The following is a 70,129-nucleotide window of genomic DNA, read 5'->3' on the forward strand; positions in this document are numbered from 1 at the left end:
CCGGGGATGGAACCTTGGTGCAACGGGACAGCACTAACCAACTGGGCTACGCAACCAGGGTGCCTCGTGATGTTTCGAGCACACAGGCCACATGCATGCTTAGATGTCAGATTCTCTAAGATACTCTAACCTCCCACTAACATCGATGACCTAGTTCATCTTTCGGGCCCAACGTTCAAAACCTGTGTCACAAGCCAGGTGGTCCCAAGGCAGAGACTGGCCATCTGTCCTATCAGGAGGTCCAAGCTGCCTCAAGGGGCAACACAGAAATGGAGTGTAAAACGTGATGAAGGAAAACGCTGCATGTGGCACCTCCACCCTCTGCTGGGGCCTTAATTAGTACTCACGGCCGTGGCGGGCAGAGCTTCACCCATAATCGAATGCAAATGTGAGCACGTGCTGCCGCAGCTTCACAAAGTGAGGCCAGCCACGCACACGGAGCCCCTGAGGTTGCTTCTGCAAAAAGTAAGCAACATTTGATTTTTAAAAACATACATGTATTTCCCCCTATACATGTGCCCATTATTCTCCATTTGCTCCTTTCTCTGCATCCAAAGCGGCTGATCGCTAACACCAGCCCCCGAGCTCCTTTCCTGTTTCGGACTGGGTTCAGCGACTGGGAGCCAGGGGCACGGCAGACACGCCCTCCCGTCTGCTGCAGCACCAGCCACAGCTCCGGGCGCGGCTCAGGCCCTGTCTACGCTCCCCTCGACCCTTCAGGTCCAGGGAGGAGCAGCCTCCTGCTGTTGCTGGCCACCAGCCGTCCTGGGTACCTTGACATCCTTAGTGGGTCCCGGAGTCCTGTCCACACCTCTACAAACAGTCCTGTCCTTGTCCTCTCTGCACAAGTCCCTAGGAGGGCGTTTCCCGCCAGGACCCTGAGCCTACACCCTCTAAACTCTCCCAAGTCACACCGCGCGGTCCTGTGAGTTCTTATCCAGGGGATCCTGACTGCACGGTATATTCCCACGGGATCCTCTCCGCCTTTCAAGAAAATACCACAAAGCCTGGTGAGAGAATTCAGCGTTTTATATACGAAAAGATGGGTTTTCCAACATTCAATTGAATGAGTGCATGGCGTTTTCATGGACTGCCTCAGAGCCACATCAGTACAAAACAGTTTAAATTAGTAACAGAAAGCCGTTTCAGAAGGAAAAGCGCGGATCACTTGGGGGGGGGGGGTGCCATCACCGGTGGGGAACAGAGGAGATAAGGCAGCAAGGTGCTCGCTGCACAACGTGGGGACGTGGGGACGGGCCGCCAGGGGCAGGGTCTTGTTAGCAGAGCGAGGCCGCGGGCACCGGGCCCTCCCTCTCCAGGAGGCAGAGGAGCAGCCTGCCCCTGCTTATGCTCCCCGGCTGGGAGGACACGGCCACCTGGGCCACGGGAGATGCTCTGCAGCTCGGCTTGGCCGCGGGCCCCGCACGCATCTCTCTGACCAAAGGACTCGGGCGCCACGGGGCGGAGTGACGGGGCGGACAGTGAAGCAGGTGGTCTCGCGTGGCAGACGCAGTCAAGTTCTCTACCCGGGGGCCTCCATGCCTTTTGTTTGGTCCCCAGTTTTCACCTCCAAGCTACCCAACCAGTCGGAGGACCACAAGGGCATGGGGCGATTAACTAGGAAAGCGTGTGTGTGTGTGTGTGTGTGTGTGTGTGTGTGTGTGGAGGTGGAGGCTGTGTGTGTGTGTGTGTGTGTGTGTGTGTGTATGAGGAGGTGGAGGCTGTGTGTGTGTGTGTGTGTATGAGGAGGTGGAGGCTGTGTGTGTGTGTGTGTGTGTAGGAGGAGGTGGAGGCTCTGTGTGTGTGTATGTGTGTGTGTGTGTGTATAGGAGGAGGTGGAGGCTGTGTGTGTGTGTGTGTGTGTAGGAGGAGGTGGAGGCTCTGTGTGTGTGTGTGTGTGTGTGTGTGTGTAGGAGGAGGTGGAGGCTGTGTGTGTGTGTGTGTGTGTGTGTGTGTGTAGGAGGAGGTGAAGGTGGAGGCTGGGCCAACCAGAAGGTACTGTACAGGCCGCTGAGAAGTTTCCGGGGCTTTCTGGAATCCCACTGGGCATGCCCTTTGCTTTTCCTGCCCGTCTGGACAACGCTTATAAGACACAAGCAAGTTAAAAAAATAATTGTCTTAATCCTCTTTACACAGATATCCTGGATTTTTTCTTCTGTTCCCTACGACACTATTTTCCCGTAATAACAAACTACCCGGAAGGCCCGCAGAACAATGGTTGGCAGCGCCGCCTTTTCAGCCCCCCACACAGCCCGTGCGGAGGCCCCGCGCCCCGATCTAGTCTAATCCCCTGGCGTTCGGCCTAAGACCCTCACGTGTGTATGGACCCAGCCTTGTGTGGCCTCCTGCACGTGCTGACAGTTCACCTGCGAGAGCCTCGGGCCCTCCGGCCGCTCCGCCGCCACGGGCTCGGCGTCACACGGGGCTGGTCAGGCTCACAGTTCATCGTGCTTGGCCTCCTGGTCTTTGAGTTTGAACTCCTCGGCCGTGACCTTGCCGTCTCCGTTGCGGTCCTGGTTGGTGAACATGTTCTTCACGATCATCTCGGCATCGAAGCCGGGCGCGAGCTTCCCTCTGCCGGAGGCCACCTGGGCGTGAATGTACTCGGAGAACTGGACAGGGAGGGGACAGGGAGGGACAGACTCAGACACCGCGGCCGGCGCCACGCCCGGGCCCACACAGAGCGGGCTTTGCATCCGAGCTAGCAAAACAGGAAATCCTCTGAGCTCCTCAGCCTGGGTTTCCCCTCCAGATGCAGGTGAGAAACCGCCGACTGAGTGATTCCAGCAGCCCCTAGGGTCCAGGCGGGCAACCCCAGTGGCTACTGGAGCTCCCCCTCCCCCTAAGCCAGCCCTTCATTCTTCACCAAGACGGACCCCTGACCACCCAGCCCCTGAAGACGTGTGTGTGTGTGTGTGTGTGTGTGTGTGTGTGTGTCATTCATTCACACAAGAAAAACGTCTCGTCTGCTGTGTCCTAGAGCTACATCAATACACACTAAGCTTCCTGCACCTGTAACTCGAGCACATTCTGGTAGGAAAGACACACAATTAAACATGAACATACAAAATAAGCTCCATATTAAGTAAGACGGGGGATGCTCTAGAAAAACAAACAGGTAGAGCCCAGTAAGGAAGATGCGGAGGGGGTTGAAGTATGAATTCGGGACCAGGGTCCCACCCAGGGATAAAGGGAGACTTGCGCAGAGGCCTGAAGGGCGCGAGGGAAGGTGCCGGTTGTCCAGGGCAAGAGCCTTCTGGGGCAGAGAGGAGAGCGGGTGCAAAGGCGGGTGGGTGCCTGCCCGGTGCTCACAGACCCGCCAGGGGAGAGGAGGTGGGGAGGAGGAGAGACTCCTGAGGAGAGACCGGTGAGGGGTTCTGGAAGCCGGGGAAAGAAGGTGGCGTGAGAAGGAGTCAGCTGCGTCGCGGTAAGAGAGTGAGGACCGACCACTGGACTCAGCAATACGAAAGACACCGGTCCCCTGGCAAGACCAGGTTCAGGGCTACTGTGAGCAAGCCAGGAGCCGGGGAGATGCTGATGGCGTGAGAAAGGGGAGAAGACTGGGGCGCTGTCCCTGCGTGAGCAGGCGTGGAGCGGGGGGAGTGGACTTCAGCAGGGTTGTGACGGGACAGGGGACTCTACTACCCAGCTCCACCAGGGTGTCCGGTTCAGGAGGCACAACACTGGATGCTCCAACAGGGGTGTGGATCCTGGCTCCACCACTGGGAGCTGGGTGACCTTGGGCAGGTCAGCGACCCTCTCTGGGCACAGCTGCGCCCTCTGAAAACCAGGGATGACTGCATGGCTGTCGGGAGGGCCAAGCAAGGTGACAGATGGGCAAACAGCACGCCGGGCACGCAGGGAGCGCCCAGGACCTGGACCCGCCCCAGACCAAGACCCTGCAATCAGTCCCTGCAGCTCTCCGTTCCCGCAAAGAGCTTCGATGGGAGAGTGCGTGGGGAAGCGCTCGGTGCCCCAGTGTGCAAGAGATGAACACAGGTGTCCCCCCCACGCTGGGAAGGCTCCGGGCCCAGGACGGCTCCCTGCAAAGGTCAGTTACCTCTTCCAGGAGGACTTCTCCGTTGCCGTCCTTGTCGATTTCTTCGAAGAGGTTGGAGGACACCTCGTCGTTCCATATGAACATGTACCCCTCAGGCAGGCCGGCCACCAGCTCCAGCAGCTCAATGTCAAACACCAGCACGGCACTGCCTGGCACTTCTCCGTCTGCCTCACCCACAGGGAGGGGAGGGTTAGCGCTGCAAGGCAGTGGCCAGGCCCCCCAGCCGCCCTCCTGCCCCACCCTGGGCTCCAGCCACCTCATGGCGGGCAGGCAGTTCTTGGAAAGCAAGCAAGTTCAGCATCAGCACATGGTTTTCCCAACGGGAGGCAGTGACTGCTAGTGAGTCACCAAGTCAGTTTAGAGGGTGTGACCAGCTTTTTTTTTTTTTTTTTTTAATATATTTTTATTGATTTCAGGGAGGAAGGGAGAGGGAGATAGAAACATCAATGGTGACAGAGAATCATTGATCAGCTGCCTCCTGCACGCCCCACACTGGGGATGGAGCCTGCAACCGGGGCATATGCTCTTTCCGGGAATTGAACTGTGACCTCCCGGTTCATAGGTCAACACTCAACCACTGAGCCACCCCGGCCGGGCCAGCATTTTTTTTTTTTTTTAAAGAAAGGAACAGAATAAAACAATTAGGGCACCTTGCACGTAGAAAGGATAAGTATCATTCCATGAAACTTGAGTTTCCATGTTATAGATAAACCTAAATGTACATGTCTATATGGGTAAACATAAATTGTTTGTTTACTTGTAACACAGGTTAGGAGCTAAAACACACTTCTTCCTGTGTGTCTTGGTGATTCAAAGGCTGTAGCAGAGACCACAGTGGGAGAGCTGAGTACATCTCCCATGTATCCAGAGCTGTAAGGACAGTAAGGGATGCCTTCGGATCGTGGTCCGAGATGACGGCAAACACAGACTCAGGAACCGCATCCGCAGCATGCCCCGGCTTTCTCAAGAGGACGTGGGGCATTCGCCTGGCGTCAACTCTGAATCCATGGGGGTCGTCACACAAAAATGCCAAATGCTTTTTAAAAAAAAATCCAACAGATTCTTTGGGTTCAAAATGGAAGCAGCAGGGTTGGGGGGCAGGGGGGAATAGGTGAGGGGAGCCCCGGCCAGGGGGGCTCAGTTGGTTGAGTGTCATCCCACGCCCCGAAAGGCCCCCAGTTCGATCCCCTGTCAGGGCACATACACAGGTTGTGGGTTCAATTCTTGGCTGGGGTGGGTACTGGAGGCAACCGAGAGATGTTTCTCTCTCTGGAATCAATAAAATTATATTTTAAAAAATTTTAATCTGAAAAAAAAAAAACAAACAACAAAACATGGCCACTCACCCACGCCGGCCTCCCCGTAGCCCAGGTGCGGCGGGATGATCACCGTCCGCTTCTCTCCGACGCACATCTCCCGGAGCCCCATGTCCATGCCCAGCACCACCTGGCCAGACCCCAGCACGATATTGTACGTTTTGCCTAAATTCCACCTGGAAACGAGACAGAAGCGCCCCCGGTTAGGTCGTCAACCCATTGGCACCTGAGTGTTCATCACGTCCCTGGCACATCTCACCACCGCCAGCGGCACAGACCCCCGTCTGGTCACGAGGAAACAGACAACCCCACACGGAGGGACACTTTGCAGGAATAAACAGACAAAAATAAAAACACCTAAATCATCTCCAAAAGCGTCCGGATGACAATCAGAGGAAGGCTGAGGACGTGTTCAGGGTGAGAACATCTTGGAACGGGGTCCTCTGGCTAGGAAAGACCTTAGGGGAACATTTAGCGACACCTCAGTGGGGTCTGAAGGTGAAAAGGCGGTGATCTAGCAACGTCGCCTTCCTGATCGGGGTGTATGCACTGAGCCATGCGGGGGAAGGCGCCCGGGTTTAGGAAAAGCACACTGGAATTCTCAGGGTGACGGGGCCTCGTGGTGGCAATGCTCCAGGGGTCCTCCCCGCGGCTCTTAGAGTTTTTAGTTAAGTTTCGGTCCATGTTCCAGTCAGAAATTCCCAAGGGAATGTAGTGAACACCCTGCACTGTGGCTTCAGCAAGGCCTGAGTGTGAACCCTGGTTTGGCCACTGCATTTGACCCTGGGAAGAGTGATCTCAGTGTCCTCCTCTACGAGGTGGAGGTAGTAGTCGCTGTCGCACAGGGACGTCCTCCATACAAAGAGTATGTTATGCTTGGCCCGGTGGAGAGGAAGCATGAAGATCTCAATAAACAGATGGCCTCGAGGGTCTTGGGTCTGTAACCCTCTTTGACGCCAGAAAAATAACTCTGAGTTTAAAGTGGGCCATGGTTTTTTGTTGTTGTTTTTAAATATATTTTTAGCCCTAACCGGTTTGGCTCAGTGGATAGAGCATCGGCCTGTGGACTGAAGGGTCCCGGGTTCGATTCCGGTCAAGGGCATGTACCTTGTTTGTGGGCACATCCCCAGTGGGGAGTGTGCAGGAGGCAGCTGATCGATGTTTCTCTCTCATCGATGTTTCTAACTTTCTATCCCTCTCCCTTCCTCTCTGTAAAAAATCAATAAAATATTTTAGATAAATAAATATATTTTTATTGATTTTCAGAGAGAGACAGGGAGAAGAGGAGAGAGAGCATGGATGTGAGAGGGAATCACTGATCGCTGCATCCTGCATGCCCCTACCAGGGGATCTAGGCTGCAGCCCGGGCCTGACGGGGAACTGAACCAGCAACCATCCGGTGCATGGACGATGCCCCACCAACCAAGCCACACCGGCCAGGGCCGGGCCGTGGTTTCCATGACCTGTGATACCCATGGTCCCTGGGTGATCCAGATAAATAAAAGCCGGCGCTCTCGCCTCCATCACTACTGAAAATCAATGTATTTCCAAACCGACGGCAATCCTATCACCTCCTAAGGGCAAACAGGGGCGCGTGCTTCAATGCGAGGAGAGCTCCCCCGCACCTTGGAGGCCCTTTGGTGCCCCTCGCCAGCTGGTGACAACAAGGAGGGTCCGTCCCTTGGGGTCACATCCCCTTCCCGGGTTCCCAGCCTCCCCTGCAGGCTCTTGCCCGCCTCCAGCTGGTTCCCAGGGCCCGGCTGGTTCTCTGGGGCCAGGAAGCCAAAACAGGGTTTGCACTCGTCCTACCTGGGCCGACGCAGAGGCCAGCCAGCTGGCACAGGCAGCCCTGGCCCGGGGCCGGCGGGAGGGCGTCCTGTCCGCCCCACACAATCCCCCCTTTGTCAGCAGCACAGAGGCGCCTTCTTCCTGCTCTTCTCCGGGGACCGGCGGGCCCTCCCCGGGGACCACGGGGCTGCGAGGCCTCAGGGATCGTTCCGGAGCTCAATGAGTCACCACACGGCGAACCCCAGTCTTCCTCCAGGAGGCCAGTGAGAACTCGCAGGGAAAAACCTCGCAGCGAGCAACGTGCTTTCCTGCTCCTGCCTGAGAACGCCGCCCGCCCTTTCTCCTCGGCTCATCCTTGTGTGTATTTCCTTATTTTCCTCCAGCGTTTCTCTGACATTCTCCTCATTCCTTCGGTGCCTTCCCAGCTTCTGAACGCTTCCTGCCTCCTGCTGCAGCCGCCCTCGCCCGCTCCCCACCCGCATTCCCCTCCGCCCCCTCCACAGCCTACTCACTGCCTCCTGTTTGCAGGGCTCCCCGGGCGAGGCGGGACCAGGCCCCGCCTTCCAGAAGGCCCCCCCCTCCCGCCCCCACCCCCCATCGCACACACAGGTGGGCAGATGCCGCCCCACTCCCCTTCGCCCCTTCATTCTGAAACGTGCACCCCTGAGAGCCCAGCAAGGATGCTGCCCTGGGTGTGGATTTACACAGAACACAAAGGCCCTGAGTCTCTGATCAGAGGAAGGAGCTGCGCGTGGCTCCCGGAAGCTCTGGGAGGAGGCTGTCAGCCCCCCAAACACACCTCAGACGGCGCTCGCCCTCCCCACGGCAGAAGTTCGCCCTGAACCCACTGGGACGGAATCCCTGGCTCATTTCCTACCCTCAGGTCCCCCTCCCGGGCCAGAGGAGCACCAGCAAAAATGTGAACGTTAGCAGGAGCCGTGACAGCCGCCACTGGCCCTGGAGATCTCAGGGAGCGCTCACAGGCCTAAAGCACTTCATCCCCGAACCACAAGCCCCTCTCCTCCCCTCCCCTCCCCTCCCCTCCCCTCCCCTCTCCTCCCCTCCGCAGGCTTCTAACACCAGTGCAAGGAGGTGTGCTTACGTTGGGTCCACGTCAGCCTTCGCCCCAGAAGCTAGTGCCTCTTTCAGGGACTCCATAACGCCCATCCCCCCACGCTTTAGCATCTCTGTGACCGGGACACATGCTACAACGGGCAGCAGGTCATTCTCTCAGGGAAGCATTTTTACTTTCCTAGCGTTTCCTCAAATGATGCTTCTGATCAACACATTCTGGATGCGATCAAGCACGCTAACTGCCCCAGGACATAGGATCCCACCGCAGCGGAGAGAATCCTCTGGACGGTCTGTCCCTCGGGCTCGCCCTCCCGGCTGGCTCCCCCAGCCACGCTGTCCCCGGAAGCCGGAAGCAGAGGAACTGGGGGGAAGGAGAAGACCCTCCCCACCCACAAGAAGTGCAGCACCAATATTTATACGAAGCCCTTCCTTCTCCCCAAGACCCAGCGGGCAGCTAAGCCGGGCTCAGCGCAAACACGGATGCGCCGAGATAGAAAGCAGGGCTGGCCCTGGCCGTGCGGCTCAGCTGGCTGAACGGCCGTCCTGTGCTCAGAGAGGTTTCGGGTTCGATTCCCAGTCAGGGCACATGCCCAGTTTCTGGCTCGAGCCCCAGTAGGGGGGTGCAGGAGCCAGCAGATCCATCACTCGATATCTCTGTCTCTCTCCCTCCCTCACTTCCTCTCCCTTTCTCTCTCTCCTAAATCAATAAAAACCTATTTTTTTAAAAGGCTGAAAATGTCTTTCCCCAAGAAGAGAACATTGCATTAGCTCACAGACGCATCTGAAGACTCGATGCATCAGAACCAAAGCTCCTTTAGCCTCCCTGACACCAGTTCATGCGGCTGATTCCCTGGATGTTTCCAGAGTCATCTCAGCCCCTTAACCTTTACAGAACGCCCCCTGAGCTACGCTCTGGACTCCGTAAGGAACACAAGCAAGAATAAACACCTTGGTGTCCCTGGGGTGTTCAGACCAGCCACCAGGACAGAAAGGACAATAAAAGGCAGGGAATGCAGAACGCCGTTAGGAGACTCCAAAGGGAGCCGCTGACTCTTCCTAAGAAGTGAGGACAGACTGAGGACAGGGCAGAGCTGACTGACCAGAGGCAGGGGCATGCAGGGCGCCCGGGGGGCGGGAGCCGGGCCCCAGCACAAGACAAGCCGGGGTGAGGCAGACAGACGGACAGAGACGGCCTGGCTCCCGTCTGCGGGTTAATGTGCAAAGGCAGCAGTTAAAAGCCGAGATGTGTTTTTCAGAAAGACGGCGTCTCAGGAGCAGGGGGAAGCCATGCACAGGGAACTCTGAGAAGGACACATCCGAGCAGCGATGTGGGCGTGAGCCGCGCAGGGGGGAGACCATGGAGATGACAGTCCTCGGCCAGGATCTGATGAGAAGAAAAGGAGGATCCTCCAGCCCCCCCCACCTCGCCTCCCCCCCTGCAATCCCCAGGGCCCTCACGTGGAATCCAGCAGGGTCCCATCCAGAAGCGAGGCGTTGTAGTGATACTTGAGGTAATCCCCCTTCTTACTCAGCACCGAGCAGTCGGGGGGCTTGTAGTGGGACGTGACGCTGATGGAGTCCGAAGGGTTGTGGAAGTCGATCACGTGGATGTCAAACACCAGCACGGCCGAGCCCGGGATATTCCCTGAAGGACAGACACGGGAAATGAATGAGGAAACCCTCCAAGCACCACCTCCCCCCCCCCCCCCCCCCATCACCTAGGATGTCCTCACCCGCTCACCGGCGTCCCATAGGGGCACGGGGACTCAGGTATGAAACCCTAGAGAACCCTGGAAGAAGGAAGCTGGAAGGGCCTCACGTTACAGATGGGGAAACTGAGGCACGGATTGCCCCCCCCCCCCCCGGGTCAGGCAGCCAGGTGGGAGCACAGTTTGGACTCTCAGTTCCAGATGATGAGCTCCTGTCCCAGGGCACCCTGCGCCTGAGAGATTCCTGGCTGAGCTCAGCACAGCTGGGCCAGGAAGGCGCCCGCCCCGCTCCGCCCAGAGGCCAGAAGCGAGATGAGAAAATCAGCTGAGGCGGGAGAGCCACTGCGCAAGAGAAAGACCAACGGCAAGTTCCTGGGGGAGCCCGGGGCCCACCCCGCCCGCACCCCGCCCGCACCCTGCTCCTGCTGCAGCACAGCCAACGCCCCCGAGTGCCTTCACTTTGCACCCTATTTGCTTCTTCTGCACAGAACCATTCACAAAATTTTATCTTCCATTATCTCTGCTTTGAAAACATTACCTCTGAATAATGTTTTCGTTCACAAAAGTATTTTGCACAGATATTATCGTGTTCAGTCTGTGCAGCAACCTGGTGGGGAAACGGCTGTGAGAAAATGCGATGCCAGGGAGGAGCCTGCGACCCCCACGGAGAGCCCAGCGTTTCCCACAAGCACTGACCGAGGTTCCTGCGTGCCCGCCCTGGGGTGGGGGCGAGGAAACCACACACTTTCTCCGTGTCCTGACACCCTCCGGGGTCCGTCCCTCAGGGATGAGCATTGGGTGCCAATCAAGAGAGGACAGTCCTAGCTGGTTTGGCTCAGTGGATAGAGCGTCGGCCTGCGGACTGAAGGGTCCCAGGTTCGATTCCGGCCAAGGCACATGCCTGGGTTGCTGGCTCGATCCCCAGTAGGGGGTGTGCAGGAGGCAGCCAATCAATGATTCTCTCTCATCATTGATGTTTCTATCTCTCTCCCTTTCTCTCTGAAATCAATAAAATATATGAGAGAGAGAGAGAGAGAGAGAGAGAGAGAGAGAGAGAGAGAGAGAGAGAGAAAACAGAGGTGGACTCTGCACAAAAGCACCTGGGGTGTCACGGGTCAGGGCGCCCCGCCCCCACAGCAACTTGGGGTGCAGCAGCCTCAGGCCCAGAGAATTTACCAGCCTTCCCTGCGTCCCAGAACCTTATGTGATTCTCAGACAGAAAGCCAAAGGGAGAAAAAGCATTTAAGCAAATGTCTCCCCATCAATACGTTCTTTTTAGAGAAAGGAAGGATCAGTCCTGAGAGCATAATTACACAGACATAAACACTCAGAAGTAGTTTTCTATTTCTGCAGGCATTTGGCTAGAGGTAGAAGGTTACATGATACAAAACAACGGGCATCAAGACACTCGGCAGCCGAAACCGGTTTGGCTCAGTGGATAGAGCGTCGGCCTGCGAACTGAAAGGTCCTGGGTTCGATTCCGGTCAAGGGCATGTACCTTGGTTGCGGGCACATCCCCAGTGGGGGAGTGCAGGAGGCGGCTGATCGATGTTTCTCTCTCATCCATGTTTCTAACTCTCTCTCTCTTCCTTCCTCTCTGTAAAAAATCAATAAAATATATTTAAAAAAAAAAAAAAAGACACTCGGCAAACAAGCGAGGCCTGTTGGATGTGGCTCGAGCTGTGACCTGTGGTGGCTGCATCAATGGGGGATTTAAGTCAGGAAGGAAGAGAATGCTTCGCCAGGGTACAACCAACCTGAGGAAATTCCAAAGACCCGTAGGCACAGGGGTACTCAGAAAAGGGTAATAGCATAAATATAGACAGCCTGCCAAGCCAGCCATAATCCCATCAGCAAAAATAAAATAAAATCAGAATAAATGCCACATCAACTATTCCTAAGCAAGCTAGCCAAAATGGCATATGAGGGGAAAAAAACACATAATTAAGAAAGGCAATATGGCTTGGAATACTATGCAGCCATTAAAAATACCTGTTGATATAGAGAATTTTCACAACAAATTAGACGGAAAGAGAAATGACAAAGTTATATGTACAGATGATCCCATTTTTGTCGGTATTTGTGTAGGTGGATGTGTGTTTCCTTTTATCTACATAGATTCACATAGTCATAGACTAAGCAATACAGAAGCGTCACTGGGGCTGGTGGACACACAGTGCCATATACAGATGACGTATTACAGAACTGTACACCTGAAACCTACACAATTTTATTAACCAATGTCACCCCAATAAATTCTACTTTTAAAAAGCATAGAGGAGTATTCACTTCCTGGTTGTATTAGCTTCCTATTGCTGCTGCAACAAATTACTACAAACTTGGCGACTTCATGTCCTTGCCTTTCCCAGCTTCTCAAGGTCACGGCCATTCCCTGCCTATGGCCCCTTCTCCCATCTTCTAAGGCAGCAGCTTAGCGTTTTCTCCTCTTTCTGACCTTCTGCTTTCCTCTTACAAAGACTCTTTTTAAAAAAATACATTTTGTTATTGATTTCAGAAAGAAAGGGAGAGGGAGAGAGAGAAACATCAATGATGAGAAAGAACCATTGATTGGCTGCTTCCTGCACGTGCCCCACTGGAGACCAAGCCCACAACCAGGGGAGTCCAAGTGGGACCTGCTGGTTCACAGGCTGACGCTCAACCGAGCCACGCTGGCCAGGCGCAAAGGCTCTTGTAAGTACCTCAGGGCTGCCTGGGTGACCCAGGATAACCTCCCCATCTCAAGGTCTTCCCTCAGTCACATCTGCAAAGGCCGTTCTGCCATGAAAGTAACATTCACGGGTCCTGGGGACCGGGCACGGGCATCTTTTGGGGCCACTCTTTTGCTTAGCACATTCTAGCGTTCATTCCTGGGCGGTGGGATTATGGGAGGTTTTTGTTTTCTCAATCCGTGTTTTCTTTTTCTAGGGTGGACATGTATTCGTTGTGTCCTTTTTAGGAGGGAGTTTATGATGAGAGGAACAAAACTGTTCTAAAACTGGATTAGGGCGATGGTTGCACAACTGACTACATTTACTAAAAGTCATTGAATTGGATCCTTAAAATGGTGAACTTTATGGCATGTCAATTATACCTCAAATAAAGCTGTGAGAAAGCAAAAAGTGGGTTTTGCCATGGACTCTCAAATGGCTTCACAACCACAAAAAACGTAATTTATAGACAGAGAGAAAATAAATATAGTGAGATGTGACAAGTGGGGAGACGAAGAGGAGTTCACTACGTAGTTGTTTGCCTCTGGAGTAGACTCACGGTTTTTCCGAAGGAAATGGATAACCAATGGGCAGGGAGGACGCGGGGAAACGGCAGAGCACCCCCAGAAAGGACAGCTGTCTGGGCCCTCACGTCTAGTTGCACTTGAGTTTCGACACTGCGCTCATGAAGGCCGGGTGGCTTGGAACTGCCTGCAGGCAGCCGGCACTCACCTCTTCCATCCTCCCCGTACCCCAGGTGAGGGGGGACCACAATCCTCCGCTTCTCTCCGATGCAAACTCCCAGCAAACCTTCATCCATCCCAGCAATCACGTAGCCCTGCCCGATGTACGTGTCGAAGGTGCGGTTCCGTGAGTAGCTAGAAAAGAACACAGAGAGTTCCTCGCAAGGGGACACGACAGCTGTGACATCCGTCAGTGCGGTGCGGCCGCAGGAGGCAGAGGCCGCCAGTCCCCGAATACTGTGACCTTGTTTTTTAAAAGATGTATGGTTTTATTGATTTCAGAGAATGAAAGGGAGAGGGAGACAGAGATAGAAACATCGATGAGAGAGAAACATGGATGGCTGCCTTCTACATGCCCCCCTACTGGAGATCGAGCCCCCAACCCAGGCCTGTGCCTGACCGGGAACTGAACCAGCAACTTCCTGGTGCGTGCGAGGGTGAGCTAACCTAGCTGGGCAAGTACAGGGACCCTTAGAATCCGAGGACACAGCCAGGAAAGGGCTCCTCTGTCCACACCCAGCGTCCAGGCTGCCCTGTGGGCAGGGGCGCCTCAGAAACAAGCCCTCCAGCCTTCTGGTCACCTTACGAATGGGACACAGCAACGAGGAGCAACCACAGGAATGCAGCTAACGGAACTGAGACACACGCTTGGCAACCCCGTCAGGCTGATGAAAAAAGCATCCAGGGGAGCCCTTATCAGGAGCTCAGCGTGCGTCCAAGGACAAGGTCCAGTTTCGAACGAGGACACCTGCACAGGAGGGACAGGAATACTGGGACGGCCAGAGAAGCAGCGTGTGCACCGAGAGCAACCGAACTCGGCGTCTCCACCACCGCCCGGTGCCTTCTCCCTGCTGGGTCCCCGCGCACCACGCTGCCGTCTGGTGAGGACTTGGGTTTCCCAAGTGCCACTGGCAGGCGGCCCAAGCATTCCGCTCCGCGGAGATCCAGGCTCTGGGTGAGCTGCCAACTGAGGTCAAGAATCATGAGTTTGGTGAGAACAAGAAGCAATTTCTTGAAGCCCGACGATTCCAGAATAAAATCATAAAATTGCGTCTGCCACGTCTACTACCCAACTCTGAGCCACAGGGATCTGCAGCCGTTCTCCACCCCCACCTGGGGCAGAAGGGGCAGAAAGCCTGTCCTGGAAGAGCCGTCTGTCCCACCATCCCCTCACTGAGCACAGCCCCGGGGTGACTGCCTCAGAGAAGGTGGGGAGAGCTGGGAGGGTCCTCCTTCTCAGCACCCTCAGAGACCACAAAGCCAAGGGGCGTGAAGAAATGGTAGTAACAGTCCTGGCCGGTGTGGCTCAGTTGGTTGAGCACTGTCCCATGCACCAAGAGTTTGCTGGTTCAATTCCTGGTCAGGGCATATGCCCGGGTTGTGAGCTCGATCCCCCTGGTCGGGGTGCGTGCATATGGGAGGCAGCTGATTGATGTTTCTCTCACACATCTGTTTCTCTCTCTCTCTCTCTCTCTCTCTCTCTCTCTCTCTCTCTCTCTCTCCTCTCTCTCTCTCTCTCTCTCTCTCTCTCTCTCTCTCTCTCTCTCTTTCTCTCTTTCCCCCTCCCCTCTTTCTTTCTAAAAATCAATAAAAACATATCCTGGGGTGAGGATTTTAAAAAAATAAAAAATACTGTTTTGAAGGTGCCGGATATAGCAAGCTCTCATTCCTATAAAAAATTAAAATAGGGGAATATGTATTTCAATGGACATGTATGGATGACCGATGAAATTCATAAAATCGCTTCCCTTTGAAGAGGGGCACTGGGTGTCAAGGACAAGGATAGGAGGACAATTCCGCATTGTATACACTTTTATACTTTGGGGATTTTGAACTATGTCAAGGTATCATTAGTAGAAATAATAATGTTGAAAAGAGAAAAAGAATACCATCTATCATACAAATGAGAAAGCTGTAAGAGTTTAAGGTGTGACACTGGCCCAGGAAGAGTTAGACCAATGGAAAAGGATAAAAATTCTAGACAAAGACCCAAAAGCATATTTTAAGAATTTGGTACGTAATAAAAGCCAGATATTTGATGAGCGAGGAAAAAAACAGCTCTTCAATAAAGAGTGTTGGAAGCACTAGCTAACCATCTGGAAAAAACTAGTTCGATGCTCACTGTCACACTGAATACAACCAGTTCCAGATGGATTGAATATTTAAGCATGAATGCATTCATAAGAGTGGAGAGGGACTGTGGAAGGTTATTAATATTTACCCTGGTAGTGAGAAGGGGCTGATGGAAAATTATTATATTCCATTATATACCTTTGCATTGTTTCCCTTATATAATAAAGTAGGGACTGGTGGTACAACATCTCGTAATGCGTACGTGGCTTTCATTTTGAACCATGACTGTTACTTTTTCCCCCAAAACAAAGAAAACCAAAAATGAAAAATTTAGAAGAAGAGACCCTAGGAGCAGGAAGAAAGGATTATTCAAATAAAATAATACCATATAACAATTCTGCTGAATGTTTCTGGCTGACTAAAGAAACTCAGGGACGGGGAGACTGCGGTCACGATTGTTTGCTCTACAGGAGTGGTTCCCAAACAGCACAGGCCATTGAAGGAGCAAGACACGCCTCACACAGGCATGCCCCAGCCATCGCACACCTGCGGCGGAGCCTTCAAAACCAAACACGACTCTGCATCACAACAGAGGCTGGGCCATTAGCCTCTTGGGCCGCAGGACAGCAGCTGAATGCACCCAGCCAGTCCCTGCAGTACAAGGAAAGCCTGTCACGTTTGGCAAGCGCTTTTATCGCCCTTATGTCTTTAACCGTCTCCGTGAGAAAGGTGCTCGTCACAGGTAAAAACCTGACGCTGAGGGAGGTCAAATGCTGTCCGCAGCTAGTGCACGGGGACTGGAACCCAGGTGTCCTGCCACCAAGTCTGTTCTCTGCCCAGCCTACTGCCTGGGCCTCCCTCTGGCCACGTCCCCTCTGGGGCCCCACGGCTGAGGGTGTGCTTGGATAGCTAAGCACAGGTGAGGGGGTTGGTGGGCGTCGAAGGGGAGCCTCTCCTCTTTCCCTGCAGATCCCGGTCCCACAGGCCCCCAGGGGACAGGTCTACCAGCCTCTGAAGGACGTCAGTTCAGCAAACAGCAACCTGCGTCGGAGCTGAAAACACTGACTCCGAGGCAGCGCTGACAGGGCGGCATGCGGACCCCGGTCCTCACCTGGAGTCGAAGAGGGTGCCGTCCAGGAGCGTGCCGTTGTAATGGTACCGGAGGAAGTCCCCGCTCTGGCTGCGGCGCTCACAGTTTTCAGGGACCACCTTGTTCTCGACGGAAATGCCGTCCTTGGGGTTGTGCAGGTCCAATAAGGCAACATCGAACACCAGTGATGCCTGCCCAGGAATGTCCTTCCCTGGAGCGGGATGCAGGAAGGTCAGGAAATCAGGTCACAAGAACTGCCCCTCAACACCCCGTGTGTGGGTGTAACTCATCCTTTGACGTTTTCAAGCAAAGCAAACAAATGTTCTTCCTCATCTTGGTTCCCCCTGGGGTCTCGCCGTGGGCCGGCAGGTACCATTTGAAGCCAGACTCCCTCAGAAAAAGGAGCAAAGTGATATTAATGACACAAAAGACTACTCCGACCACGTTGTCTCTGCTTGTGCTGGCAAATCAAGGCGCCACGTGGGTACCGCCACATGCAAACTCCAAGACATACCTCTGTGGGTGTGTTTGTGTAGAAATGCAAGTGTCAGACATTTAAAGGCCCACATTCCAAAGCGGGGGTCTGCTTCTACCTAGACGTGTTCTTTGGAATCCACGGCCAGTTGTGTTTTTTTAAAGAGACAATATGCAAAATTAAATCCTCTGGGTGACTCCAAAACAAGGTGTAGATAAAACTAAAGTTAGCTGAGGTCACAGAAAAAGAGACACCCACACCTAACATACAAAGAGCCCTCGAGTCGTTTCGATCTCGCTTCTGGATGGCACTGCCTCTCTTGGATCTTCCTGGCAGCGAGGAGTCACTGAATATCAGCAACGTGATCACCCACACGGTGAGCTTACTGAGCACCAGCTCGTCCCGCAGACATCAGCAGCCACCAACCACGACCTCTAAACCCAGTACTTTGGGATGGAAGTAAGTTCACTGACGAACCGACCTCAGCCCTCTGACTTGCCACGGTCCCACCATGCGGAGGAGGAGGCCTGGGCCAGTGAGCCGCCCGGTGCACCAGCCAAGCCTGTGCTCCCTCCACTGGCTCTGGGTCCTTCCCTCAGGGGGATGATGAAATCGGCTGAAACAGCCTGCTGAGTCAGCCTCCGGAATGCAAGGTGTGGCCCATCCCCAGGGTGTGTGTGTGTGTGTGTGTGTGTGTGTGTGTGTATGTATGCAATAGGATATGTTTCTTTTTTCTTCTTTTTTTAAAAATTGATTTCAGAGAGGAAGGGAAAGGGAGAGAGAGATAGAAACATCAATGATGAGAGAGAATCATTGATTGGCTGCCTCCTGCATACCCCCTACTGGGGATCGAGCTTGCAACCTGGGCATGTGCCCTTGTGACCAGAATGGAATCTGGGACCCTTCAGTCCACAGGCTGATGCTCTATTCATTGAGCCAAGCTGGCCAGGGCAGGATATGTATCTTTTCTACTTTTCAGAATCTTTTAATTTAAGAGAAAAAAAGAAAACTTTAAAAGTCACCCCAGGGCTTAAATTTTTCTAGCATTATCACGTACTAACTATTTGTTGTCTTTTTTTTAAACAACTTTATTGAGATATAATTCCCATACAATTCACCTATTCAAAGTGAAACCTAGACAGCTGAGTACAGTATTAAAGTATAAAGTTTTTAAAGAGTTATTACCTTTTACTTTAAATATTTACATTATTAATTCTTTAAAATAAATAAGTAAAATTCCTCATATTTAGCTAGGCATTTAATTTTATTATGTATGTCGGGTGCATGTGGATGATGTCAAAAGAATTTGGGAGCCAAGGCGAATGAATGTCCACAGGCAAGGATGAGAGAACCGGAGCATCGGTAAGATTAGACTGTCTAGCCCTGACCGGTTTGGCTCAGTGGATAGAGCATCGGCCTGCGGACTGAAGGGTCCCAGGTTCGATTCCGGTCAAGGGCATGTACCTTGGTTGCGGGCACATCCCCAGTAGGGGGTGTGCAGGAGGCAGCTGATCGATGTTTCTCTCTCATCGATGTTTCTGACTCTCTATCCCTCTCCCTTCCTCTCTGTAAAAAAAAAAAAAAAAATCAATAAAATATGTTAAAAAAAATAGACTGCCTAGTTCGAATCTCATTTCACTGGTGGGAAAAGCATAGGCTAGGGAGTGGTTGGCGCCCCAGTTGTAGCTTATGAGGCAGTGGCAGACGGCGTCCTTGTGGACGCCCATGACCGTGAACACGTGGAGGCTCCTGCCACTCAGTCATCAGAGAGCAGATGAGCTGGACCAGCACGGCCCCACACGACTCTGCAGAGACGGAAATGCTGCATCTGCACCGTCCAGGACGGGAGCGCTCGGCCGTGCACCAGCAAAGAGTCACAAGTAGCGAATGGCTACCACATTGGACCGTGCAAGTCTAGACCCACAGGTCTGGGGATTTCGTGTAGCGAGTTGCATGAACCACTGCAGTGAAAATCAGGACGGCCCTGGCCAGTGCGGCTCAGTTGGTTTGAGTGTTGTCTGTGCACCAAAAGGTTGCCGGTTCAATCCCCAGCCAGGGCACATGCTCAGGTTTCGGGCTCGATCTCTGGTCGGGGGCATGCAGAAAGCAGCTGATGGATGTTTCTCTCACATCATTGTTTTTCTCTCTCTCTCCCCCCTCCTCTTTCTCTAAAAGGACAAACGAGAGTGCCTTGAGAGGGAGAAGGACTCACCATCTCCGTCTTCTCCGTAGGCCAGGAAAGGAGGAATGGTGATGATGCGCTTCTCCCCCACACACATCCCCAGCAGCCCTTTGTCCATCCCAGGAATCAGCCAGCCGATCCCCACGTAGGTGTCATACGTTTTCATGCGATTATGACTGCAAACCAACGAGAAAGGGGAGAAGGCCATACCGTAAGGACATTGCTAACTCACCCCCAGGAGGGTTTTTGTTACCCACATCTCCGCTGAACAATGAACCCATCCCCATCCCGGGAGACGAGCAGATCTGGATCTTTGCTCCTAACCACAGAGCACACGTCCTAGAATTTATAAAAAGCATGTAACTAAGCCACCGCGATTCACAAAATTAGGCTTGTTCGTCTGTCTAGCCAAACACACCTACAGTGAGGGGATAGGCTCACTCCCCCAGCTTAGCTCCTTCTGCCCACACTTCTCCAAGCTTCATAGCCATGCAGCCTTCCCCTCCTCCTTCCGTGGAAAAACTACAAAAATGGACCAAAAAATGCATGAACTCCTTGGTCATAGGGCCCTTCACTTAATGAGACCTGAAAAAATACTGTTAATTTAGATAAATCCTGTTCATAGGCTTTTCTAAGAAGTTAACGCTGGTGAATGCTGGGAAGAGTCCGTTTTCTAGCTCCTCCACGGGTATGAAAAGCAGGTGAGATGGAGGGACTCCGGGCATTTCACCGATACGAGCATGGATGTGGGGCTTACCTGGAATCGAACAGTGTCCCGTCCAAGAACGTGCCGTTGTAGTGATACCTAACGAAATCGGACACCTGGATGGTCCGAGGGCAGCGCGGGGGCTTGAAGTAAGTGTGAACCTGGACCTGATCTTCCGAATTCCAGATATCCATGAGAAGCACGTCAAAATGCAGCACTGAGTCTGGGGGTATCACACCGGCTGGAAATTAAAGAAAATTCACACTGAGGAGCTGCCGTCGAGGGCTCAAGGGGCCTCCAATTCCAAACTGAGCCCCCATGTCCTCCAAATGAAATAGGAAGAAAACAGAAAATAAAACGTTCCTCTCAGCAAGGGTAACATTCACTGCACCTGTGTTAACAACACCTTCCTTCATATCTAGAAGAAATGACCCTAAGAGAAAATTTAGCTCTGTGTACGTGTGCGTGTGCGTGTGCATGTGTGCGTGCGTGTGTGTGTGTGTGTGTGTGTGTGTGTTCGCTGTTTCTTAACTTCCCCCCAAACCTAAAGCTTCCGAGGATTCTCCCATCGGCCTGACGGAACAGCCTGCAAATGTCCGGTTGTTTCTGCAGATGTGTTGACAAACACGGGACGGAAACTTACCAACGCCTTCACTCCCGTAAGCAAGCTTGGGGGGGATCTTCACAAAGCGCCTCTCGTTCACGCACATCCCGACCAGAGCTTGGTCCATCCCTGCGATCAGCTGTCCTTTCCCCACAAACACGTTGAACGTGGAGTCTCTGTCATAGCTGGCGACCCAAAAGGTAGGGAGAGAAAGGACAGTATAAATAACGTTTCCCTTAGTGAAACCCACCTTAGTGAACGAGGACCCGTGGACGGAGTGAGGTCACTGCAAAGCAGAACACCTGCGGAGGAGTTACTGGAAACTGTTCTTACAGCGCTGGAGTTTTTTAAATTCCTGTGAATACTGCCAGCAAATCTAGTTAGATAGCATCAGCATAACCCCCCCCCCCATATATATAATATATATATATATACATATACATATATCATCTATTTGGAAAAATAACTTCCAATTCTACTAAAATTAGTTTGCTCCATTCCTCTTTCTTTCTTTCTTTCTTTCTTTCTTTCTTTCTTTCTTTCTTTCTTTCTTTCTTTCTTTCTTTCTTTCTTTCTTTCTTTCTTTCTCCCTTCCTTCCTTCCTTCCTTCCTTCCTTCCTTCCTTCCTTCCTTTTCTTTCTTTCTTTCTCCCTTCCTTCCTTCCTTCCTTCCTTCCTTTCCTTCCTTCCTTCCTTCCTTCCTTCCTTCCTTCCTTCCTTCCTTCCTTCCTTCCTTCCTTCCTTCCTTTTTTTTTTCTGCAGTAAAAACACACTTAGGGCACTGAAACAAGGGCAGGCATAGAAGGAGCAGCAGGAGAGCCCAGGCTGGGCTGCTCTGGCTCGCTGGGAAGTCAGAGACAAGGAGCCTTGGAGACAGGTTCAGGGGGTGGGTCCGGGATAAGCTGCCGCTGCCCACTGCTCCCCTGGTTGCAAGTCTCATGGGGTCCCTTAGAGCTTGGGGAATACATGCCTGTGGGGGAAAGAAAGGGGGAGAGAATGGCATGGACATGCTCCCTGGAGGGAGAGCACCCAGTTTACCCCATTTCTGTGTGATTGGTACCTAAAAACATCATCCTAGCCCGCCCGGCGTGGCTCAGTGGTTGAGCATCAACCTATAAACCAGGAAGGAAGTCACGGTCAAATTCCCGGTCAGGGCACATGCCTGGGTTACAGGCTCGATCTCCAGTAGGGGGTGTGTAGGAAGCAGCCAATTGATGATTTTCTATCTCTCTATCCATCTCCCTTCCTCTGTCTCTAAAAGTCAATAAAAACATTAAAAAACAAAAAACAAAAAAATACATACAATAAAGGTTGTATGGCCATTTTAAAATACCAGATTAAAAAAGCAATAAAAATTAATAAAAATAAAAATAACAGATTTCTGTTATGGGGATGTAATGTACAGCATGAGTCTATAGTTAATAATTTGCATATTATATTTCATATTTGTAAGCTGCTAAGAGTGTAGGTCTTAAAATTTCCCATCAAAAGAAAAAAAAATTTGTAACTACGGATGGTGACAGATGTTAACTAGACTGTGGTGATCATTTTGCAATACATACAAATATCTAATCATTATGTCGTACACCTGAAACTAACATGTCATATGTCAATTATACCTCAATTGAAAATTTGAAAAACAAAACACAACAACAACAAACAGATTTCTATTCACTGGAAGAGAGGATACACTCATTAAGAGAAAAGTGCAGGTTACAGAGCCACGGTATAAAACAATCCCGTTATGGATTTACATATATAGATGCACATGAAAAAATCTACAAGGCGATACATGAAAATAATAAAATAATGATAATCTATGGGTAGGAGATTAGAAGTGATTTGTTTTCCCTTTAATTCTCTCTTAATTTTCAAAATGATCATGTAATATTTGTGTAATAAAACATTGAGAGCGGTTGGAATTTACCTCATTAGGGTACACTGCCCTCCATTTGGTACATTACTTCCACCTCTTCTTCCTTTTCTCTAAAAAAGGCGGGGACAACAGCACATCCTCCTCCCACAGGCAGGGCAGCTTCCTCACGCCCCACCCCCACTTCCCTTTGTCCTCAGTTTGATGGCTCATTTAATAGTCTTCCTTTCTCCAAGGTCAGTGAATAGAACACAAAATTCCAAGTTCAGGCCAACAAGCCAGAGGACAAAAGAACGGGTCAGCTTTGGGCACTGGGCGGCTTTACACCTTAACCCTCAATCTCTGGAGAACCAACTGCCGCTCCCTGGAATGCCAGCTCTGAATTCCACGTGGCCATGGCCAGGCCAGAACCACCATGCCCTGAACCACCATCTAACTGGTGGGTTTATGTTACCAACGACCAGAACTCGAGGCTTCAAAGACTCCCCAGGCCTAGAACATGCACAAATAGCAACAATGTGGCTGAAAACTACTTTATAACTATGTTTTCCATCCACAGCACTTGAATATAGTTCCCACATATATATATATATATGTGCATTCTTTAAAAAAAGGCCAGGTGCATGAAATTCATGCATGGGGGGGGGGGGGCGCGGATCCCCTCAGCCCAGCCTGCACCCTCTCCAATCCAGGACCCCTCAGGTGATGTCTGACTGCAAATTTAGGCCCAATCCCCGGGATCGGGCCTAAACCGGCAGTCGGACATCCCTCTCACAATCTGGGACCACTGGCTCCTAACTGCTCACCTGCCTGCCTGCCTGATCACCCCTAACTGCCAGCCTGATGGCCCCTAACTTCCCCCTCTGCCGGCCTGGTCGCCCCTCACTGCCCCTCTCTGCTGGCCTGATCGCCTCTCACTGCCCCCCTGCCGGCCTGGTCGCCCCACGCAGCCTGCTGTTAGGTCATTACTGTGAGAGCGTCCTGACCAATTTGCATATTACCCTTTTATTAGTATAGATATCATTTTTTAAAATTGATTTCAGAGAGGAAGGGAGAGGGAGCGATAGAAACATTAGTGATGAGAGAGTCATTGATCAGCTGCCTCCTGCATGCCCTCTACTGGGAATTGAGCCTGCAATAGTGGTACGTGCCCTGACCAGGAATCGAACCAATGACCTCCTTGTTCATAGGTTGACACTCAACCACCAAGCCACACTGGCAGGGCTATCGTTTCTAACTTTAATGAGAATCTACACTAATAAAAGAGAAATGTGCAATTGACCATCCTTCCGCTACACCCACCAGCCAATCAGAGAGAGTATGCAAATTAACCCAACAAAGATGGAGGTTAATTTGCATACACAGGCGTGGAGTGAAGACTGAAGGCAGCATAGAAGGAAGCCAAGCGCTGCAGAAGGGAGCGAAGCTGCGGAGAAGCAGGCGGGGTGACGGAGAAGGGAGGGAAGCAGGCGGAGCGGTGGAGAACCCCTATTCCTCCAGCCGCAGGAAGCCCTATTCTTGCAGGAATCTTCCTGCAACGGGCCTCTAGTGTTTAATAATTACTATTTAGAGAGTGTTTCTGATGTGAGGCACAGAGGCAAACTCAGTTTTGCCATATACTCCTCATTGGATCCTCATACAACACTTTAAGGTGGATGCTGATACCTGGGCTCCTTGGAGGTGAAAACATTTCCCAAACTCACATGGTTAGCCGAGTGGGGAAAAAAAAGCTAGAACCCAGGACTGTTCAATTCTTACCTTTCAGGCACAGGGCCTCCCTAGACGATGTATAAAAACTGCTACTGCCTCGCAGCATTAATTTCTTCATTTGAGGACCCCGTAAACGAAGTGCTAAAAACAGAAAACACCCTTCCAAAAGAAAATGGACATACTCAAGAAAGGAACGGTGCAAGGCAGGCCAGTCTTATTTACTGCTGAAAACCCTGGCCATCTGGAAAAATAAAGTTGTTCTGTGCACATTTGTGCTGATCAGTACAACTGGCACACGTTCCTGGGCAGCACCCAGCCTGGCGCTGGTCATGAAAATGAAGCTCGGGAATGAGCAGTTACACAACCGGGCCCAGCATCTGGCTGATTGACACCTTTAGCAGACATCCCAGGCCGAGTGCTGCGGGGAACAGATGATACACCCCAGTAGGCAGTTCCCGGGAAGTTTAACAAAAGCGGCTGTGTGCAAAAGTGTGTGTGTGTGTGCAGGGTGCAGAGAAATGGCAGGGAGGTGCAGTACCCAAGGGGACCAGTAGGGAGTACTGCTGTCACAGATGGGCCTGAGGGATTCAGGGACAGGGATGGTAGCTCAAAGCACCGGACAGAAGCTAAGCTGGGACCTTAGGTCTGGGGACACCACCCACCATGACTCTACAGACAGGGAGCCTGGGAAATAAATATCTCATCTTTATTCACCTCCCGCCCTCTGTTCTTTTGCTGATGCCCCATTGGCTGAACCCAACCAAAAGCCAAATGACAAGGAGGTCACTGATATAACCCCCTGTATCGCTGGAATGGGGAAAGTGGACCTAGAAAGGCAAGTGGAAATCACCCAGCACCTCCAACACTCCCCTTTCCTCTCCACCGGCTTATTTTTCTCCCCTGCTCATTCTCTGCTGCAGACCCTTCCATTGCTGCCCCTGACACTTGTATCTCCCCTGCCCCGAGCAGGGGAGGGGGGGTTGGGGGGAGGTGGGTGGGGGGTGGGGGGTGGGATGGGAAGTGCTTGCGGTACTCTCCAATGATGCTATTCAAAATTATCAGCCCCAAACCCACTAAGACTGGAGACATCATGTAAAACCATCATATGCACCTCACTCAACTGTATACCCACAAGCACACACCACCTTGCAGCCTGTTCCTCGGGAGAAATGACTATCCCTGGCTGTATTCTTAAAGCACAAATACCGTGGCTCTATTGGTAAGTGTAGGTTTCAATCTGCAATGAGGATGAACCATGAGAAGAACATAAGGCAAACTGAACACATTCCCTCTCTTGGGTCCCCAAAGCCCATTCCGTCCCCAAACTCCCAAGCTCCTCTCTCTTTTTTTTAAATGTTTGCTTTTATTTCATATATATATACATATATATATATATATATATATATATATATATATATATATATATATTGATTTCAGAGAGAAAAGGAGAGGGAGAGAGAGAGAGAAACATCAATGATGAGAGAATCATTGATCGGCTGTCTCCTGCATGCCCCCTACTGGGGATTGAGCCTGAAACCTGGACATGTGCCCTTGACCTGATGGACACGTGCCCTTGACTGGAATCGAAGCTGGGACCCTTCAGTCCGCAGGCAGACACTCTATCCACTGAGCCAAACCGGCTAGGGCTCAAGCTCCTCTTTTTAAACGAGGACTTAGAAAACCAGGAAGGAGTTCCCTGATGTCAAGAGATGGCAAGTACATTTTGGAAGGTGGAAAGGGACTGGGTGAGCAGGAACTGACCTAGAAATGAAGAAACAGAATCCCGATGTACAGAAAGGGGGTGTGGCCAAGGGTGGGTGCCCTGAGCCTCTCAGAGCCTGCAGGTGGAAGGCAGCAGGCAGAAGGAAGCCTGGAGCTGTGTCAGAGCATCCCACCCAACAGGGCACGTAGTAGGCGCACAATAATATTTACTGGACGTCTGGACTCTAAGGCCTGCAGGCTGCGAATGAAATGACCAGATGCTTGGTTTGCCTGCTAAAGATAACAGGAACTGGTAAACTTCAGTCCCCCAAGGAAATCGGAGCAAACAAAAGAGATCATGCCCCTCTGGAGGGACAAGGAGTGCTAGGAATACTACAAAAATCCTAAAAGCTGAATCAGGACTGGCTGACCAGGTGCTCTGAGACCCGGAGAGCGAGAGCCGGAGTCCCATGGACACCTGCAGGCGGAAAGCTGGGGTCCTCTCCTTGGGTCTGGAGCAGCAGCCACGGGGGCGAATTAACAAGCCCACAGAGGCTCCGCATAAAACCAAGCCAGGTCCAAGCCAGGTCCAAGGGCTGAAGGGCTGGACCTCTTGGCAACTGCAAGTGCCCATAAGCTGAACCATCACCAGCTGCTCCCAAGCGCCAGGCAGAGATGCGGGCAGAAAGCTCTGTGGAAAGCAAGGCCCTTTCAGGTTTATGACTCTGGCTGGGGTGACAGCCATCATTCCCCTCTGGGCACAAGCTCCAAATCAGCAGCCGAAGCCCAAAACACCTCAGATTTCTCCTCCCTCACGATCTCTGAGCCGGAATAGCAGAGTCATCCCTAACACTCCATAAAATCCCAAAGGAAAGGGGGCCCCAGAGAAAAACCTCACATTAGTAAAGCACCTACTGTGTGCCCTGCCCCTTCCACTCCTCTGTCCACACTGCAGCCACAGGGACCTTTGTAAAACACAAATCTGGTCCCTCATTCCCCTGATTAAAACTCTCCAATAAAAAAAAAAAAAAAAGAAAGAAAGCAAACTCTCCAATGGCTTTCCACTGTCCTTAGTCAAAGTCCATACTCCATATCCAAGCAGGCAACATCCCTCTACAGCTGGCCCAGCCCTCCCTTCTGGCCTCCTCTCACCTCTCTTTGTCCTCCCCTCGGCCACTCCCACGTTCCTACTCCCAGCTCAGGCCACAATGAACAGACTGAATGTCCCCCCAACACAGTGCTCCCACCTCCAGATCTCAACTATGCTCCTCCCTTTACCGGCCACACCCTCTTCTCCCTACAACCCTCACCCCTCAGCATCTCCCAGTAAACTGTAACCCTCCTCAGGTCTCAGCCCTGAAATCCCAGGACTCCATCCTGAACCCCACCCCAACATGGCATGTGGTTAAGCCTTCTGTGTGCTTCCATAGTTCCTTGCTTTTCTCCCATCCTATATACGGTAGCCCATAGGCTCTGGCACTAAAATGCCTTGGTTCAAAGCCCCACTCCACCACTTAGTAGCTAGCGACCTTCGGCAAATTACTTGAACTTCCTGGGCTTCGGTTTCTTCATTCGTAATGAGGTATCTACCTCACTGTCTTGTAAGTTAAGTGAATTCATCTGAGATGAAATGAATTAATGTATGAAAAAACTACATGTGAACTCTATGTGAGAAACAGAAGTGTGTGCTATTATTGTTTCTTTTTAAAAAAATATATTTTATTGATTTTTTACAGAGAGGAAGGGAGAGGGATAGAGAGTTAGAAACATTGATGAGAGCCCTGACCGGTTTGGCTCAGTGGATAGAGCGTCGGCCTGCAGAATGAAGGGTCCTGGGTTCGATTCCGGTCAAGGGCATGTACCTTGGTTGCGGGCGCATCCCCAGTGGGGGGTGTGCAGGAGGCAGCTGGTTGATGTTTCTCTCTCATCGATGTTTCTAACTCTCTATCCCTCTCCCTTCCTCTCTGTAAAAACATCAATCTTACCTTATAATAGACAAATATGCAAATTGACTGCACCTTCGCTACGCCCAAGCCACGCCCACCAACCAAGCCACGCCCACCAGTCACGCCCACCAGGAAACCGTTGCAGGGACGTTGGGGTGTGGTGGAGCCCGCACGGATCGCAGGCAACGACCAGGGGGTCGGCTCCTACGATCCGTAGCAGAGACGCTGGGTGCGGCCGAGCCCAACGCCAGGAAAGCCGCCCGAGGCTTTCCCGGCCTTGGGCACCAGCGGGGAGCCTGCACGGATCGCAGGAAACCACTGGGGGTCGGCTCCTTCGATCCTTAGCAGGGATGTTGGGTGCGGCCGAGCCCAAGGCCACCGCCCGGGGCCAAGCCCCGACCCTGAAAGAAGGCAGAAGGCGGTGGCCACAGCCAAGGCCTGGGTCCCTGGTGCCGGCAGAAAACTGGTGCAGGCAGCCAGGTGAATGAAGGTCTATTGCATGAATCTTCGTGCAAACGGGCTACTAGTAAAATATATTTAAAAAGAAACATCGATGAGAGAGAAACATCAATCAGCTGCTTCCTGCACACCCCCTACTGGGGATGCGCCCACAACCAAGGTACATGCCCTTGACCGGAATCGAACCCGGGATCCTTCAGTCCGCAGGCCGACACTCTACCCACTGAGCCAAACCGGGCAGGGCGCTATTATTCTTTGTGTACCACTTCACTATGTAATTGCTGAACTGCCAGTGGTAGGGGAGGGGCAGGGGGGGGCAGTCCCTTCAGGGGCAGACTCTGCATCCAAGTTTGCTGAGTGGACGGTAGCCCCTCTGTGCTCTTCCCACTGTCCCACACCGCCTCAAAGTGGTTGCCATGCCTACAGGGTAGAAAGTATCAGACAACTGGTTCCAGCGGGAATTATTAAATAACACCAGTGTAAGCAGGAAATTTTTCCTATTTCTAACTGAAGCAGCAAATGAAAGAGGACACACAAATGGTCAATAAACACATGAGACGATGCTCAGCATCATCAGCCTGAGGGAAATACCACTGAAAACCACAATGAGATACCGCTTCACACCCACCAATAATCAAGTGCCTATAATTAAAAACACAATTATAGGTGCTGGGAGAATGTGGAGCAGTTAGAACCCCCACGCACTGCTGGTGGGAATGTAAAACAGCGCAGTCAACTGTTGGAAAATGCGGTTCCTCAAAAAGTTAAATAGAGTTACCTTACGGTCCAGCAATTGCACTCCTGGGGCTGTATCGTTATTCCACATTTTGTTTTCCCATTATCAACTGGTGGGCATTTGGGTTGATAGTACTTTTTGGCTATTATGAATGATGATGTGTGAACATGCATGCACAAAGTTTTGTGTGGACATATGTTTTCATTTCTTTTTTGGAGTGATGAAAATGTCCTGGAATTGGATAGCTGTGATGTTTGCACAACTGCGACTATACTAGAAACCACTGAACTGTACATTTTGAGTGAACTGTTTGGTATGTGAATTCTATCTCCCGAACAAAGGAAGTGATTGAAACAACAGTGAGCCGAGCGTGTGTAAGCACTTGCTAAGGGCCTCATAGCACGCTAAGCAGCTTCTGTAGATTCACCCATTGTCTGCAATTTCAGAAGAAAGAAAAAAAGCAAGAGAAGGTAAGAGTATGCTTACAAAGACCAGTTCAGGAAGGAGCCTGCCCGGCCTGGGCACAGAGCGGATGCTCCGTGGAAAGAAAGGCCCATCCTGAACCCTACCCCAACATGAGAGCAAATCACCAGTTAGTTCTCTCTGCCTAGTCCAGTGATTCACTGAGATGTAACAAAGCCTTGGAGGGCAGGGCCTGGAGCTGGAGCCGAAGAGGCCTGTTCACTCTGGACGTGGATGGTCCGAGGGGTCAGTCTGACGCCACTTAAACAAGTGTCTTAGCCTCAGTGGCCTCATGACCTCACGGGCCTGATGAGGGGGGTAACAGTTCCAACCTCAGGGAACTGCTGTAAGAATGAAGTGAGCGCGTTCTGTGGAGAGCACTTGGAACTACCCTGCACGTTGTAGTGTCTCCACGCTCTCTGCGGCCGCTCTCCTGGGCTGGAGCATCCCGGCCTAGGAGAGGGGCCTGCGGGAAGGCACAGAAGGGGGCGGCCGGCGCACAGCCACAGGGACCCCGGGGTCGGGCCGACCCGCGGAGTGCCGCTCTCCCAAGGGTTTCGCGCGTGTAAATGAACTGGGCGAAGAGCGGGGGGGGGGGGGGGGGGCGTGACTTGTCCCAGCTCTGCTGCGCAAGGTCGTGTGGAAGATTCCCGCCCGGATCAGAAGACGTGGGGAGCCCCAGGGCCGGGAGGGCCGGAGGGTCGGGGAGCTGTGGGGTAGGAGGAGGGAGAGGGAGGAGCGCGGGGTGCGCGGGGCGGAGCTGGGGGAGGTCCGTCGGGAGGGAAAGGCCTGTCCGGAGAGAGGGAAGCGGGACAGCCCGCGGGGCGCGGTACCTGGAGTCGAACTTCTGGCCGTCGGGGAAGGTGCCCACGTAGTGGTAGCGCACGAAGTCGCCGCTGCGCACGGTGCGCGGGCACTCGTCGGGCACGAAGCACCGTTCGATCTGCAGCTCCGGGTCGGAGCCCAGGCCCAGGCCGGCCACGGGCGCCGCCTGCCCGGTCACCCAGAGCAGCAGCAGGAGCAGCGGCGGCGGCGGGGGTCGCCAGCCTCGGGCCCTGAGCGCCATCGGGGGCGGCGAGGAGAGGAGCGGGGGTCGGGCGCGGAGACGGCGGGGGCGCGCGCGGAGCTCGGGCAGCGCGCGTGGCGGGCCTGGGAGCAGCGGCGTTTGCAAACGTGGAAATGAATCCCGGCCCTCCCCGGGCCGCAGCCGCCACCCCCTCGGCCCCGGCCCCCGCCCCCGGCCACATCCGAGCGAGGGGCGGAGCTGCGGCCGCGCGCGGGGCGGGTCCGCTGCGCCCCTGCGCCGCCGCCCAGGCGGCCCTGCCCTGCCCCGCGAGCCCGCGGCCCGCCCCGGGGAGAGGACCGTCCCCGGGGGGGAAATGGTGCGCTCCTCCGGCCTGGGCTCTGGGCCAGGGCTGGGAGAGAAGAGCATTGAATGCCTCAGCAGACCCGCTGGTCCCCGCCTGTCCCCGGAGACTCCGGATTTAGAACCACGAGAGGCTCCTACGTGGCCGCGGGTCCAATTACCCTTTGCTGCTTCGGAGGAGAGAAACAGATTTTTTTTAAAACCTAGTTACAAGGATGGCGTCTCCACTGAAAAAGACTGGAAGTCTCCAGTCTTCGGGATTAGAGAGAGGGAGGCATGCGTTGCCAGACTCCCTGGACAGTTGTCCAGGTGAAAGTTTTCAGTTGCCAACGGTGGATGTTCCCCAGGCCATCGAGGTGTACTGTGAGCTGACTTTATAGCAAGCATCCCCCATGGCCTCAAACACGTGACTAAGCCAGGTAGGGCTTCACAGTACTCAGATGCGGCAAGAAATTCATCGGAGCCGGTTTGGCTCAGTGGATAGAACCTCAGTCTGTGGACTGAAGGGTCCCAGTTCGATTCCGGTCAAGGGCATGTACCTTGGTTGCAGGCACATCCCGGCAGGAGGCAGCTGGTCGATGTTTCTCTCTCATCGATGTTTCCAGCTCTCTACCCCTCTCCCTTCCTCTCTGTAAAAAATCAATAAAATATATTTTAAAAAAAAAAAAAAAGAAATTCATCAGAGTAGTTAAAGGCATTGAGCTTAGAGTCGATTGTCCTCATTAGAACCTGGCGCCAATGAGAGCAAATCACCATTTTCCAATTCATTTTGGAAGTGTAAACCAATGGTTGTGAGTGCCAGTTCAAAGCGAATAGCCATTCCCAATGAGAAGTGCCCGTGAAAAAAAAGGAGACTTTATTCAGTGCAAACAGCTCAGTTGGGATACAGAGTGGCCCTGAGCACAGCACAGCACAGCTGTGGGACAGCTCAGTCGTGTCCCAGCTCAATGATGAACAGCACAGCTGTGAGACACGTTCCGGGGCCAGGCAGCCCTCAGTCCGTGAGGCCCCTCTCCAGCTAGACAGGCTGCCCCGCTCCACTTCGGTGGCCTGGCTCAGACGGCAGGAACACAATGCAGGCTAGCGGTTCAGTTCTGGCTTCTCCCTGAAGTTCAGTTTGCATGAGAGGCCTCTGGGTAGAAAAGGCCCCGTTTTTTAAAATTTGAGCTCAGCGAGCCAGTGGGAGCCCTACTTAGTAGGTATCTTCTTTCTCGGGGTCCACAGAAGCAAGCAATTCTGATATCAAAATGTGGCAAAGATAGCGAGAGAGAGAGAAACTGGGCACCAATCTAATATATACATACATATGCAAAACTACTAAATAAAATGTGAGCAAATGGAAATCAACAAGTTATCAAAAGAATAATACATATAACATGTGGACTATCTAAGCGACCTTTTATCCTCTGCAAAATGAAGATAAAACACGATAATTACAAGATTATTATAGATCTTATGAGATCCCAGGATCTAATGAGAAACCTCATGTAGCAGTAATGTTCACTGTTCCTGAGGTGAGTGAACTGTTAGAGCTTATTCAATGGAAATCGAAAACCTATTCATATAATTCACCCTATGAACACTGTTAGTCTGTGTGGCCTGGGTAAAGCTGATTTCACCCCTGGGAGTTAAGGTGGGCATGTGACCCAGGCTGGGCCAGTCAGAGTACTGCTTCTCTCCGAACACAGAGATTGTTTCCATAGCAGCTGCATGACCCTTGCTAAGCCAAGGCGTCTAGTACATGGAAGTCCTATTGGAACTGAGAACAGCTTCTCCCAGGGGCTGCTAAGCTGTTGGCCACCTTTGCCCCAACAGTGGGAGAAGCTATGTGAGAATGAAGCTGAGAGAAAGAGAAATGGCTGACTCGTAACATTTCAGCACCTAGATCAGGCCATTCCTGAAGTTCTGCCCCATGACATCACATAAATGTGAGAAAATAAATTCCTTTAAAAAACCAAGCAGGTTTATTTGGGTTTTGGTATGCTGTTTTCAAGAGTCGATTAATGCTTGCTAAAATGGAATTATCAATCCCTGAGTCTTCTTCCTGAGAGATGAAATCATTGAGTTAAGCAAATATTTGCATCAGTCAAGACTTTCTTCTTTTATGTATATAAAGTGTGATACTGCCGAAACCGGTTTGGCTCAGTGGATAGAGCGTCGGCCTGCGGACTGAAGGGTCCCAGGTTCGATTCCGGTCAAGGGCATGTACCTTGGTTGTGGGCACATCCCCAGTAGGGGGTGTGCAAGAGGCAGCTGATCGAGATTTCTCTCTCATCGATGTTTCTAACTCTCTATCCCTCTCTCTTCCTCTCTGTAAAAAATCAATAAAATATATTTTTTTAAAAAGTGTGACACTAGATAATTTCATTGATCAAAACCCTTTCAATTGCAAGTGTGAGAAGAACAACTTCACTGGTTTTGCATAGAAGTATATCCTAAAGTTTTCAGCTTGTTTGCTTGCTATAATGTTTGGTATCTTCTTTTCGTTTCTTGTACTTTAGGGGCATATCTCGACCAGCAAAGTCTTCCCAGGAGAGGAGGAACTATTGGCCCAGGTCACGTGCATCTACAACTGGATTGGTTCGCACACCGATTCTTCCCTCTCAAAGGGAAGCCTGATTTCCAAGTTCTGGGACACATCCGTGTAACACTGTATGGCTGTTCATCGTCTTTTGTGTGTTTATTTGGACTTCCTGTAATAACTATGAAAGAGCTCCCCAGGTATTTTAGGTATTGATTATATTAAATGCCATGTTTGAGGGAAATGTCCTCTATACTATTTTTTTTAAAATATGGAATGCTTCACGAATTTGCGTGTCATCCTTCGTAGTTTATCTCATTACATGTAAGTTGCTATAACTTCATGTAGCAGATAACACTTTTAAAGCACAATCTAGTTAAGCACCTAACACTTTTGCATCCTGGCTCCACCATTTACTAGTTCTGCATCCTTGAGCGTGTCACTTAACTTCCTGGGCCTCCTCCAGTCTACAAAATTAGTGTAATACATAAAGGTAATAACAGAAGTTAAGTTTGTAAAGATTAAATCATATCTTCTTAAGGGCTTGGCTCAATGACCAGTACATAAAAGCACTCAATATGTATTAGGTTTTCGTTTTCAGCTCCCAAAGCTTGTCTAAGTTCAATATGCACTGTTTTAACCAGGGATCGCACATTCTAAAGTGGGGGGGGAGGGTGGGGGGAGGCAGGGAAGGGCTCCCAACCGCCGCCACCCTCAGCCCTCAGACGCCGCCAGGGGGCGCGCTCCGACCTCCGGCGCCAACCGGCCAGGCTGCGGCGCTCGGAGCGAGGACAGAGTGCCGCGCCGCAGGGAGGCGGGGACCGGCGGCCTCGGCGGGGACACCGGGCTCGGCCCGCGGCCTCGGGGCGGCGCAGGAGGGGGCGCTGCGGGACCGGGCGGGCGGGCGGGCGGGGCGCGGAGGAAGTGCCGTCTTCGCCGCCGCCTGAGCCGCGCGGGCCGCGATGTCGTCCCGGCCGGGGCGCGGCGACCCGGAGCCCGGGGGCGCGCGGCGGGCGCGGGAGCCGCCGGAGCAGGAGCTGCAGCGCCGCCGGGAGCAGAAGCGGCGGCGACACGACGCGCAGCAGCTGCAGCAGCTCAAGCACCTGGAGTCCTTGTGAGTCCCCGGCGCCCGGGCTCCTGCGGGCGCGGGAGGTGGGGACCTCGGAGACCCGCGAGCGGGCGGGCGGCCCGGCTACCGGCTGCCGTTACCGGTCCCGGGCGGGAGGGGGTCGGTGCCCGGCGCCCCGGGGCCGCCTGGGCCGGGAGGGAGGGAGGCGGCCCCGCCCCCAGGCTCCGGCGCTCCCGCGGGTGCCGGGAAGGAGGGGCGGGGGGCGGGGTGCTGCCCGCGCGGGAGCCGCGGTTGGCCACGCGCCGCGCCGTCGGAGTTGGGCTGGGGCTCCAGGTGGCGCGCACTCTGCATCTGGGGCTGAATGAATGAATGAATGAATGAACGCGCGGGAAGTGCGCCTTGGTCCCGGTCCTTTCGCGGCGTTCGGGTCCGAGGGCCACTCGGAACCCGGTCACCTCTTTCCTCCTGTTCCTAACGGGAGAGAAGACGCAGTCCTGCAGCGCCAGTGGGAGGAGTAACCGTGGGTGAGGGGCTGGTCCCGGAGGACTGGGAAGGGGGCTGTCAGGGGGGGAGAGTGCAGACCCGCTCTCGAGGCCTGAGGCCTTTTACCGGGATGGAGGGTGGAGGCCACAGAGGCCGATTCCAGCTCCACAGAAGGAATTGGGACGAGAGACTCCCATCCTTGCAGGTGAGGCTGGCCGCACTGAGCCCAGGGAACCCCTGGGAGGAGGGGGGGAGGGTGGAAAGGGAGAAACATCGGGTGGGAGGTTGGATGAATGACCTTCCGGCTCTTTCCTGTCATTCTGCCATTCTGTAATTAGCTTTCATTCTTAAAGTTTGGTGTTCACTGAGTTATTTAATAAATTGTTCTGTTTCAAGGCGTGGTGGAGACCGGGTGTAAGCTGACAGAGTCCTTGCACCCGAAGGGACCGACAAGAATTAGTCCCTTCCCACGCAGTGTCCCCTAACTTGTGTTGATGGCACATTCCTATTGTCAGCAGATGAGTAGCATAAGAGAGACCTTTCATAGCTTATCAAAAGTCTGTAAATATTTACCGAGAATTTGGCCTCCTGCTTTATCTTAGAGATTAAGAAGAACAGAGAGTACATTGCTCTTTGTTGACCCCCCCATTCAGTATTTGTGTATAAAAGGCATTGCGCAGTCAATAAAGTTAGCTACAGTCGGCCGATGACCTACCTGCAGTCCTCCCGACCCCGCTCTCCTGTCTGTCTTTCTTTTCTCAATTCCCACCTCCCTACCTCAGCCCGGTTCAACCATCAGGCTGGTCCTTGACAAAGGCGCTACGGCAGTCATGTAAGGAAAGGTCTTCAAAGGGTTACAAAGCTTTATATTGACCCTCCTGGGAGCTTTGACACAAAATGCATCGCTTTGCTGGAGCCTGGCCTGCTCTGCATAATATGTTTATTTATTTTTTAAAAATATATTTTATTGATTTTTTACAGAGAGGAAGGGAGAGGGATAGAGAATCAGAAACATCGATGGGAGAGAAACATCCATCAGCTGCCTCCTGCACACCTCCTACTGGGGATGTGCCCGCAACCAGGGTACATGCCCTTGACCGGAATCGAACCTGGGACCCCCTCAGTCCACAGGCTGACACTCTATCCACTGAGCCAAACCGATTAGGGCTGCATAACACGTTTAATATGTCCTCAGTGTGGCCCTGGAGCTGAATGTCACCTCAGCAGGACGGTGGTTGCAGGACAGGGGCCTTGCTTTGCGGGCACCCACAGTCCCGGCCCCTCAGGGCCCTCTGTGATGCTCTGTGTCTGCCAAATTAACGATTCCTCGCCCCATGCACAATTGGGAAGATTCGTCTTCTGACTCCACAGAGCAAGTTGTTACAGTGTGAATGAATTCACAGCTGGCTGCTCAGATGGGACGGAAGGCTGGGCCTCCACCAACTTTTGTTAATATTAAGAATTAACGGCAAAGACACATGTAGATTCTTGACTGTCAGGGGGCAGAAGCCAGCCATACATTAACATGGTCCCGTTTCCAAATCTGTTCTGTTTCGTAGTTAAGTGTGACTTGGAGAATTTTTCTTTTTTAACATGTTAAAATCACGGATTGTTTAGCCGTAGGAAACACCATCAACGACCGTCCCGGAAACTGAGAAAACAGCTGTGAAATGGACTTTTGAGGCAATGCCCTTGCTAATCGCAGATTTCCAATGTGCGGTTCCATCACCCTTCTTTTCCATTTGGCAACAACAGTGACATGTTTTTTCGGGGAGTTTGGATTTCAGTTTGATCGGCCATATGTGGTTGTTTGTGCAACTCCTGTGGCTCAAAGGATGTATTGTCGGAGTTACGGTCTGTGCTCCAGGCTCCCGTCGGTCCCTGTGCGTGAGGCGTACCATTCATGTTTCTCGTGAATGGTTGCAGGTGAACTGTATCCTTGTCCCAATGTGTGCAGATTCCAGTGCTGTTGCTGAGGAAGTTCCGGCTAGGACATGCCACCCCTTTGTGTTAGAAAAGAGTTTAAGCATTTGCTTTGGACAGCACTGTGCCACACCTCAGCGGCTCGGTCTATTCATGCCCAGTTGCTCGCTGGGTAATATGGTGGGGCAGGTCCTCCTCTGTGCACTAGAAGAGCTCTGGCTTTGGGCATGTGCCATCCAGCAGGCTGTTGTATGTTTGGTCCAGACCTCGGCCTTTGTGATGCTAGTGATCCTGTCCTGAGCTGCCTCTCGAGGCCGCTGAGAACATCCACTTGTCTTCAACAGGAGGGGTGGAAGCCAGCTTTGTGGCGTGCCTTTCACTTGTGTGCTGTGACAGGCTTACACATGAGCAAACTGAGGCTCTGGGGATTGAGTAACTTGCCCAAAGTACACAGCAGTGAGAATGAATCAGAATTCAAAACGGAAGTTTTTATCGCCAGTGCCCATGGGGTTTCCACTCTGCCTTGCTTCACATTCACACTGGTTTAGGACTGGAAAATGCTCCTGGGGGAATTGGGGGTCTTTTACTCCAAGAAAACAGCATCTCCTTTTATTGGGATAGTTATATGTTTGTTTATTCCAGAGAGGAAGGAAGAGAGAGAGAGAGAAACATCAATGATCAATGATGAGAGAATCATTGATCGGCTGCCTCCTGCACTCTCCCTACTGGGGACCGAGCCTGCAACCCAGGCTTGTGCCCTGACTGGGAATCGAACAGTGGCGTGACCTCCTGGTTCACAGGTCGATGCTCAACCACCAAGCCATGCTGCTGGCCGGGTACATTGTCACTTCTGAGAGCAGTTTACATTTTATGTGGGTCTTTTTGTGTGTAATTAGGAATTTTTTATTTGTTTCTTGGATTTTATTTATATAAATCTGTACCCACACCATGCACCTTCATTTCTGACATGTCTCTTTTTTTCTTTTTCAATTATAGTTGACATACAATATTATATTAGTTTCAGTTGCACAGCATAGTGATTAGACATTTATATACCTTACGAAGTGATCCCCCTAATGAGTCCAGTACACATCAGACACCATAGCTCGTTATTACAATACTGGAGGCCCGGTGCATGGATTCATGCACGGGTGGGGTTCCTTGGCCTGGCCTGCGGGAATCAGGCCGAAACTGGCTCTACGACATCTCCCGAGGGGTCCTGGATTGCGAGAGGGCGATCCTCAGGTGATGCACCCCGGAATCAGGGGCCTCCTCTCTGGGTCCTGGGTGTGGGTGAAGCAGATTCGGGGCCCAACAGTGCCCCAGCAGAAACCTAACCCACGGCCAGTTCCGCGAGGAATCGGGCGCCCTCCTCCCTCCTCTCTGGGTCCGGGGTGCGGGTGAAACAGTCCCTATGTTTGTGCCTGTAGTTTATCCCTTCTGGTACCTAGCACCATGCTTGGCACAAAAATTGTGGACTCGCTACTTCTGCAAGGAGTGAGTTTCTATGTTGAACCTTCACTATTACCTGAAGATCAAGTGTAGTATTGCCTATTGTACCAAGTTTGTTAGGGCTAGCGTGGGGATTTTGATTCTAAAATGCTTATGGTAATAATGTTGAGTTTTAAATTCAGCCTATATAATCCTGCATCAGATAATTGCACATTTTTGGCTTCGTTTTTCTTATTTCAAGATACCTTTGGGTTTTTTTTCAGAAATGTATTAACTTAGGCTTATACCACCATAGCTGTAAAGAAGATATCATTGATTTTCATTTCTTTTTTTTTTAACATATTTTATTGATTTTTTACAGAGAGGAAGGGAGAGGGATAGAGAGCTAGAAACATCGATGAGAGAGAAACATCGACCAGCTGCCTCCTGCACACCCCCTACCGGGGATATGCCTGCAACCAAGGTACATGCCCTTGACTGGAATCGAACCTGGGACCCTTGAGTCCGCAGGCTGACGCTCTATCCACTGAGCCAAACCGGTTTCGGCGATTTTGTTTTTCTTTTATAATTGAAAAGCATGTTGTGGTTTAGCATATGTGCATATAAATGTGAATAGAATGAAAAACAAAGGTTTCTCCCACTTATGATGCTTAGTTCCCTCCCTAGAGGCCAGCATGCACCCAGTTTCTTAGGACCCTCTCAGAGCTGATCTGCATGCTGTATATGTACAGGGGCCTGTGAGAACCATACCCACCAATAGAAGCCTGTCAGAGACTCTGTTTTGTTTTGCTTCCTACTCCCCCCCCCCCTTTTTTTTTAACTTTCATGGACATTGTCCCATATCAACATCTAGTTCACTCTTTCAACATTCATTAATGTTTTGCTGGTGATAAACGCAATGCGTTTCATTATCGAAAACTTGGAAAATGTAGTTGCTCCCATATTTCCATGTTTCTGGAGTCAAAACAAAGCTTTAAACCAGCCACAATGTCCAGGTCTCCTTAGTAAAATGTCCCTTGAGGAGGCATTGAACGGGCCTGGATGTCTGGTTTCCTGTATCTTTCTCTCATTCAATATATAAATATATATACTGAAGGGATAACATATCTAGATATTTATCCCTTAGGTATTCAAATGTAAAGCCAAACACCCACACTGGTTGCTTAATAGCCAATAGTGAGTAAATACTTAAAAGTCAACATGAGCAATGGGCCAGCTTTTCCGGATTTGGAAACCAGAACCCTTTGGGGCGGCTCCCGCAGAGTTCACGTGAAAGTTCAAGTGCCCTGGGAGCGTAATGCGCAGGCGCAGCTGTGTGCTCAGGGCCCGGGGGTCTGAGAGCTCCACAGGTGAAAGCGAAGGTGTGCTCCCCAGTCAATCCCGTAGGTAATCCTGCAGCTTTACTTACTGAATGCTGCCCGTGGTCCAGGCATCATGCAGGGGTCCTGCACCCGGACCCAGTGGGTCCATGCGGGCAGAGAGGGCGGGCAGAGAGCTGAGGAGCCGGAGGCAGCCGGCTTGGGCAGCTTGGGCTCACCCTGGCAGAGGCGGTGGGAGGACCTTGAGTTGGGACGTTCAGGGAGATGGGAGGGGGAGCCTCTGAGACAGGTCACCTTCCAACCCTTCCCTCCAGAGTTGCTCTTCCCCGTGCTGACTCCAGCCCCTGAGAGCGGATCACTCAGCCCCCCTCCCTGAGCCTCTTCCACGGTGGGTAGGTGCAGTGATGCTGGGTGAGCAACCTGACAACGATAATGACAGTTTGGAACCACAATTAACTCACGTTTTCCCTGTAATCTCTTGCTTTCCCTTCTTCCAAAAAGAAAACCATTGTGCTAAGACGGCAGGCGAGTTACAGTTTCAGTGAATTCGAGTTCTACGTCTCAGCAGGATGTGGGAGAACATCAGTTTATTCATATGTGATCTCGAGTGCTGGGCATGTTCTATTAACTGCTTTAGACATAACGTACTTCCAGGTTTTTATTACAAACGGCCTTTTTAGTTTAGCCTACAGCTGCTTTTTGCTCGCTATGTTCCTGTTGACGTGGTGGTGATGGTTTGTTTTGTTTTTCTCTCTAGTTACGAAAAACCTCCTCCTGGGCTCATCAAGGTCAGTGTGAAGCGTGTCCTGTCGGCTCTTCTCTCAGACATAAGTCACTCAGGGCTCAGACTCCTCTGGTGATCACCTTCCTTCCTGCAGGTGCCAGGCAGACCCTGGGCTTTGTCACAGCCTGTGCCTTCGTGGCAATTTACTCAGCGGGTGTCTGTTCCCCAAGAAACCCAGGCGGGCCCACGCCTGTCCCCCGGCCATCGCGCCCCTTCTCTCTCCCGCCAAGCTCTGCTGCCTGGTGCTGACTCTCTCGCCTGGCACTGGGTCCTCGAATGTCATCAGCTCAGAGAATGGGAGACTCTGGGGAGACCTGGCGCTCCCCCAGCCCCAGCCCCCTGGCCAGTGTCTGTTTCTCTGGGGGAGTGAGGCTTAGAGGAGTGGGTAAAAGCCAAAGCAACCTTTTCTGTTCAAAGATTTAAACTTTCAATTAAAAAAAAAGATGTAAGTCCGGCCAGCATGGCTCAGTAGTTGAGCGTCAGCCTCTGAACCAGGAGGTCACGGTTCGATTCCCAATCAGGGCACATGCCCAGCTTGCCAGCTTGATCCCCAGTGTGGGGCGTGCAGGAGGCAGCCAATCCATGATTCTCTCTCATTATTGGTGTTTCTATCTCTCTCTCCTTCTCCCTTCCTCTCTGAAATCAGAAAAAAAGATATTTTTTTTTTAAATGGAGGGAAACCGGGGGGCATCTGTACAATAAAAACAATAAAAATAAATTTACAAAATAGAAATAGAAAAATATTTTAAAAATTTTACTATAAATTTAATATTCATGAAAATAGGGGTGGAGGAAGCTCCTTAAGTATAACTGCAGTTATTCAGCAGTGAAATGCATATCAGAGAGAGAGCATGTGTGTGACTAGAAAACATGCCATTTTATTATTCCAGGTAGCCTTGTTTAATTCTTAATGCTGTGCTCATTCCACAAAGAGTTTTCCCTTTTTTTAAAAAAAATGTTGATTTTAGAGGTGGGGAAGAGAAACATCGATTTGTTGTTTCACTTATTGGGATATTCATTGGTTGATTCTTGTATGTGCCCTGACTGGGGTTTGGACCTGTAACTTCGGCATATCAGGATGATACTCTAACAACTGAGCTACCCAGCAGGGCGAGGTGAAACCTTTTTTTTTTTTTATCTTGGAATCTAACATACATTAGGATTTCGAGCTTGCGGATCACTCCTGTAGGAAGGACAGATTTCCATCCGAGAACAGCCACTTGGTTTTTGTGACGTAGTTCTTCCGCACATCCATTCCCACCTTTTCTGTCAGGTCTCATTTGTGACTCCTGTCCTTGAAAGGTAACTCAGGATGACCTCGGGAGCTCCCGCTGAGAAAGCCAGGCCGTGCTGTGTTCTGAGGCAGGTGGGGGTTCGGTGCTTTCTGGCCACATTGTTTACACGCCGTTTCCCTTTGCAGGAAGATGAGACTAAGCCGGAAGACTGTATACCAGACGTGCCCGGCAATGAGCACGCCAGGGAGTTCCTGGCTCACGCGCCAACCAAGGGGCTTTGGATGCCCCTGGGGAAGGAGGTCAAAGTGATGCAGTGTGAGTGCGAGTGCGTCCGGGGCTCCCGATGCACGCAGGTTACACCCCGGTTCACAAGGCGTGTTTTTCTTTCATTTACCGTGTCCTCTCAGCGCTGCAGAGTCCTGGCATGGCCTCTGCTCTGCAGAGTGACTCACACGTGTCAGGAAGTGGTCCCAGGTGAGAGGCGGAGCCGCGATGTGCTCCGGCTGCCGGCTCCACGTGCCGTGGCCTTTCCCCGGGCCGGGCTGCCTTTGGCGGACACTCGCTGGTGGTGTTCCGGCAGCAGAAGGACCTTCCGTGGTGGGAACGCCGGGGGCAGGTCCCTCTGGGTCTTGCCTCAGTTAGCCCCCCCATCCGTTGGTGGTACGGCTTCTCCAGGCTGCCTGAGGAGCTACAGGCCACAGGGGGGGGGGGGGGGACAAGCAGAGCTCAGCATGCACACCCCTCCCCACCAGGGCAGCAGCACCTCCATCCGGCGCAAGGCGGCATTTGAAGAAAGGGTGCTGAAGCCTTTTTATGTATTTTTAGTTTTCTGAAGTTTATTCATTCAGTATTATTGTTTTGTCATTTGGGGTTATTTCCAGCAATTTGCTGTTTGGTATATATATATATTTTAGTAGATTTTAGAGAGAGAGGAGGAAGGGAGAAGAAACATCGATGGGCTGCCTCCCGCACACCCACTCCTGGGGATCCAGCCCACAGCCCAGGCGTGTGCCCTCATCAGGAATCGAGCCAGTGCCCTCTTGGTTCATGGGTCAATAGTCAACCACTGAGCCACGCCAGAGCTGGCCTTCGTTGCTTTTATTTATTTATTTATTTTTAAATATATTTTATTGATATTTTTACAGAAAGGAAGGGAGAGGGTTAGAGAGCTAGAAACATCGGATGAGAGAGAAACATCGATCAGCCGCCTCCTGCACACCCCCTACTGGGGATGTGCCCACAACCAAGGTACATGCCCCTGTCCGGAATCGAACCCGGGACCCCTCAGTCCGCAGGCCGACGCTCTATCCCCTGAGCCAAACCGGCCAGGGCCTTAGTTGCTGTTAAAAGAAGAAGCAAAACCAGAGAGCTTGTTCTCCCTCCCACTGCGTGAGGACACAGCTGCCCGCAGCCAGGAGAGCACCCTCGTCAGAAACCCACCCTGCTGGCCCCCAGATCGCGGGCTTCCCGCCTTCAGCTGTGAGCAAACAAGCGCCCGCGTCTTGTTGTGGCCGGAGCTGACCCGAGACCCCGCCACCCGCGGCTTCCCGCAGCCTCTTCCTGTGCCGGAGCTCCTGCGTCCTGGGCGTTGCGTCATCCTCGTGGTTGTTACCTTCTCTTGTTCCGGTGGAGTGCACCCTCCCACAGCTTCCTTTGCAATGGGCTTACAGGAGATGCCATTTTCAAGGCCTTCATTTACTGGAAAATCCTTATTTTACAGATATTTTTAATTTGCCAGTGTATAGAAGTCTGGGTTAAAAATCAATTTTCCTGAAATTATATGTAGAAAAACCTAATGATGCTGCAAAAAAAAATCACGCTGTATGATTTCACTGGTGTGAGGTACTTAGGGTAATCCCATTCATAGCGACAGAAAATAGAATAGTGATTGCTCCCTATTCACCGGGTGGGGGCGGGGAATGGGGAGTTGTTGTTTAACGAGAATATAGCGTTTCCGTTTTACAAAGGAAAGAGTCATGGAGAGGGAGAGTGTGATGGTAAATGCTACGTATATGGGCCAACCTCACTTTATCGCATTTCACAGGTGTTGCGTTCTTTACCTACTGAAGGCAAGACACTCCGCCAGCAAAAACATTCCAATTCACTCTATTGCAACACTTACTTTATTGTTAGGGTCTGGAGCCGAACCCATAATATCTCCCAAGGTCTGCCTGTATTTTTACCACAAGTTTTTAAAAATTTAGAAAAGTTCAGCCCTAGCCGGTCTGGCTCAGTGGATAGAGCGTGGGCCTGCAGACCAAAGGGTTCTGGGTTCGATTCCAGTCAAGGGCATGTACCTCCATTGCAGGCTCCTCCCCTGCCCGGGCCCTGGTCGGGGCGTGTGCAGGAGGCAACCAATCGATGTGTTTCTCTCACACTGATATTTCTCTGTCTTTCCCTTTTTCTTTCACTCTCTCTCTAAAAATCAATGGAAAAATATCCTCAGGTGAGGATTAACAAAGTAAAACAAACAAAACAATTTAGAACAGTTCAGAGTAGTAAGTGGAACCCCATTATAGGTTTGAACTACGTGGGTCCACTGACACACAGATTTTTTCCCCCAGTAAGTATTATAAATGTATTTTCTCTTATGATTTTCTTAATAACGTTTTCTTTTCTCTAGCTTACTTTGTTGTAAGAATTCAGTACATAATACATATAGCATACAAAATATGTATTATCAGTAAGGCTCCCAGTGAACAGTAGGCTTTTTTAAAAAATATATTTGTATTGGTTTCAGAGAGGAAGGGAGAGGGAGAGATAGAAACATCAATGATGAGAGGGAATCATTGATCGGCTGCCTCCTCCTGGGGATCGAGCCCACAACCCGGGCATGTGCCCTTGATCGGAATCAAACCTGGGACCCTTCAGTCCACAGGCCGATGCTCTATCCACTGAGCCAAACCAGCTAGGGCCACAGTAGACAATTTTAAGTTTTGGGGGAGTCAGAAGATACATGTGGATTTTCAGCTGAGGTTAGGGCTTTATAAGGGTTTCAAAATCCCAGGCTTCCCACTTCAGTGGGAGCAAGGCTGCTGCTTGCTTTCAAGACTTATAGAAGGGGCGAGAGACCTAGTTAAAATGCCAGAAATCCTGCTGTTCTTCGCCAAGGCCCACTGCTCTTTGTTGAATTAATGCTCCTCAGGTCGTGGCAGGCCCCTGGTTAATTCCCAGGGTTGCAGAGAAGTTGATTTGGGCAAATTTGCAACTCCCGTCAGTGCTTTTATGGAAGAACAAATGTATAGAGATTGTCACTTGGCCATTCTTGACATACTTCCTAGGGTTTCACTTCTGAAAAGAATTTCCTTCATTGTCCTTTGGATGACTTTTTAGGAAGGGAATGAAAGCGGGATGAATGTGTTCGGTCTGTCATCTGTGCCCAGAAGTCTACAGCTTTTTTTAAAAAATTGATTTGAGAGATAGAAACATTGATTTTATTGTTCCACTTATTTACGCATTCATTGGTTGCTTCTTGTATGTGTTCTGACCAGGGACTGAATCTGCAACCTGAGCGTCTTAGGATGGTGCTCTAACCAACTGAGCTATCCTGCCAGGGCCTAGAGTCTTTGTTTTTGTTTTGTTTTGTTTTTTGAAGTTTTTTAAGTTTGAAAATTACTGCTCCGTTTGATGAGGTTGTTAGTTGCATTTCACTTACCATTTTATAGTTATTTGCTTTGTAAGTGTGTTTGGGTTGGGATCAGAGCCAGTTCTACCAAGAAGCAATTGAAGTTTAAGCTTCAGGAACCCCAGTTGTGCCTTTCGGGGGGCCTGCAAGGATCCCATTGGTACGCTGATAAGGTCAGACACTTTGTAAAATTTGCCAAGGCAAGATTTTTTTTTTTTTTTCCTGAAGCGCCCACTGCCTCCAGGCCCCACAGAACTTGAACTTGTTCCAGACATGTACACTATACATACTTTCATTCTTTTTTTATTGGTTGTAGCGTTACCTAGAACAGTGGTTTTTAAACTTTAATATGTCTACAAATCACCAATAAGTCTTTTGAAATTCAAGTATGTGTCAGTATTTCTGGAGTGGGCTGATTACTATGCATTCCCAGCAATCTCACATGTCACCAATTTTCTAGACTCCTAATGGTTCATTCACTGATTGCATATGCTTTTAGATTGGAGTCTAATGAAGAAACGCCTTAATGTGATCCACTGATTATCTCCATTAGATGAAACTGTGTTGTCTTACAGAGATATTTCCCCTTTCTTTGTTCTCAGGTTGGCGCTGTAAACGGTACGGTCACCGAACAGGCGACAAAGAATGCCCTTTCTTTATCAAAGGCAACCAAAAGCTAGAGCAGTTCAGAGTAGTAAGTAGAACCCCACCATGTGAACTTACCTTTATTAGAAACTAGAGGCTCGGTGCATGAAAATATATCATCTCTTATAACTCACTTTAAAAAAAAAATTATATCTCTTAGTCATCGATACACATAGACCAAAGAGAATTACCTCAGTATTTCTACCTTGTATAGTAGTTTGTGATTCTGCCAGAGTTTATTTACTTATAAAAGATATTTAAATTATATCCTATATGTATTTTTTCAATCCTATATTTTTTAATCTTTTTTCTTTTTAAAAAATTATTATTATTATTTTTCAATCCTGTGTTTTTCTAATTGGAAAATCCTTTTCACAGCGTCAGTGAGTTAGCAGTCAGTGATGGTGACCCTCAGGAAGAATTAGAACATGTTAAAAAACTAGCAAACTGGAAAAAAATAGCTGGTTTTAGTAACATAGAGATTTAATATTTATTTAATGCTTCACGAAGTCTTACCCAACGTGAACCTTCTCTAACCCTCCAGGCACATGAAGATCCCATGTATGACATCATCCGAGAGAATAAAAGACATGAGAAGGATATAAGGTGAGGTTGTCCTGATGATAACAAGACCCTCTTGAAGTTTTAAATTGTGTTAAGTTGGAAACAACTATTCCTATTTGAGGAGTAGTGTAACAGAGGTGGTGCCTTCATTGCGCAGTACTTGGAGGTCAGGAGCAGTCACTGAAAAGGCCGGTGTTCCGGCAATGAGCAGGCAGCCTGCTCCCCTTGGGTTAGCTTATAATGCAGTGGGCATGGCCCAGCCCGCTGACCCATGGGTGGTTGATGTTGGCAGCCCTCTTCGTGGTGTGTGGTTCTACTGTTTGATGGGTTCTCTCTCATATGATTTAGTTTATCTTCTGTGTCTTCAGGGACCTGAGCTATTGTTAAACATGAATAATGACAGTGAAAAAACAGGAGGTCTTTATTTTTTTCAAATTTGTGGTCTTGAGTTATAATTGTTGAGAGGGTAGATTAGCTAGTATGAACTTGAGCAATGGGGGATGATTTAGGAAAGGCTGTATCTGTTAGGAGTTATAATAGGAGGGACTAGAGAAATACCCCGGCACACCTCCTTGGGGCATGTGCACTCTAATCTCCTTTTTAAGTGAATTTTATTTCTCCTTAACGCTAAGGGACCCCACAAGACTTGCAACCAGGGGAGCAGTGGGGAGTGACAGCGCATCCCTGGCTAACCCCTGATGAACAGGGTCCCCGAGGCCCCTTTCTCTGACTGCCTAGTGAGCGAAAGCATGTTTCACTGTCCCCAGCTTTAATAAACGTACTATCAAAAAATAACAATAAAAACTTAAAAAGGAAAAATGGGGAAATATTTAGGGCAATGAAAAGGATACAGAATGACTGTACACTGGTAAATAGGCGTGGATGTAAACAGCCCTGTAAAATAGGCGTGGGTGTGGACAGGAATGGGAAACATGCAAAAATAAAAAATAGGTACTGTGCAGAATGAGGTGATTATCTGTGACTTTTTTTACCCTCACTACTAATCTTATATTTGAAAGAATTCTTGGACGTTGTAATGGTTCCTGGTTCTCTGACCGGTCTTCTGTGTAGGATCCAGCAGTTAAAGCAGTTGCTGGAGGACTCCACCTCAGATGACGAGGGGAGCAGCTCCAGCTCCTCGGACTGTAAGGAGAGACACAAGAAGAGGAGGAAGAAAGAAAAGCACAAGAAAAAGAAGAAAGAGAAGAAAAGGAAGAAGAAACGAAAGCATAAGTCTTCCAAGTCAAGTGAGAGCTCGGCCTCGGACTGACAGCCGCCCGGCTTGTCCGTGTTCTCGGCTCAGAATCACACACTGCGGCCGAGAACAGAGGGCCTGGAGTCGGAGAGGGGACACCCAGGAGCACATCTGGTGTCACACACACGAGTGACTTCGCACCCACCTTCCAGGGAAGCTGTGACCCCCGAGAGGGACTGTGTCTTCCCCGGTGCCAGCTCTGGACGGCGCCGACTTCGGCAGGACAGGCCCTCCCAGTCCTCCCCCTGCTGGTCACTGGGGCCTGCGACGCCTGGGAAGTCGGGGTGGCCGGACGACAGCGCCTCTGAGGACACTCCTCCAGGGCTGCCACCTCCACAGCGAGGCCACTGAACTCCCAGACTTCAGGCTCCACTCTTGTCTGTTGTTGAAGATAATAAAAGCTCATTATTTATTTTTCAAATGTATTTATTAATATTTTATTTCTGAACAATACTTGCATGGTTTTCAAATTTCAAAGGTACGTAAGGTTTAATTATGAATCTTAAGTAAATGTGGGTTTTCTTTTGTTTGTTTTTTAACATAAATGCTAGTATACCATCCACTTTGTTTTCATTTTTTATTTTTTCACTCAACAGTGTGAAGTATGTTGGGCCTCGCTGCTCACAAAATCCTGTGTTCATAAACCCTGGCACGGTGGGTTGAGTTTTTTTGGGGGGTGGCAATGGGTAATTGGGTGTTCTGTAATAACAGTGAAAAAATCATGTACTTAACTTGCTTAGCTCTCATTGCCACCATCCCATGATTATGATTATGCCCAGAACAATTGATTCAGAGAAATGATAAGGATTTAGGGATGTCTATTCTGGGTCAAGCATCCACATCCCAGAATTCCCCGTCGTCCTGTTGGCTAAGCACAGCCCTCCTGGGAACTTCTAGTTTAGACTGTGGGCAGCCGAGGCAGCTCTGCAGCCTGGGGTGGTGTCTGCAGCTAGGGGAGGGCGTCTGTTCTTTGGTGAGCCAAGGTGGAGCCACATCTTGCTCAGGGACAAGTGTACCTCCCTCTCCAGCTTCAGGAGCTGCTGTCATCACTCGGGGTCCCTGGAACTCACCATTCCCCTGGAGGTTGGATTCCCGCATCTTTTGTAAAGAGTAACCGAGGCAGGGCAGCCTGGCTCCCTCCCCAGCTCTCTTCAGTAACTGCTCCTAGACTTGGCCTTGGAAAGTTTATCTCAGCGACACGATTGGCCCCGATTGGAATGGCCAGAGCTTGTTATTTCTGGAAACCCTAAGGCCAGTTAATGCAGCCATGCCGCACGCTTACCCCGAGCATCCTAGCTCAGCATGCAGCAGGAAATTCTCCTGCCAGGAATTTTCTTCATTCCAATGGTATGCCATTTATGTTAAACATGTACCTTCTGTTTGCCTTTTAGCAGCTCATCTGAAAAAAATGCATTGCTATCACTTTGTACCATCTACTTACACCATCTTGAGAGGTTCTTGGTTACTCCAGGGAGTGAAAAATAGAGGACGTTTTCACCACAGGGTAACTTAGAGGCAACACCGCTGGACCCATCTGTGTGTATTGCCATACTGTCCAGATTACCACCCAAAGATCCTTTCTGCAAGGCACCCCATGCTCTCCCACACCTGTCCTGTTCTTTCAAACAACTTTGGGACAGAATTACATGTAAATCACATGTGAACATTTTGGCACCTCGTCAGACTTAACCTGTAAAACTTATTGGGAGAAGGTTGGTTCCACAAATGGACCATCCAGGTCCCAGGTTCTGAATATCAACTTTTGTTTGCTTCCTCTTCCTTTGTCTCTAGGAGTGTTCACTGGTGGGAAGACTATGTGGTACTAGAACCAACCCTTGGGCGCATCTATCAGTGTTGTTTTCAGGGACCTACAATGTGCCTGGTCATAAAAATGAGCAAGGCGTACTCTCTCTTCTCAGGGAAGGACCTGTTCGTGGAGATGTCCTCATCTATTTCTTCTGTCCTCAACTCCACCATCATGTTCTCCTTATCTAAAGGTCCCTGGAGATTATAAGACAGGATACATGGTAGAAGTATATGCAAATGACCCAACCCTATTGGTGGTGTTATCAGTGATGTGGCCACTTGGGGAAGGGGAGAAAATGTGCCAGATTCACACAGCCATATGCAATTCAGTTTGTTTTCCTGTTTTACAACCTATTCCAAAGGCTTTATAATGTGACACATACTTAATGTGGTTGTTGGTATCACAGCTTTATTAGTTCAAATCAAGAGAGATATCAGTGTTCTAAGCTGAATATCATGCCCTTGCAATATTTAGCTGTTCTTTGTAGCTGGAACTCAGAAATTGGTTTCCTATGAAATAACAACAGAATCGTACATTCCCTTAAACCAGTTGTATAACAAACTCAAGATACCTTATACAGAGAATCATTATCAGTATCTTTTTCATCTTTGGGCTAAAGCTGAAGGTCTTGACTTTGCTTCAGTTCCCATGGGGCTGCACGACGTCATCTGGCATGGCTTTACCATAAACCAGGTCAAACGAACACAGTTTTGGGTTTTTTTAAAGCTTCCCAGAACCGTATTACACGGGATCCTTTGCCCTCTCCCGCCCTCATTTTCTCTTTCTCAAATGCATAGTTTCTTTGAGGTGCATTTCCATACAGAACCTCCTTTCACGAGCTCTTACCATGTAGCTCCCTCTTCTGGGCAACAGAAGACAAAGCTCATCTGTTTCTGCAGGAATGTTGTCAGTTTCCACGTCAATATTAGCAGCAGATATTGGTCACCTATGTCATGGCTGTTGCCTTCTAAGTGTAAGTCTTGTTTTTCACTCAAGTTCTCAGCCTGTTGAAGTTCAGTCTGAGTCTCTATTGTTTTCATTTTCCCCATAACCACTATAGTGCCAGAACTGTGCCTGATGATAACACATAGGAAATATAGGTTTGTGGTTAAGTGTAGTGGACAATGGGGACTGAGATACGAAGAAGCCAGATATTCACTGAGCACCACTGAACATGGAAAATGCAAACTTCCATTTCTAAAACCCAGAAAGAAAATATGGTAGTCATTTTGTCCCCCGCAGCCAGTCACAACATTCAGGCAATATGCACCTGTATGGCACACCATGGAGTTGCTAACGAATGGCCCCCAGTTCCCCCCTGGATGTCCCAGGATTCAGCAAATGAAGGGGCATGAGTGGAACAGTGGGGCCCCAAACCCTTCAGCACTAGAGTAGGTATCTGTTCTGACTGGCTGATCCCCACCTACATCAGCTGCAGCACATTATGAATGTCACCCCACTTCCTCTTTAACCCGAGGTGTTGTCAGACTTATTACATCCCCCCCCCCCCCGCAATGTGATAGTTATAAATGGCATCTCATTGCAAAATATAGGCTCCCTAGGAATTATAATTTTGTCTTTCTTCCCTGATGATCCCTTAGAGCTACAATTGTACTGGTCCCATTGTAGGGATTCAAATATCTGTGGAGTGAATGAATGAATGAATGAATGACCGCCAGTGAGGCTGAGCATCCTTGGTGTGTTTATTACTTGACCAACATGGTAAAGATGAGGCTCAGGGTGTGAAAACATAGACTGTCTTTACACGTGTGTCTAACATTTCAATGTGACATCAGTGCGTCAACTCAGGGGAAAGTCGAAATCGGTCTTAACGAGAGACACGGACTGTCAAATTGTCAAAACGAGGGTGACACTGACCACCCAAGCACCAGAAAAGGCCCTGGGCCTGAGAATTCAAAGATGTCAGCCCACTCCCCTTCCAACCAGTAGGATTGGGACTTCGCGTACATGGGCAGATGACTTAACCTCCCTGAACCTCAGGTGCCCTCATCTTAAAATAGAGATGATGGTGATAATACCCATTTGGAATTCTGAGCAGAGAACACACAGTTCACTAACTGGACCTTACCACCAAAATAGCAGCCACCATCTAACCTCAGATACCCCCACACACAAAATGCCGCGCGAACGCAGCACAAAACCTCCTTACCTAAGAGGTCAGTTGGAGCCCTAGCCGGTTTGGCTCAGTAGATAGCGCGTTGGCCTGTGGATTGAAGGGTCCCGGATTCGATTCCGGTCAAGGGCACATGCTTGGGTTTCAGGCTCAATTCCCAGTGTGTGTGTGTGTGTGTGTGTGTGTGTGTGTGTGTGTGCAGGAGGCCGCCAATCAATGGTTCTCTTTCATCATTGGTGTTTCTAACTTTCTCTCCCTCTTCCTTCCTCTCTGAAATCAATTTAAAAAATATTAAAAGAAAAAAGAGGTCAGTTGGAATCTACAGGGCAGACCATTCCGTTTCACCCTTGACAGCTTTCAGCATTGCCCCCAGCCCCAAACCCAGTCCGCTGGTATTTCGAAGGCATTCTCATTCCACTCCTGCTCCCTGGTTGGTCATCTACCTACCAACCCTCTCAACTGTACCGCCTAGCAGCCCTGTTTGGCTACACAGGAGCCACCAGATCCCTCATCCTATTCACTGAATAGTCCTTGAACCGTGCTCCCTCCTGAGGACTCTCCCAAGGACAGCTGCCCTCACGGGAGAGTCTTCATTCTCCCCCCCTCCATGCACTTCAGGGCTGGGGCGTGGCCACTAGCTTGTGGCAGATCCAAGTTTTATGGGGACTGAATATTAGAAAACTTAGGGGACTCTCTTTAAGAAAAAACATTATAAAATTGTGAACACAAACATCTCGTGATGTTTCTATCTCTCACCTTGCTGGACACTCTGGCACATTCATTGAAGGCCTGGGATCCCGTTAAATGACTACAATCTGAAGGAGGCAGTGACTCATGCAAAACCCCACCTTTTTAGATATTTTCCTTCCTCAACATCCAAGACCTTCTTCACTCCCAGAGCCCTTCAGCAAACCACGACCATGGCTACCTGGTGGACCTTGCTATAATTTACGACGGCTCCAACTCTGAAATTGCGGACTTCACATTTCCATTCTCTGACCACACCCACTCTGCTTGCTCCTTGACTCTCATGTAGAAGACCTCCATTACTTTTTCTCCATTTGATCAGCTCCTGACATTATTCCTCTTCCTGGCTATAGGGAGAGGTACGGCGCCTAGGGCACACAATTTAAGGAGGCTCTTTTTATAAAAAACAATTTATTTATTGATTTCAGAGACAAAAGGAGAGGGAAAGATAGAAACATCAATAATGAGAATCATTGATCAGCTGCCTCCCGAAGGCCCCCTACAGGGGGCAGAGCCAGCAACCCGGGCATGTGCCCTCATGGGGAATCGAACCATGACCTCTTCGGCTCATGCTCAACCACTGAGGCATGCCAGCCGGGGCAAGGAGGTCATGTAGATGCAGGAAAACCATTTGTTAAAACTCAACAATTATATTTTTTTCCATCTTCCTTATAATAAAGCAGATTCCTTAATAGATTTTTCTCATTAAACAATCCTTATATTCTTGAGATACACTCAACTCAGGATTGATATGCTTTAATAAACATTGCAGGGTTCCATTTGCTGGTACTTCATTTAGGATTTTGGAATCTGAGACTATAAATGGAATTGCTTTATAATTTCCAGTATCCATATTGTCTTTTCTTAGGTTCATATAATCAGTTGGCCTCATATAAGCGATTAAATAACTTGCCTTTTTTTTTCTGTTCCCTAGAGCAATTTGCATAAGATTATCTAAAACTAGTTAAAATGAATGTTAAAAATATTTTTATTTTCCTGAGAAAAAAATAAACATAGGTGGCTGAAGCCATTCCTTTCTCCATCTTCCAGTGTGAACGCTAAAACTGCTACAACCATCTTGCAACCATGAGGGAAATGTCAAGAGAATCATAGAAATTGTGGCTCTGTTGTTCTTAAGCTGTTGAATCAAAAAGAGTAACTGCCTACCTACGGACTGGTTACATGACCAAATAGACCCTTATTTGTTTAAGCCATTGCAGTAGAGTTTTGTGGGGGGGTTTTTTACTTGCAGCCAAATGCATTTCTAATGGTAGTTATTAAGCCACCTTTGTAGTCCTCTCTTTCTCTTTAATCTTCACAATTAGCTTTACTGATCTTACTATGTAATCACTCTATTTTCCCTCAACTTGTGTATTATATCTAACTAGTTTCTGATCCATCCTTCACAATCTTCACTAAATAAGTTTAGGCTCTCCCAACCCGTCTGGACTATTTTAACAGTCTCCTAACTAGTATCCCAGCTTCCAGTCAGAAATACACCATGCTTCAGAATTTCTAAAATCTTATCAAGATATTCTTTAAAATCTTAAATGGCTCTTCTACAGGATGAAACACACTTCTTATCATAGGCATTGTGTGTGTGTGTGTGTGTGTGTGTTTTTTCACCTTCCTGTTTATTTTTAAATATATTTTTATTGATTTCAGAGAGGAAGAGAGGAGAGACTGAAACATCAACGATGTAAGAGAATCACTGATGGGCTTCCTCCTGCACATCCCACACTGGGGATCCAGCCTGCAACCCTGGCATGTGTCCAGACCGGGAATCAAACCCTGACCTCCTGGTTCACAGGTCGAGGCTCAACAACTGAAGGATGCTGGCCAGGCCCACCTTCCTACTTAGACTTTGCATCTCCAGGGTCTAGTTTGGCACAAAACAGGTTCTCAAATATTTGTTAAATGGCTGAATATTTTTCATGGTTTCTTTGTTGTTTAATATTAAAACATTTAAACATTTAATCAGACTAAGCAGAGTGACAGCATATTGGGCACTCAATGAAGATGTGTTGAATGAATCTAGTTTCTAAATCCTACGGGAAAATCCTTTATCAGTAGTAGTCCCAAATGCTCACATTTTGGTGTGCACTCAGTTGATCTAGCCTACCCTGCAGGAAGAGGCTCTCCAAGAACGTACGTGTATGCTTTCAGGGGATAATTAGTCGTGTGGGTTCTGCAGATAGCGCTTGTGCCAGGAGTGAAGTTATGAAAGTAGGTGGCGGCTGTGTGGGCATTTCTGACAATTTCAGATCCGTAAATAACTTGCATCCAATGCGAGAACTGTGCCAAGTTCATCTAACCAGTGTGGGCCACTGCCTTCGGCTGCTACTAAGGCTTGGCTTTGCAAAGCTGAAGGTGCTGCTTTGAACTTGCTGGGGACAAGGGAGCGGGCCAGGTGGCAGTCCGCATTGCGGCACAAAACCGTCTGGAAGCTTCCCAGGCAGACAGACTCCCCTCCGCACCCCGACGGTCCCCTCCCAGGCTGCTCAGCCTAGTGCCTTGGCCTGAGAGCAGGACAGGAAACCGTTCTGGAGGAGATCGGGAAAACGAACGCGCTCTGGGAAGCGGAGGGCGTGTTGGGGAGAGAAGGGGCTGCAGAGACAAAGCCCCCGGGCAGCCGCCCAGCCTCCCCCGCAGCCTCCCGGTCTGGTGATGTCGGGTCCCCATTCCCCGACCCATCCTGCAGATTTCTGTATTTCAAGGGGGTGGAAAACGGCCCCCGGCGTAAACTGGGCTGCCTCGCTTCCCGGATTTCCTAGCAGCAAAGCCCTCGGGCCTCTCCTTCCACCAGGGGAACCTCAAGGCGCCCGCCGCCGGAACCCCAGTCGGACCCAGCCCGGCGCGTCCGGGGGGGCGGGGGCCGCAAACCCCCGCCGCGCACGCGCCCTCCGCTGACCTTTCCCGGGAAAGCCCTTCCCGGCGCTTCCCCGTCGCCGCGCGCCGCCCCCGCCCTTCCTGCTATTTCCGCTTCCCTTTTCGCGCCTGCGCGGACCGGATTGTTTTGGCTTTCCGGTAGGATCCAGCCCAGGGAGCGGGCGGGGGAGCTGGGGTCGGGCGGGGGCGGGGGCGGGGGGCTCGGGAACCCGGGAAACTGCAAAACTGCCGCCTGAGCCGATGGCGCGCGCGCGCTGCGAGGAGGAAGCCCTGGCGAGGCTGGCCCGCGGCCCGGCCCGCGCGTTCCCGGGCGGCGACGGGGGCCGCCGAGGGTGAGAGCGCCGCAGGGGCGGGGCGGGGCGGGGCGGGGCGGGGCGGGGCGGCGCGGCGAGCCGGGCGTCTGGCGGCCCCGGCTGACGAGGCGGCGCGGGCGGGCGGGCGGGCCTCGCGGCTCCCGGGGGAGGAGTCAGACGGTGGTCGGGCCCCAGCAGCGCGCGGCGGCGTCCGCAGAGGACGCGGGTTTCCGCGCAGCACGGGCCGGCCGAGGGAGGGCTCGTGAGGGAGCCGGAAGGCAGAGGAGGCGGCGGCGGCGGCCCCAGCCTTCCTGGGCGGGAGGCGAAGGCCAGACCCCGGCCCGGGCTCCGGCCGCCGGAGGACCACGCCCCCGCCCCGCCGCGCCCTAGGGGCCCAGGGACTTCGGAGCCGCCGGCCACACCGGGTCCCGACCGTCGCGACCGAGGAACGCGGGTGAGCAGGCGTCGCCGGCGCCAGGAGAGGGGGACGGGCAGGGGGCGCCCGCCACGGCCTCTGGAGGAACCGGGGGAGGAGGGCTGTGGCGGGACGGGGTCGGCCCTTTGTGGCTGGGCGGGCGGGCGCGCGGGCGGGCGCGCGGGCGGGGGGCGGCGGCGGCATCTTTCAAACCCGAGACGTTTCCGCCGCGGCGGGGGAGGGGCGAGGGGCGGACGCCGCCCTCCGCTCCCCGCTCCCCGCTCCCCGCTCCCCTAGGCGGCCCCTGTGCTGCGGGGCTCCCGGCGGGGCGCGGGGCCGGGGTGCGGGCGCGGCTGCGGGGGCGTTTCCGGCGCGGCCCTCGCCCGCTCTCGCCCAAATGAAGCCGTTTCCCTGAGCGGCTGGCGGCGAGTTCCCGAGGCGGCGGGCCGGAGCAGGGCCAGCCCTTCCGTGCCGGCTCCCCTGCTCGGTGCATCCGTGGCCACCGACAGCCGTCCGGGCGAACAGAGGTCCCTTTGTGACCCGCCAATGGTTTTTTGGGAAGAAAGCAGAAGCTGCCCTTTGAAACGGAACATTGTGGACGTGTTTACTTTAGCCTGAAATCGGTCACTTATTTGAAACGCGACCACCGCCCTCTCCCTCTCCATTGAGAAACCGTGGCGCAGAAGCCGGCCCATGCGTTGATGAGTGGTTACTTGGAGTTTGTTTCTTTTTATTTGCTGGGTTAGCAGTCCAAGAGATCTTCATGGCCAGCTCAAGCGGGGAGGAATAGGCGCTCCATGGACTGCGGATCTCGAATTGTCCGCTGCCGCGACGGGCCCTCCAAGTGAAAGGAGAAAAACAATCCAAAAGGAAAAAGTGACTCGGACCAGGGTCGGTTGGTGTGAAATGTCTACATCACCCAGCCCTATGGGAACGCAGGCTGCAGGGCCGGTCACGTGCTGCTCCTATAGGAATCTGTAGGTCTGGCGTCCGGAAACAAAACCCTATCAGCCGTGTGGTCTGGTGAAGAAATTGCATTTTCTTCTAATTAGCAGGGTGCTGGTTTGTTTTTTTCTTTTCCTCTGAGTTGTGATCTTATTTCAGTAACCTTTTAGTAAGGGCTTTTTTTCCCCTGACGTTGTTTCAGGACGTTTTCTGTGACCTAAAAAGTAAATTGAAAAGTAAATCCGGGCCGTCGTTTTCCAGTCGCGATGGTGTGGAATTTTGTTTTTCTTTCCATCTGGCTGCTCCCTGATGTGAAGCTGGCTTCTTCGCTTTGACCTCTTGTGGGTCTGGTGCTTGTTGAAGGCCTTTTCGGCGGGGCCCCGGAGTCCTCCAGAGGCTGCCGCTGGTCAGTACGCTGGTCAGTCAACGCGCCAGCGCTCGGGCAGTGCTGGGGAGCATGCGCCATCGGCCACACTGTCACACGGTGCTCTTCTCCCCGTACGGTTCGGTAGGAAGAGTTTTGCACGCTATAACTCTTCTACCCTTTTTGCTCTCATAAGAAGCAATACCATAAAATGTTAGCTTCGGTTATTTACGGGGGCTGTAGGGAGACAGGTGGGGTAGAGGTGTCATCGTACTTAAGTCTGCACTCTTCCAAGGTTTTCTTTCTGTTGATTAATGGAAATAATGAGGCATTTCATACCATCCAGACATTGCGGAACAATGAATGTGTTCAAGGTGGATGGTCAGTTCCTGGAAACTGGAATGCAACTTTATTGCACACATTTAGAAAAGAGTTGTTTTTCTCCTTGCCCACATTCCTAAGACCAGGAAAAAAAGATTGATCCTGCTGTCAAAAAGTATAGGAGTGAAAATGCCAAAGTCCTTCATTATATATCAGTCTTATCATTTTCAGTTTTGTGGCATTTGACTAGAGCAACTAACATTTGAATAACTCAATATTTGAAGTGACAGATTGATTTCAAATAACTTTTTAAAGTGTATGAAGGTTACTCCTGGTTCCCTTGCCAGGTATGTGCAGTACCTAGATTCCTTTGGTGTTGGAAGAAGGGATTATTATTAGAGATTTGGGGAAAATATAATCATTTTATGAGAGGTGCCGAATATTTTTTCCCCTTTCTCTACTCTCACACCTCTGACATTGGTTGCGTGCAGTAGCTTCCATGGTAGACAGAACATTCTAAGTATTCCTCAGTTTGCCCTTTATTTTTTAAAGAAATTGAGAAACATCAGTAGTTGTAATCATTGAGTGGTTATGCCCCTGATGACCTCATGAGTATGTTTGAATATCTGGGAAATAACTTTCTTCTGCTATTGTGATTGAAAAGATCATTGATTTGAAATCCCAGTGAAAAAGTTAAGGGTTAGTTTCTCTTTAGGGAAATTTAGCTAAAGCCTTCTTTAGTCACCGTGCAGAGCTGAGAGGAAACAAGTAACATAAAAAAAAAAAGACATACCACACATAATTATTCTGTCAGAGATGGCGTCTCCTTTATGTTCTTGTTTAATTGTTTAAAAGTGCGGTAATTTATTCAACTTGTGATCTGAATTTACTTAAGAGTACTGAGCATAGTTTACTTGATGGAGCCATGTTGTCTTTTTCAGTGTGGTTGGAAAGGAGGAACATGGGACTAGACCTAAGCTCTGAATTTTATTGGAGTAGGGGACACTGCTGAAATTTATCAAACTTGATGATGGTTTGTTTTTTAATTGGTGTTTGTCACAATTCCAAAAAACTGTTTGTGAAGTGGTTGACAATTCAAAGACTTAAGTCTTCCGAGCATTCTCAACTGTCAGGGTTGTTTTGATAACTTGAAAGCAAACTATTTCTGGCACCAGTCTTTTGTTCTCCCTCAAGAGAGGCCTGTCTCCGCATTGAAGTGAAGAAAGGCTTGTTTTCTGACTGGTGCCTCCCTGGCCCTCGTTTCCTTTTTCTGTACTGGCACCAGCCTTCTTAGGATTAGTCTTTGTTGAATTAGTTTGTTTCATGATTTGTACCATCAAAAATACTCCCTAAAAACTTTGAACGAACTTCTCTTATCTAAAATACTGTTCACCCAGGGTGAAATGAGAACTGTGTTTAAGTGCTGAGACCTTGTAATTGGGACCCCTAGACCTGGTACTGGTGTGGAGATTCAGGAGTTTGGAAAGGACTACAAAAAGCTTCATCAGTGATACATCAGTAAAGACAATTGCATGTATTTTAGAGCAGTGCTGTGTGTCAGTCACTCTTCCAGCCTCTTTATAAAACTCATGTAATCCTTAATCCATTGAGAAGAGTTTATTTTTATCCCTCATTTTATATCACAGAAAGTAAATATCTTTTAAAAGGTCACACAACTAATAAGTCGCCATTTGGGCTTTCAACCCAAGTAATTTGGCTTCACAGTTCTTGTTCTTAATTTGTTGGCAATATTTAACATCCAGAAAGCCTTGGATTCTTTCCAATAGAAGCTTTCAGTCTTCTGGGTTGACATTGGTAGCAATGGAAGATGCAGCACCACCTAGGTTAGTAATACACAACTTGAAGGTGCTTCGTACAGGTGATGACCTATAGCCCATTGCCCTTGTATCACTATTTTATCCCTGCCCTGTAATTTCTGTGCAGTCCTTGTTTGAACCCTTCGCATTTTTTTTATCCTTCCTTTCTTTTAACATTCACAGCTCAGTTAACTGCTGATCAGTCTCATTGATTATTTAAGGGAGGAAAATCAGTTGCAATAATTTTCCGTAAGAGGTGTTTCAGGTTTTTAAGTAGAATTATATATATTACTATGTATTGCTGACTGATTTAATCCTAATGATCATTTAATAACAGTGTTTGGTTTGAAATTATTTTATGTAGTAGAATTCACTCATTAGAACCTTGGAAGCTTGGGTATTCTAGACAAAGTATATTAGAACCTAAATTTTATGTCAAAGTACATTATACTTTATTAGATCCTGAATTTCATTATGTTATGTTTGTATGACTCGTATTTCTTATTCTAGTTGACATTTTTCACTATGAAATATATTCTAATGACCTGCTCTAAAATGTAAGACTTTCATAATAATCAGGAATTGTAGCCTGCAACAGTGATTTCCCAATCTCTGCCCCTTTCATTTAATTAATCCAAGTATCCACTAACTGTCTCAATGCAAGCATTGTCTTATATACATCTTCTCTTTCAAATGTATGTAGACATTACATACATTTGCAGATATTGTAGTTGATAAAAATGGAAAGTACATTAAGTGTTTCTGACTATAATAGTTTTTTTCTCATTGTGGGTTTTTTCAACAGATTCTCTTGGGAGAGTAATATAATATGTATGAGCATGTATCACACCATTTGAGGGGACAGTTCAGACAATAGGAACAAACCTAAGGAATGGACAATATAGCCAGCTAACTCGTTGTCACTGATTTTTAATATGTAATCAAACAGTCTGACAACAGAGATTGGTATATGTGGCCTGCAGCCTATAAAGTTTTAGTGAAATAATCATGTCCATTTGTTTAAATATTGTTTACTAGAGGCCTGATGCACGAAGATTCGTGCAAGAATGGGCCTTCCTTCCCCCTGGCTGCCGGCACCGCCTTCGCTCGGCCGGAGACGCCTTTCCGCCTTCCCATGCTGCCCAGAGGCCTGGAGCGGCTGGGGCAGTGCGGAACGTCTGTGTCCCACCCCGCCCCCTGCTGTTTGGCACCTGTATATGCAAATTAACCCGCCATCTTTGTTGGGTTAATTTGCATAGTCACTCCTGATTGGCTGGTGGGCGTCACGAAGGTAAGGTCAATTTTCATCTTACTCTTTTATATTGTCTATTGCTTTTTGCAGGCTATAACAACAGTTAAGTATTTGGGACAGATACTTTGTGGCTTACAAGGCCTAAAATATTTTGCCTTTGTAATGAGAACAGAGTAGTACACCTTTTGAAAGTTTTTTTTTTTAAATTAGATACTCATTTGCATATGTTAATAAATTCAATAGGTGTTCAATAAATTTTTCCTTCCTCTGCAGTGTGAACCACTGTTAACCTCCTTTGCTCATACAGTTTGTCTTATGGTAAAGAATAAACTTTCTTATCTCTGTCAAAAGTTTGGAAATGAAAGATCAAGACAGCTAGATTTCAAGAAAAATGTTTCTTATACCCAACTTGGCTTGCTTATTATTTACCTACCTGAGGCCCCGTCCTCAAAATTCGAGCATGGGGGGCGGGAGGTCCCCTCAGCTCAGCCTGGACCCTCTCCAATCCGGGACCCCTTGGGGGATGTCCGACTGCCGATCCCAGGGATCGGGCTGAAACCAGCAGTGGGACATCCCTCTCACAATCTGGGACTGCTGGCTCCTAACCGCTCACCTGCCTGCCTGCCAACCTGATAGCCCCCTAACCGCTCCCCTGCTGGCATGAATGACACCTTGACACCTAACTGCTCCCCTGCCTGCCCAATTGCCCCCAACTGCCCTCCCCTGCTGGCCTGCCCCTCCAGCTGCCCTCCCCTGCTGGCTATCTTGTGACAATGTGGTGGCGGCCATCTTGTGGTGGCCATCTTGTGACAATGTGGGGGTGGCCATCTTGTGATGCAAGGGCATGTGGGCCAATTTGCATATTACCTCTTTATTATATAGGATTGATTCTCTTGTCTACTTGACTTTTAAATAGTGTCTTCCGCTCAACCATAAATGCATGAGGGCAGGGCCACATTTCTCTGTTCCCATTTGGATTTCCCTGCCCTCCCCTGCCTGCCTGATCGCCCCTAACTGTCCCCCCTGCCGGCCTGGTCACCCCCAACTCCCCACCCGCCTGGTTGCCCCTCACTGCCCCCCCTGCCAGCCTGGTCACCCCACGCAGCCTGCTGTTTGGTTGTTACTGTGAGGGCTTCATGACCAATTTGCATATTATCCTTTTATTAGTATACATTCACTTCTTTTAGCTATTTAATTTGTCTAGTTTGGTTTTAAAACACCCTGTTTTTAAGGGACAGTCATGGTTTTGGCTGTAGTCTATACCAAGAATAAATGCACTTGATGTTTTGGCAATGTAGTAGTTGGCCCATTTGGTCTGATTACTTATAGTACTATGACCAACACTTACTAGATAACTCAATAAACATTTGTAAAGTTAGATTTCAGTAGCCATTAATTTATAATAGAAGATTAAGTAAACAATTTCCTTGATACCTGAAAATTAATCTGAGGATGCTAACATCTATAGATAATAGGATGTAGCACTTATTTTGAAGTGAATTTTAATATAATTCAGAGTAATATGACAATATATTTATTAAAAGGAAAATTTGTATAATGTGTCAGATCATCAGTAGTTAAGTTAAATAGTACAAACTTTGTGAAATGTTTTAGAGCATTTAGGCTATTGATTTCTGGTTTTGTTTTTAGGAAAGAAGGAATCTTGTTATAGAAAATGTTCATGTTACAGGCATTTGAAGGCTACTGGTTGGTCATCTTAAACTTAACAACTTTTCACATTTTTTAGTTAATACAATTTGAAGTTTATGTTCCGAGTAAGTCATTTAGATATCACATTAAGTAAATTTTTATTTACCTAATGTGATATCTAAATGACTTACTTTTTTCTGTCTATTTTAATAATTAAGTTATCCTGAATAAAAAAAATTATCTTAGGATGAAATTTATCCTAAATTACAGAAGAAGGGGTGGGAAGTAGGGGTGTATAAATCAGTGATAAAGAGGAATACATGATTACATAAAGTTGGCTAACTGATGCTCTAAAAGCAGGCTTCAATTATTTTAATAGTTTCATATGTGACTTAAAAAACAAAATCTAAACATAAATTAAATGCGGCCCAAAAAAGTCACTGCAAAATAAATCAGGTCATAGCAGGAGGTTAAAGAAATTACCAGAGTGAGCCTGTATAACTAGCCTACAAGGAATTCTGGGGGCTAGCAGTACAATCCAAATCTATCCTGGCCTTGGTGGCCAGTTCCTGTCACCTGATTTAAATGTGGATGGGGATGATTTTGGGCCCTGCAGCTAGTGTTAGAACTTTCAGTTTATTAATGCATGCATGTCTGTAAGATAAATTCCTAGAGATAGAATTGATTGAGTTATTAAGCATTTATAATGCCAAATAGTATACTTATGTAATACTTCATTTGCAATTCCAAAATTCAGAAAGCTCTTAAAATCAAGTTTTAATAAAGCTTTGCATATGAAACCTGACCTGAAGTAACATGAGGCTATATATAGTATTATGTTTCACACTGTTCCTGTTTCCTGCAGTAAGGATAGTAATATAGGTGTACCGGTTAATCGGATTTTTTTCAATAGATGGAGTTGCACATGTGTTGATATATATGCAATTTGATATGTATGCTATTTTGTTGTATTGACAACAAACTTCAAAACTTCATATGTCAAATTTGCTGAAGGTGTTAACATCATAGATATTTTTACACTTAAAAATGTCGAATTTCATGCCAAAAAAAGAGCATTTGCAGGAAGTTATAATTCATTAGTTTATTTTGAAGAAAAGTGCTGCTGAATACTTCAGGAAGCTTATGGTGAACATGCTCCATCTGAAGATACTTGTGAACGCTGGTTTAAATGCTTTAAAAGTGAAGATTTCAATGTGAAAGACAAAGAACGTCCAGGTCAACTGAAAAAGTTTGAAGATCAACAGTCACAAGCATTATTGGATGAAGATGCGTGTCAAACTCAAAAGCAACTTGCAGAAAGATTAAACGTTGCTCAGCAAACAATTTCCTATCCTTTACAAGTAATGGGAAAGGTTTTAAAGAAAGGAAAATGGGTGCCACATCAACTGAACGAAAGACAAATGGAAAATCGAAAAGTCATCAGTAAAATGTTGCTTCAACAGCATAAAAGAAAGTCTTTTTTGCATCGAATTGTGACTGGCGATGAAAAGTGGACTTATTTTGAGAATCCCAAATGCACAAAATCATGGATTGATCCAGGTCAATCATCAACGTCGACTGCAAGGCCAAATCACTTCGGAAAGAAGACAATGCTCTGTGTTTGGTGAGATCAGGAAGGTGTGGTGTATTATGAGCTTCTAAAACCAGGTGAAACCATTAATACTGATTGCTACCAATAACAAATAATCAATTTGAACCATCCTTTGATCATGAAATGATCAGAATTCTGTTCCAGAAGACACAGCAAAGTAATTTTGCTTCATAATGACGCACCATCACACACCTCAAAACCAGTTAAAGACCCGTTAAAAGATCTTGTCTGGGAAGTATTAACCCACCCGCTGTATTCATCAGACATTGCTCCTTCAGATTAGCACTTGTTCCGATCTGTGGCACACACACTTTCTGAGCAGCACTTCATAACATACGAAGAAGTGGAAAATTGGGTCTCTGAATGGTCTGCCTCAAAACAAGAAAAGTTCTATTGGGATGGTATCCACAAATTACTTGAAAGATGGGGAAATGTGTAGCTAGCGTTGGACATTACTTTGAATAAAGCACTTTTGATGTTTCTCTTGAAATTATTGTGTTTTCTTTGATTACAAAGTCCGCATTATTAACCAGTACACCTGGTATGTTTGATTATGGGGTGCTGCCCCATACTCTTTGAGAGAGCCTTGTAATACATGATATATGCACCACATTACTCTACAAAATCTGAAAAATCAAAATTCCAGAACATACCTAGCCCCAAAAGTTTTGAATAAGGCCTTGTAGGTATGTGCCAACCTAGTCCTCTATAAGAAAGCTCATTTTCCACATTCTCACTAACACTAGGCTTTGCTGCATTATTAATATGGGAAAATAGCCAGTGATTTTAGGTATTATTAGCTTTAGAGGTTGTGTAGTAAGTAGTAGAACTTAGATTTATAGTGCAACTCCCAGATCTGGAATAGCAAAGTAATTACTTAACTGACCCAAAGTCACATTCTGCCTTTGCATCTGTTTCAGTTACTTCCATAGTTAACTTGCCTAGGAATTTGACAGTTTACACCAAGTTAGCAGTTTCTGTAACAGTATAGTTGGGCAGGAAGTACAATGTGATCTCTTTGACATATGAATGGTATTTCATGTTTGTTAGTGGGCCCAATCATGCTCATATTTTAAGTGTTGTGTCAGCCACTTGACTTTCTGATTATGGGAACTAAGAGTCATCTAATTAGTTTTAAATTAGCTATTACTAGCTTTCTGTATGGGTTTCCCCTATTCCTTATTTGTAATTTCTTTGTAATACTGAAATAATCAGTGTTATTTCAAAATAGAGGCCCGGTGCATGGATTTGTGCATGTTGAAAGGAAATTAATTAGAAGAAATATTTTAGAGACCGGGGAGGGACTGTAGGAGGTTGGCTCCAGGGCATGTCCGGCCCATCTAGCCCAGTCCCAATCAGCCGGACCCCAGCAGCAAGCTAACCTACCCGTCGGAGCATCTTCCCCCTGGTGGTCAGTGCGCGTCATAGTGACTGGTCGAATAGTTGAACAAGCAGTCGGACACTTAGCATATTAGGCTTTTATTATATAGGATACTGATTTACAAATAAAGTTAAACTTTAATTCAGTGAGTTTTCTTTTTATGAATGGTGTACAATGTGGTTAAAATGTGGGTTTTTGTGGATAGCCATTGATTCCAACATGGTTGAAATAAGCCACTCTTCCTAATTTGAAATAAGTCATGAGGACAAAATTGCCCTCCTTTCTTGTGCATTCTTCCAGATGAATCCTCCACAAATAGGATTTAGATAGGATTTGTATTAAATTTACAAATATAATATGGGCATCTTCCATATAAGAAAACATCTATTTTATCTTGTTTTGTGTTTTTGCCCGTGCCCCCCCTCCCCCCCGTAAAATTGTATGCTCTTATAAAAAATTAAAGGAAGGAATAACTGTATGGAGGTTAATATTACATAAACTTCCCTTGTAGAATTGAACTGCAGGCTTAAAAAATATGTAGTTTATGTCTTGCAAATAAGTTGAGTCTTATCATATAGTTTAATAATGTAAATTAAATACAAAGCTTTTATGAATGCATTTAAAATGTATTCCCAAAATGAGAATCTCTTTAAGAAAAAGGGTATTTTTTCTCTTAAGTTATGGTCATGTATTGCTACTAAACAAATAACTGTAAGATCTGGCTTTGTGATTCAAATTCTGGTGGTTTTTTTTCAAATTCTTTTTTTAAAACATTAAAAATGTATACTTATGTGCCTCTTGTTTTCTAGAATGTTTATATTTTGTATAGCAGGTAAAATTACAAATGTCAATTTTCTTTAGTCTGTTTTTAATTTTAAATGTAATAGACTTTTAAAAAACATTCCTCATGTTTCATTTTTATGGTAGTATCTAGTGTACTGGCCTAGATATTCTAACTGAACTTTTTTTCTTTTTAGTTACTCCAGAAGATCCACAGACTATAGGATGTTGCCACGAAGCCTACCTCTGTCTTTCATACACAGCCTGTACAGCCATTGCAAAGTTGAGCAAGATGTCTGCAGTCTGTGTTGAAAAACTCTGAAGAACCTAATTAACACAGGATGACCTAGGAGTGATTTTAAGTCTCTAACAAGAACCTATTCATTAGTGAAAGTGTCAGTCTTGGTTCTGAATGCTGCAGATAACAGCAAGCGGAATTTCTCCTTTCATTATTTCTGAAACATTCACTTGACCTTCCATCAGTAAGACTGACTTTTTAAATTTGCTCCAGGAGATATTAATGGAATACAGTCATGTCCACTCAAGACGAGAGGCAGATCAATACTGAGTATGCAGTGTCCTTGTTGGAACAGTTAAAACTGTTTTATGAACAGCAGTTGTTTACTGACATAGTGTTAATTGTTGAGGGCACTGAGTTCCCTTGTCATAAGATGGTTCTTGCCACATGTAGCTCTTATTTTAGGTAAGTACTTTAATCTTGATTAGTTTGTCATTTCAAATGCAGAATGATAGCTTTTATTAATAGGAATTCTTTAAGCATTATTTAAATTTTAAAATAATAGATTCTCAATGTTTTGTTTACTAGTCAGTCTCCTTTTTGTCCCTCTACATATTTGGACATTTCATATACATGGCCTCATATACCATGTGGCCCTTTTTTTGATATCTGGCTCCTTTTGCTGAGTATAATGTTTTTTGAGGTTCATCTGTGTTATGATACATATCAATACTTAGTTCCTTTTTATTGCCCAATAGTGTCCCATGACAGACTTCAGAGATATTGTGAATTCAGGTCCAGACCACCGCAACAAAGCAAATATCATAATAAAGCGAGTCACATGATTTTTTTTGTTTCCCAGTGCATATAAAAGTTTGTACTATAGTGTAGTAGGGCTAAAAAATAAAAAAAATACATATTTTAATTAAAAAATAATCTTTCTGAAAAATACTGTTAGGTGAGCCTTCAGTGAATTGTAATCTTTTTGCTGGGTCTTACCTTCAATTTGTAAAAAAAAAAAACACCACAATATCTGCAAAGAGTGGTATGGCAAAGTGAAATAAAGCAAGCTTTGCCTGTAAAGGAATATTGGCGTTGTCACTCAGAATGGCGTGGTAGAATAGAAGTTTGGTATAACTTTGGCACTGGAGTGTACTTTTGTGTTGTCTCACTCAAAAGTTTTCCCAAGAAGTTGTTTATCAGCAAATGCCCTAAATAAACATCTGATGTTATCTAGCTTCTCTTTTTAGCTCTACATTTGTTTTACACTAAAAGCAAAGGTTTGTTTTTTTCTCTCTGCTGTAGGGCCATGTTCATGAGTGGGCTAAGTGAAAGCAAACAGACACATGTACACCTGAGGAATGTGGATGCAGCCACTTTACAGATAATAATTACGTACGCGTACACGGGTAATTTGGCAATAAATGACAGCACTGTAGAACAGCTGTATGAAACAGCTTGCTTCCTGCAGGTAAGCAGTTTCTTCTGTTTACATTAACTGGTTTCTTTTTACTTTTTTAAAAATATTTTTATTGTTTTAAGAGAGAAACATTGATTTTGTTGTTCCATTATTTGTGCATTCACTGGTTGCTTCTTGTATGTGCCCTAATATAGGATCAAACCCACAACCTTGGCATATCGGAATGATGCTCTAACTGAGCTGCCAAGCCAGGGCTTTGTGGTTAATGTTTTTATGTGCCAGGTACTGTACTATATGCTCTATATAGGTTCTATCTAATTCTTACAATAATCATTTGTAAATATTTCCCCATTTTATACACTTGAGACTTAGAGAAGTAGCTACTTGACTAATAGGATGCAAGTACTGACTGGCCAACCCAAGTTTTGAATCCAAGCAACCCAACTTCTCTCTATAAATTGCTTTTAGTTAGCCACTGTGATTTTTTCTTTACTTTTTAACCTCTGTGATGTTGAGTAAGTATAGCAGGTTAACACTTCTGATTCATCTGAGATCTCCTTTTCCTTCTTAAGAAAAAACAAACCTAGAAAACTTAGAGTGGCTAGGTTAGGTCATCTAAATGTAGATAATTTAGCCCTGGCCGGTTTGGTTCAGTGGTGACAGTGTAGGCCCCTGCACTGAAGGGTCTCGGGTTTAATTCCTGGTCGAAAGCATGGACTTCGGTTGTAGGTTTGGTCCTGAGGCAACAAATCAATGTGTCTCTCTCACATCAATGTTCTCTCTCTCTCTCTTTCTTTCTCTCTTCCTCTCTCTTCCTCTCTCCCTCCCTTCCTCCCTCCCTCCTTCCCTCCCTCTCTTTCTCCCTCCTTCCCTCCCCTACCCCCTCCCCCATTCCCTTCCTCCCTCCCATGCTCTGTAAAAATTAAGTAAATAAATAAAGATAATTTATAACTATACAGAAATGTATTTGTTATTCCTTTGATTGGTTGTCTTAGCTCTCTAGATAAGAAAGGCATATATAACCATTCTTAGTCATTATGTATGGTTTTCTGGTTTTATTTTACTATCTTGTCTATACTGATAAAACCAGATTCCAGAACATTGTTGACAATGTTCATTTTCTGTACTATGATTTATTTACATCATTTTCATTTGGTTCTATCAATGACATATTTTTAACTTATACACGAATTTCCTAACCTTTCCCTTTCGTTTTTTAAGAGCCTGTTTAATGTCATACTACTGGCTCCTAAATAGGGCAGTTACGTAGGCCACTGGACAGGTGGAAAAAATGCAAAGCTATATGTATAGTCTTCTCATTTTATTATTACAGAAAACATCTCTTAGCCCAAAATAAATATCTAAAAATAAAAACTACAGTATAGAGATCTGATTAATATACTGGTATCTACACAAAATAAAATGTGTCTGTTCTGCCTTTATTAACTTTTTTTTTTCTTTTAGGTAGAAGATGTGTTGCAGCGTTGTCGGGAATATTTAATTAAAAAAATAAATGCGGAGAATTGTGTGCGGTTGTTGAGCTTCGCTGATCTGTTCAGTTGTGAGGAATTGAAACAAAGTGCTAAAAGAATGGTGGAGCACAAGTTCACTGCCGTGTGTCACCAGGAAGCGTTCATGCAGCTGTCCCATGACCTCCTGATAGACATTCTCAGTAGTGACAACTTAAATGTAGAAAAGGAGGAGACGGTTCGCGAAGCTGCTATGCTGTGGCTAGAGTACAACACAGAATCACGATCCCAGTATTTGTCTTCAGTTCTTAGCCAAATCAGAATCGATGCACTTTCAGAAGTAACACAGAGAGCTTGGTTTCAAGGTCTGCCACCCAATGATAAGTCTGTAGTGGTTCAAGGTCTGTATAAATCCATGCCCAAGTTTTTCAAACCAAGACTTGGGATGACTAAAGAGGAGATGATGATTTTCATTGAAGCCTCTTCAGAAAATTCTTGTGGTCTTTACTCTTCTGTCTGTTACAGTCCCCAAGCAGAAAAAGTTTACAAGCTCTGCAGCCCACCAGCTGATTTGCATAAAGTTGGGACCGTTGTAACTCCTGATAATGACATCTATATAGCAGGTGGTCAAATTCCTTTGAAAAACACAAAAACAAATCACAGTAAGACAAGCAAACTTCAAACTGCCTTCAGAACTGTGAATTGCTTTTATTGGTTTGATGCACAGCAAAATACCTGGTTTCCAAAGACGCCGATGCTTTTTGTCCGAGTAAAGCCATCCTTGGTTTGCTGTGAAGGCTATATCTATGCGATTGGAGGAGATAGTGTAGGCGGAGAACTTAATCGGAGGACCGTAGAAAGATACGACACTGAGAAGGATGAGTGGACAATGGTGAGCCCTTTGCCTTGTGCGTGGCAGTGGAGCGCAGCAGTTGTGGTT

General features: G+C 48.6%; 3 protein-coding genes across 4 annotated transcripts in view; 2 read left to right on the forward strand and 1 right to left on the reverse strand.

Moving 5' to 3' along the window:
• Nucleotides 1-1,011: 1,011 nt before the first annotated feature.
• Nucleotides 1,012-30,509, reverse strand: FKBP9 (FKBP prolyl isomerase 9). The gene is made up of 10 exons (XM_079785670.1): nucleotides 30,248-30,509; nucleotides 20,568-20,713; nucleotides 19,976-20,165; nucleotides 19,249-19,394; nucleotides 16,583-16,772; nucleotides 13,388-13,533; nucleotides 9,697-9,883; nucleotides 5,407-5,552; nucleotides 4,061-4,224; nucleotides 1,012-2,612 (listed from the first exon to the last, which is right to left on the reverse strand). The coding sequence occupies exons 1-10, from the start codon at nucleotides 30,478-30,480 to the stop codon at nucleotides 2,436-2,438; spliced, it is 1,725 nt and encodes a 574-aa protein (XP_079641796.1). The 5' UTR covers nucleotides 30,481-30,509; the 3' UTR covers nucleotides 1,012-2,435.
• A 3,722-nt stretch (nucleotides 30,510-34,231) lies between these two features.
• LOC307108184 (retinitis pigmentosa 9 protein-like) lies at nucleotides 34,232-48,200 on the forward strand. Of its 2 annotated transcripts, XM_079785945.1 has the most exons (6): nucleotides 34,232-34,415; nucleotides 40,305-40,335; nucleotides 41,752-41,881; nucleotides 45,794-45,885; nucleotides 46,381-46,442; nucleotides 47,472-48,200. In XM_079785945.1, exons 1-6 carry the CDS (start codon nucleotides 34,264-34,266, stop codon nucleotides 47,668-47,670), a joined length of 666 nt encoding a protein of 221 aa, XP_079642071.1. In that variant the 5' UTR covers nucleotides 34,232-34,263; the 3' UTR covers nucleotides 47,671-48,200. The 2 variants fall into 2 exon arrangements, with proteins under 2 accessions (XP_079642071.1, XP_079642070.1); XM_079785944.1 differs by lacking the exons at nucleotides 45,794-45,885; nucleotides 46,381-46,442; nucleotides 47,472-48,200 and having other exon boundaries at nucleotides 41,752-42,695.
• A 7,450-nt stretch (nucleotides 48,201-55,650) lies between these two features.
• The window catches only part of KBTBD2 (kelch repeat and BTB domain containing 2), a 16,428-nt gene continuing 1,949 nt past the window's right edge, over nucleotides 55,651-70,129 (forward strand). The window contains exons 1-4 of the mRNA XM_079786032.1: nucleotides 55,651-55,979; nucleotides 66,260-66,765; nucleotides 67,606-67,771; nucleotides 69,185-70,129. The exon at nucleotides 69,185-70,129 is cut by the window's right edge and continues 1,949 nt beyond it. Coding sequence (XP_079642158.1) covers nucleotides 66,596-66,765; nucleotides 67,606-67,771; nucleotides 69,185-70,129 — 1,281 coding nt within the window. The 5' untranslated portion in view covers nucleotides 55,651-55,979; nucleotides 66,260-66,595. The remainder of the gene's footprint in view (nucleotides 55,980-66,259; nucleotides 66,766-67,605; nucleotides 67,772-69,184) is intronic.

This window comes from Cnephaeus nilssonii (assembly GCF_951640355.1).
Source record: "Cnephaeus nilssonii genome assembly, chromosome: 12".
NCBI classification, from domain to species: domain Eukaryota; kingdom Metazoa; phylum Chordata; class Mammalia; order Chiroptera; family Vespertilionidae; genus Cnephaeus; species Cnephaeus nilssonii.

Bases quoted from the DNA above. Each gene is read 5' to 3' on its own strand.
- FKBP9 (XM_079785670.1), bottom strand. From the start codon at position 30,480: ATGGCGCTCAGGGCCCGAGGCTGGCGACCCCCGCCGCCGCCGCTGCTC. The intron at 13,534-16,582 runs GTGAGGACCGGG...GTTCTTTTCTAG, and splicing joins GGCACCCTCTTCGACTCCAG to CTACTCACGGAACCGCACCT. The intron at 9,884-13,387 runs GTGAGTGCCGGC...TCTGTCCTTCAG, and splicing joins GTACGGGGAGGATGGAAGAG to GGAATATCCCGGGCTCGGCC.
- LOC307108184 (XM_079785944.1), top strand. From the start codon at position 34,264: ATGTCGTCCCGGCCGGGGCGCGGCGACCCGGAGCCCGGGGGCGCGCGG. The intron at 34,416-40,304 runs GTGAGTCCCCGG...TTTTCTCTCTAG, and splicing joins CTCAAGCACCTGGAGTCCTT to TTACGAAAAACCTCCTCCTG. The intron at 40,336-41,751 runs GTCAGTGTGAAG...TTCCCTTTGCAG, and splicing joins CTCCTCCTGGGCTCATCAAG to GAAGATGAGACTAAGCCGGA.